Source organism: Camellia sinensis, chromosome 9 (genome assembly GCF_055761805.1).
Source record: "Camellia sinensis isolate YWXY chromosome 9, ASM5576180v1, whole genome shotgun sequence".
NCBI classification, from domain to species: Eukaryota; Viridiplantae; Streptophyta; class Magnoliopsida; order Ericales; family Theaceae; genus Camellia; species Camellia sinensis.
Window position 1 is genome coordinate 110300912 of NC_138969.1, and position 72089 is coordinate 110373000.

A 72089-nucleotide genomic window follows, 5' to 3' on the forward strand; every position below is an offset into this window, starting at 1 on the left:
TAAGATCTGGTGATGTAGTCTATTTCTAGCAAATGTTATGTAATAAAACAGATTTTTTATAAAAATTGTCAAATCCAGACTCTCATTTATGTTTCACATGGAGGGTCCGAATTGTTTAACATGCACAGATACGCGCTGGGCATGTTACAAGTATTACCTACCCAATGGGTGCGCTATTAAATTTATAAAATATAAATTTTGGTTTTGATTTAAAAGTATACTTATTATGTGTTGCTCAAGCGATAAAAATATTATTTCTCAGACCAAAGGTCATGAATTCGAGCCCCATCCATTTTATTATATAATTTTGATTTTTTCAATAGGCTAATGGTATTTTTGAAAATCAAAGTACTAGTGGAGGTGTACATCGGTCTTGGGCTTGAACTCCATCCATCTTGTGATATAATTTTGTTTTTTAAATAGGTTAAAAGGACATTTTCAAAAATGAAATTTTATCCATAAATCTCATATAGTAGAGTGCTGATTCATTTAGTCTTAAGAGTTTTCTTATGAACCAATTAGTTCTTTTTTTTGCTTTGAAAATTTGTATTTATTTGATTTGGTGTTATTTGAGTTTAAGTAAATACCCTTTTGTGATTTGTTTTTCTAATTTTCTGATTTGTTTTTGGGATGAGAATAGAAAGTTGAGGTGTAGAAGATTCTTTTTGGGGGATTGGTGGCTAAAGTATTGGTTATCGAGCGTAGAAATCTATATTTTTGTTAGCGTAGTTTTGTAGTGTTATATTAGAGCGTTACATTAAAGTGTTGCGTTTGGAAAAAAATACACTAACAAGTTTTTATGTGTTACATTGATTGGAGTGTTAAGTTTGGAAAAAATACACTAAGAAGTTTTTTTTTGAATGTTACATTGTTACGTTTGATAAAAGTACACTAAGGAGTTTTTAGTATGTTATACCGAAGTGTTACATTTGGGGAAAATATAGTAAGTTTTTGAGTGTTACATTGATGGGAGTGTTACGTTCGAAAAAATTACACTAAGGAATTGTTTTAGAATGTTATGGTACTACGTTTGAGAAAAGTACAATGTTACATTGTTATATTTGAGAAAAATACAATAACGAGTATTTTAATGTATTATATTAGAGCGTTACGTTTAGAAAAATTACATTATAAAATATTTTAGTGTTACATTGATTAGAATGTTATATTTAGGAAAAGTATACTATTGAGTTTTTTGTGGTATGTTATATTGTTGCGTAATGTGTTACATTAAAGTTTTACGTTTGGGAAAAATACATAAAGGAGTTTTTTTTTTTTTTTTTTTTTTTGAAGTGTTCCATTTAGTAATTTCAACATTATGAGAAAATTCATATTTATCTCTCAACATATGGCACACCCGCGTTTATTATTAGCCCCTTATATAATTCACACTAGGATAAGACCTTTGAGTCGAAAAGAAAAAAGGGAGGAGCAAACAGTTCTTAAGATTATTATTTGGGATTTATTGGTGCTTCGCTCTTAAAAGGAAAAATTAAAAATATACCCTTGAGATTTACTTAAAATATAAATTATTCCTATAGTTCTGGAAATTACAAATATTCATGTGTTACAATTTTATTTAATAGAATTGATAGAAAAAATGAAAATCTAACTATTGTTAATTGGAAGATATTAAAGACATCATCAAAAATTGTTAATTGATTTAATAATTTATTAATAACATTGATCATTTATTAATAATTTACCCTTTGAAAAAGTATTTACACAATCCAAAAACATTAATTACTAAAAAATTCTATTTTAAAATATCATATTAGTTTTAGTCCCAATTTAAACTTTATAATCCATAAAATCGTCATTTGAAACTAATTTTTTATTTATTTATACAAAATTATCCTTCATGACTTGCGTGAAAATACAAACGAATGCAAAATAAAAATTTATTTGGTGATATCGAATACAGTTGGTTGGCCAATAAATAAGATTGATGCTTTAGAAACAAAATAGAAAAGATACAGTAGTTTAAAAGCGAAATTAATCCTAAATAAAAAAAACGTAAAATTGCAAAAAAAAAAAAAAATTTATTGTTTGATTCTTATAACAAAATAAATATTAAAATTTTAATTTTGACAATTTAAATCCTAATATTTTAATTTATTTTCAATCTAAATCATTAACTTACGTTTGTCACGGAAAATTGACAAAAAAATGATATTTTAATTATTAAAATAAATGTAGGTATAAATAAAATGCCTAAAATTTTATTTTTCGTTGAGTTTAATGAATAAAATATTAATTTTTAATCAATTTTACTTGATAAAATAGATAAATAGCTTAAATTGAAACATAATTTAAAATATAAAATGAAAAAATGAAAATTTTATTTTGTTATAAGGTGAAACCTAGGAGCTTTTTTTATTTTTTTTATAGAAAATTATTGAAAAGTCTAACTTAAGGAGTGTATAAGGCATTAAGTTCATGAGTATTTTTTCTTGGTGAGAAGTTCACTCTTTGTAAAATTTTGTGGTGACAAGTATACTTTGGCCTTGTTTGGGAAATGACTACTTTTTTGACTTCTTGGCTATTTGACTATTTTAGTAGGTTATTTTAGTTTTTATGTTTGGCAAGTTGGATTGAATTTTTTAGTTGATTATTGTATTGAAAAATGTGTTTGAAATGATACTTGAGGCTAAAATGACAAATTTGTCCCTAACCTCACTTTTTTAAAATTGGCCTAAAGGGGCAAAATTGTCATTTACTATCTGTGGAACAGCCTGCCAATGTGACAGTGGTAAGCTATCACTACACTGTCAACGTGACAGTGAGGCTATTTGGCTTTTTTAGTGTTTGAGGCTATTTTAGCCTCAAACTTGGGTTCCCAAACAAGGCCTTTATTATGAGTGCTACTATTAGCACCTCATCAATTATTTCGGACCCTCCATTTTATTTATTTATTTTTTGTATTACAATAATAATTTCAAATGAAATTACTAAAAAAGACATCAAAAATTTTGAGACACCCCATCTCACAATTAAGCTCACACACCCATTACGTCATAAGTTAGGGTTTATGAGACCATCCACCTCCATCATCACTCAACTATCTTCCCAAATCCCACCATCATAACCTACCCACTCTCAAAACCTTGAAAACAATATTCCGGTGGTAACAGTGACAATCATTTGATTGCATACACTTCTCCAGCAATGACAATGAGTGATAGTTTTTCGGCAACTACAATTTCATAAGACGAGAGGAGTAAAATAATAAAAGTTCAGAGGAGGTTCATAACTTTGATGGTATATTTAACTTAGAGGATATTGACCTTGCAAGGATAAGTTTCTTGAAAAAAAGAAATAGTAAATATAATAAAAACTATTCGTCATTTTTTTGGGACTGAACTCCCGAACATATGATTGAAATTCGAGTACACAGGTTTGGATATTGTTTATTTGTTCATAAACAAGTAATCGAATATTTCTTATTTGTTCGGGAACAAATAATCAAAGCAGTAATAGAAGCAAACAAACAAAAGAGGTCTGACCACACTTGGATGGTCGATTGAGGGGTGAAATCATGTTTAGTTTTGCTGATACAGAGAGTGTGATACCCTTGTTCCATAATATGCTAATCGGTCCTTAATTTAAACGTGATTATGTGCTTGACATGATTTTGTGTGCCAATTATGCGAATTTATGTGGTTTTGAATTTCTATGTGTTCACTGTAGGAATATCTGTTTGACTATCTGCTTTGGAAATTAAATTGGTGGCCTCATCGGCCACAAAACCCGAAATTGATTGCGCCATTGTGATTGGCATAAATTTTAGAGCCTACGGTGAAATTTAATTGAAAATTTGTTCAGGTCAGATTAAATTGCTTAAATTGATGAATTAGTGCCCAATTGTCATTAATATTATAATGGAATTAGTGGAAGTTGTTGTAAAGAGGCACTACACTTCAATTCTCCTCCTTAGTTGCATTGTGGCTGATCTTGGACTCAAAATTGAGAGAGAGCCGACTATAGAGAGAGAGAGGAAGAAGAATTGTACAAGTTTGCTCTTGAGGCTTGGGAGCTTTGAAGTCTAACTCAAGAATTAACTTTAATTTGGGAGGACTAAGGCTCCTAGGTGAGTGAATTTGTACATCTTAGTTTGTAATCTTTGTGAATTCAAGTTGAATGTTGATAAGGAACATAAAACAAATTGTTCATGATGAAATCAAGTTGGTTTTGTTGATTTGGTAGTCTATATGCACATACATGTGAGGAAGTACTTTGAAATTGCATGTTTGAGCATAAAAATATATAATCCATGTGCAATTTTAAATGAAACTCATGTTTGATCACCTCTTCACCAATTGAGTTGTAAATGATGAGCATCTCCCACATACATGTACAAATAATGGGGGTGTAAGGCTTGATAGTTTGAATTTGAGTATGTTGGTGTTGAGTTTGAGTTAGTTTGAGTCATGCATGTGATTAAATTGTGAAATTGAGCTCCATTGTGATGTAATTTGGTGTTTGTACCATGTTAGTACATAAATATATGAAGTTTGAGCCAAAAATCATGAATTGAGACCTTTGAACATCGAATTTGAACTCCAAGAACAGTTCTGGAATTTCCAGAAGGTTGATTACCACTCGAGCGGGGAAACCGCCGCTCGAGCGTGAATTTCGTGCTCCCAGCACTTTTTGCAGACATGGTGTCCGCTCGAGCGGGGGAGTTCATGCTCGAGCATGGAGCCATGTAGAGAGGCCTTCCGCTTGAGCGCCAGAGTTTGCGATCGAGCGTAATTTTGATGCCTCCAGTACTTTTGCAGGCCTTAAGGGTACGCTCGAGCGGGGAAGTCCACGCTCGAGCGGGGACCCTGTTTTCTGAAATTTTGAAAATGCACTCTGTGTTCTGTTTTCCGTTCCCTTTCACTTCTAAACACTCTTAGGCATACGTTGAGCATTGTAATTGGATTAAAGAGATAAGAATGAAGCCTAAAGAGGAAAATGTGAATTTTGAACGGATTGAATTGCTAGTGACCCTTTTATGTTTATGGCATGTGTAGGGTCGAGTTCTAGGGCGAACCAATCAACCGATCACTATGAGTAATATCTGACATATGTTATTGTCCAATTGCTACTTCTATGTAAGTTTTGTAAAGTTCATTATTTTGAATAGTGGACACAGTTTGATACGAAAGGCCTATGAGCCAGTTTGATACGAAAGGCCTATGAGCCAGTTTGATATGATAAAAGTTTGAAAAGGCCTAAGAGCCAGTTTGACATGAATGAATTGGGCCCAAGGCCGTCTGTTGTATAACGTTGCAATGCATTTCCTTTGCTTGATATTATTCACTAGGCTTTCGCTCACGCTCATTCATGTATTTGTAGGTGAGCCAAGGGAGGTCCAGACCCAGCCCCAGTGAAGCTTAAGTGGATCAACATAGGTTTTTGAAAAGTCAGCCCTTGTGTCTCACGCACGAGACCCATCTTCGCTCCTTTTGTTCTGTAATTATATTTTGTCATGTTGGCGAAGTTTTGTATATGTCTGTACATAGTTACCTAGGGTTGACTTACTTTCAGATGATCCTGTTGTACAGAATTTATGCTACTGCTTTGAGTTATGAGTTATTAATGTCTATGAGTATGGTTTGTTTTGGCGTGTTGTATAAACACAGCTCTAAGGACAAAGTTTTTAAAATTGCTTCTGTTTGGCCCCCCTCAACTCTGTTAAATACGTTTGGTTTAACTTGAGGCCGTAGGTAATCTCACGATTACTGGCCGGTTATGTCCTTAACCCATGGGGGCGGGTTCGGGTCATGACAGAGTGGTATCAGAGCACGAGTTAATGACTCACACACTTGTCCAAAAAGAGCAATAAGCGTCTAGAAAAGATCTAAGATGCATTCATGTTATAGGTATGAATTTGAAAGCATTGAGAATGTGCTTAACTGTTTAATGTGGGCAGCTATATGTTATTAGTTTGTGAACTACTTGCATTGCAAATTATCTGAATATGTATGCTCTTTGTTATATGCATATTTGTGTATCTTTTGTACAAACTATAATGCAAGTTTAATCAGATGGTGAGAACACGAGGTGGTGAGATAGAGGAATCCTCCGCTGCCAGAATAGACATGATAGAAAGGTTGATACAGGAAATGGCAGAAACCTTGAGGCAACAACAGGAATGGCAACAACAGTGGCAGCAGCCACATCCTCCACCTCCACCTTCGGCACCTCCCGTGCCAGATAACCAGAATGATGACCGAATCATAGCTCTCACCAAAGAGTTCAAAAAGATGAAACCACCACAATTCCATGGTGGATTGGACCGTTTGAAGGCTGAAGCTTGGGTCCTCGGCATTGAGAAATTATTTGAAGTGTTTCCCTGTTCAGAGACACAGAAAGTGCTTCTAGCTACTTTTATGCTAGAAGATGAGGCCAGAAGATGGTGGATGTTAATGCGTGAGAGTTACAAAGATGCCGATTGGGCAAAATTTTTGGAAATTTTCTTTGACAAGTACTTCCCGCAGTGTGTCCGAGATAGGAAAGTGGCGGAATTTATGGAACTCAAGCAAGATAGCATGACTGTAGCTGAGTATAAGGCCAAATTCACTGAGTTGGCCAGGTTTGCACCACATGTAATTGACACCGATTATAAGAAGGCAAGACATTTTGAAGGTGGACTCCGAAGTGACATCCTAGAGAGAGTGAATGTCCTGAAGTTGGAGACCTACATTAGGGTGCTTGACAGGGCCATCATATCAGAGAATAACATAGATAGACAAGCTAAGCCAACAACAGAATGGAAGGGTAACAAAGGGCAACGTTTCTTCTCAAAGAAGAAATTTTCGAAAAAGCAAAACACAGGCTCCTCAAATACTTCGAATTCTTCCCAAGACACATCTCTCATGTGCAACATTTACAGCAAAAGGCACCGTGGGGTTTGTTACCGTGTGTCAGGGGCCTGTTTCAAGTGTGGTAAACAAGGGCACATGGCCCGAGATTGTTAGCAGAATAGTGGGAGAATGGCTGCTAGTTCCACTGCATCGATCCCAAAACCAGGAAATACTGTGAGACCTACTCCCTCCGGAGATACCGTAAGGCAAGGGAGAGTTTTTGCGCTTGTTCCGAGCGATACATGGAATGCCAATGCAGTCGTTTCAGGTACTATCTCTATATGCAATCAGGATGCTTTTGTGTTAATTGACTCCGGATCCACACACTCTTTTGTGACATATGCATTTGCATCTAGACTGAATAGACCTTTAGAATTACTACCATATCTGCTATGTGTGTCTGCTCCATCTGGGGAATCTGTATTGTGTGAATCTATATACCGATTTTGTGAAATGCATATTGAGGACGCTATCCTATATGTAGATTTGTTGCCCTTGAACTTTAGACATTTTGATGTAATTTTGGGCATGGATTGGTTGACCAAATATTGCGCCACCATTGATTGCGTGACAAAACGGGTCGTATTTAAACCACCAGAACAAAAAGAGATTGTGTTTGTGGGTAATGGGGTAGTGCCTCCACCTTATTTGATATCTGCAATGAAAGCATGTAAACTGATCAAGAAAGGGTGCCAGGGTTATTTGTGCTATGTGTTGTCTGAACAATCTGAGAATGTTGAATTGAATAATATTCCTATTATTAGAGAATTTCCAGATGTGTTCCCAAATGAGTTACCGGGGGAATTGGTAGATGGGGAGATAGAGTTTACTATTAAAACTGTGCCAGGCACCTACCCCATTTCTAAAACTCCTTACAGAATGGCTACCGCCGAAATGAAGCAATTGAAAGAACAGTTGCAAGACCTACTTGGCAAGGGGTTTATCCGCCCTAGCACTTCGCCTTGGGGTGCACCGGTACTATTTGTGAAAAAGAAGGATGGGACTTTGCGTTTGTACATCGATTATCGGGAATTGAACAAGGTAACAATAAAGAACAAATATCCCCTACCCCGTATTGATGAATTATTTGACCAGTTGCAGGGATCACAGGTGTTTTCTAAGATTGACTTGAAATCCGGGTATCATCAGCTGAAAGTTAAGGCGGAGGATGTTGAGAAAACCGCATTCAGAATGAGGTATGGACATTTTGAATTTCTTGTCATGCCATTTGGAGTGACTAATGCTCCGGCAGCATTTATGGACTCAATGAACCGAATTTGCAAAACCTACCTTGATGAATTTGTTGTGGTATTCATTGATGACATTTTGATATATTCTAAGGATAGACTTAAACATGAACATCATTTGAGAACTGTCCTACAAATACTTCGGGAAAGGAAATTATTTGTTAAACTTAAGAAATGTGAATTTTGGTTGGACGAAGTTGTTTCCTTAGGGCATGTGATCAACAAGGAAGGAATTTTTGTAGACTCGCAGAAAATTGAGGCGATTGTGAATTAGCCTACACCGACTAATGTGACAGAAGTTCGTAGTTTCATGGGTTTAGCTAGGTATTACAGGAGGTTTGTGAAAAACTTTTCAAAGATAGCAATACCACTTACCCAACTGACCCACAAGGGGCAACCATTTGAGTGGAACGATGAAAGAGAATCAGCCTTTCATGAATTGAAAACGAGATTGACCACTACACCAGTGTTGACACTACCGTCAGGTACGGAAAATTTTGTGATTTTTAGTGATGCATCTTATAAAGGTTTGGGCTGTGTATTAATGCAGAACGGAAAGGTTATTGCTTATGCCTTTCGACAGTTGAGACTGCACGAGAAAAACTATCCAACACACGACTTGGAATTGGCCGCAGTTGTTTTTGCTTTGAAAATCTGGCGGTACTATTTGTATGGAGAAAAGTGTGAAGTCTACACGGATCACAAAATCCTGAAATACTTCTTTACTCAGAAAGAGCTGAATATGCGATAGAGGAGATGGCTTGAGTTGATAAAAGACTATGATCTTGAGATTCAATACCACCCCGGAAAAGCCAACACAGTTGCTGATGCCTTGAGCAGAAAATTAACAGGGAGTATGGCTTGTTTTCTTACTGAACAGAAAGAGATTTTACAAGACTTTGAGAAGTCTGAAATTGAAGTGGTAGTATGTGAACAAGGCGGATTGATAGTTGCTATTACAGCCAAGTCGACAATCATTGATAAGATCAAACAGAAGCAGAAGGAGGATGAATTCCTCAAGAAAATAATTAATGAATTTGAGACAAGTCCGAAAGCGGAGTTTGGCATTGAGAATGAAGTGTTGAGGTTTCGAGATCGAATGTGTGTCCCAGATATTCCGGAACTGAAGAAGAGGGTTTTAGATAAAGCCCACAGATCCGCATTTGCTACGTATCCGGGTAATAACAAAATGTATCGGGATTTGAAACAAACTTATTGGTGGCCTAAAATGAAGAAAAAGATTGCAGAATATGTGTCCAAGTGTCTTCAGTGTCAGCAAGTTAAGGCTGAACATCAGAAATCAGGCGGTCTACTTCAACCTCTCCCTATTCCTGAATGGAAATGGGAACATGTGACTATGGATTTCGTCGTTGGCCTACCTCGGACCTCTCGAGGTATGGACTCTGTTTGGGTTGTAGGTGATAGACTAACTAAATCTGCGCACTTTTCTGCCTGTCAAGACTACATTCACTGCTTATAGATTGGCTACTATTTATGTTGATGAAATTGTCCGTTTACACAGAGTTCCAGTATCCATTGTATCGGATAGAGATCCGAAATTTGTATCTAGATTATGGAAGAGTCTGTAGGAGGCCATGGGGATAGAACTAAGGTTCAGTACTGCATTCCACCCACAGACAGATGGGTAGTCGGAACGAACGATACAAACTTTGGAAGATATGCTTCGGATGTGTGCTTTGGATTTTCAAGGGAGTTGGGAAGATTATTTGCCACTGGCAGAATTTGCTTATAGCAACAGCTTCTACACCAGCATCGATATGGCACCATATGAGGCTTTGTATGGTAGGAGGTGTAGATCACCTATTTGTTAGACAGAGATCGGGGATAGAGCTTTGCTTGGGCCTGAAATTGTGCAAGACACTTCTAAGAAAATCAAGGTTATTTGACAAAGGCTAAAAACAGCTCAGGACCGACAGAAGAATTCTACAGATGTTCGGAGAAGACCTCTCAAGTATGAGGTCGGTGACCACGTGTTTATTCGTGTGTCACCAATGAAAGGCCAAGTCATATTTGAGAAAAAGGGCAAGTTGTCGCCCCGTTACATTGGACCGTTTCAGATTCTGGAAAGGCTTGGTCCAGTTGCTTATAGAGTTGCTTTGCCACCGGGATTCGAGCAAATCCATAATGTGTTTCACGTGTCGATATTGAGGGGTTACCTCCGAGACCTGTTTCATGTGATTGACTATCACCGGGTAGCTTTGGATGAGAATATGGAATATACTGAATGGGCAGAACGAATTGTTGATCGGCAAGTGAAACAATTGAGAAGCAAGTCCATCCCAATGATAAAAATGGAACGGAAATAACACTATGGGACGGATGCTACGTGGGAAAAAGAGGAGGAAATGCGACTACGCTATCCATATTTGTTTCCCGACGAAGGTAAATTAAGTTTGGAGGACCAAACTTCCTAAAGGGGGAAAGACTGTGATACCCCTATTCCGTAATATGCTAATCGGTCCTTAATTTAAACGTGATTATGTGCTTGACATTATTTCGTGTGCCAATTATGCGAATTTATGTGGTTTTGAATTTCTATCTATTCACCGTAGGAATATCTGTTTGACTATCTGCTTTGGAAATTAAATTGGTGGCCTCATTGGCCACAAAACCCAAAATTGATTGCGCCATTGTGATTGGCATAATTTTTAGAGCTTACGGTGAAATTTAATTGAAAATTTGTTCGGGTCAGATTAAATCGCTTAAATTGATGAATTAGTGCCCAATTGTCATTAATATTATAATGGACTTAGTGGAAGTTGTTATAAAGAGGCACGACACTTCAATTCTCCTCCTTAGTTGCATTGTGGCTGATCTTGGACTCAAAATTGAGAGAGAGCCAACTATAGAGAGAGAAAGGAATAAGAGTTGTACAAGTTTGCTCTTGAGGCTTGGGAGCTTTGAAGTCTAACTCAAGAATTAACCTTAATTTGGGAGGACTAAGGCTCCTAGGTGAGTGAATTTGTACATCTTAGTTTGTAATCTTTGTGAATTCAAGTTGAATGTTGATAAGGAACATAAAATAAATTGTTCATGATGAAATCAAGTTGGTGTTGTTGATTTGGTAGTCTATATGCACATACATGTGAGGAAGTACTTTGAAATTGCATGTTTGAGCATAAAAATGTATAATCCATGTGCAATTTTAAATGAAACTCATGTTTGATCACCTCTTCACCAATTGAGTTGTAAATGATGAGCATCTCCCACATGCATATACAAATAATGGGGGTGTAAGGTTTGATTGTTTGAATTTGAGTATGTTGATGTTGAGTTTGAGTTAGTTTGAGTCATGCATGTGATTAAATTGTGAAATTGAGCTCCATTGTGATGTAATTTGGTGTTTGTACCATGTTAGTACATAAATATATGAAGTTTGAGCCAAAAATCATGAATTGAGACCTTTGAACATCGAATTTGAACTCCAAGAACAGTTTTGGAATTTCTAGAAAGTTGATTACCACTCGAACGGGGAAACCGCCGCTTGAGCGTGAATTTCGTGCTCCCAGCACTTTTTGCAGACATGGTGTCCGCTCGAGCGGGGGAGTTCACGCTCGAGCATAGAGCCATATAGAGAGGCCTTCCGCTCGAGCGCCAGAGTTCGCGATCGAGCGTAATTTTGATGCATCTAGTACTTTTGCAGGCCTTAAGGGTACGCTCGAGCGGGGAAGTCCACGCTCGAGCGGGGATCCTGTTTTCTGAAATTTTGAAAATGTACTCTGTGTTCTGTTTTCTGTTCCCTTTCACTTCTAAACACTCTTAGGCATACATTGAGCATTGTAATTGGATTAAAGAGATAAGAATGAAGCCTAAAGAGGAAAATGTGAATTTTGAACGGATTGAATTGTTAGTGACCCTTTTATGGTCATGGCATGTGTAGGGTCGAGTTCTAGAGCGAACCAACAACCGATCACTGTGAGCAATATCTAACATATGTTATTGTCCAATTGTTACTTCTATATAAGTTTTGTAAAGTTCATTAACTTGAATGGTGGACACAGTTTGATATGAAAGGCCTATGAGCCAGTTTGATACGAAAGGCCTATGAGCCAGTTTGATACGAAAGACCTATGAGCCAGTTTGATACGAAAGGCCTATGAGCCAGTTTGATACGAAAGGCCTATGAGCCAGTTTAAAATGAAAGGCCTATGAACCAATTTGATATGATAAAAGTTTGAAAAGGCCTAAGAGCCAGTTTGACATGAATGAATTGGGCCCAAGGCCGTCTGTTGTATAACGTTGCAATGCATTTCCTTTACTTGATATTATTCACTGGGCTTTCGCTCACGCTCATTCATATGTTTGTAGGTGAGCCAAGGGAGGTCCAGACCCAGCCCCAGTGAAGCTTAAGTGGATCAACATAGGTTTCTGGAAAGTCAGCCCTTGTGTCTCACGCACGAGGCCCATCTTCGCCCCTTTTGTTCTGTAATTATATTTTGTCATGTTGGCGAAGTTTTGTATATGTCTGTACATAGTTACCTAGGGTTGACTTACTTTCGGATGATCTTGTTGTACAGAATTTGTACAGAATTTATGCTACTGCTTTGAGTTGTGAGTTATTAATGTCTATGCGTATGGTTTGTTTTGACGTGTCGTGTAAGCACAGCTTTAAGGACAAAGTTTTTAAAATTGTTTCCGTTTGGCCCCCCCTCAACTCTGTTAAATACGTTTGGTTTAACTTGAAGCCGTAAGTAATCTCATGATTACTGCCCGATTATGTCCTTAACCCATGGGGGCGGGTTCGGGTCATGACAGAGAGCATACAAGTACAATGAGGCCATGGATGAATCATAGAAAACTAATCAAAGCATGAAAGTGGATTGTGTTGTGTGTGTGAAAAGAGGCAATAGAAAAAAAAAATTAAACAGATTGAAAAATCTTGTAATGAAGCAGAGAAAAAACTTTTTAATAATCATCACAAATTTTTTTCACTGGTTTTGGGAGGTTCCACCATTGTGGGTTTTGTTAGGGTCTTGGGAGAGAGACTTTTTGAGGTGTCGGGAGGGGGGGTGTGGGGGTGTGCATTTGAATGGATGAATATTTTTTACAACAATAATTTTGGTATAATTTGGGGGGAGAAAAGAAATTTTAAAGGTTTTAGAATTTATAAGTAGGGGTTCAAAGAAATGAAAGGTACAAAAAAATTAATGGGGTGTGAATAGCAGCACTCTTTATTATTTTGAAGGACATTTTATTTTCAATTTTACCCCTCAATCTATCTATTAAATTTTTTTGACTACTTGTTCAAATATTTTTTTTATCTTTTCAATTTTTTTGACTATCTGTTAAAATTATATGTTCAATTTTTTTTTACCTGTTCCATGTTTTATTTTTATTTGTTTAGTTTTTAGAGGGTTTGAACAGATCTGTTAAATTTACCGAACGACTTGTCTTTTAAAATTCAACAGATATATATATATATATATATATTCTATCTGTTCCATATTTCCTTTTCAAACATTGATCTAATGCCTTATTTCAAATAGGACCAAAAATAAGGTTTGTTAACTTCACAAGAGGAACTTTAAAAAAAAATAAAAATAAAAATAAAAAAACAACAACTAATTTTGGTATGAAGTCAAATGTTACATCTCTTTTCCATTTTTTGTTCATAAAAAGGAATCGAATGTGAGAAATCGAGTCTAACATGTATTGGAGATGATAAGAAATGAATTTCTTGTCTACTCACAACATCTCTTGGAAAGTAAAAGGCTATGTCTCTGTCGTCAAGAGTTTTCGGATTTTACTTGATCTTGTGGTAAGGGAATGACAGTGGTGGTGAAGAACGCTGGTAGTGGTAGATAACAATAGTGAAAAACAACCGATCTGTGACGATGGAGGAAGAGGATGGGCCAAAGATGAGAGAAGAAGAGGAGAGATAGAGAGAGAGGGGATAAGGAGAGAGAATTTGGAGAAAACTCTAAGATAGGTATATATATATATATATGGGTAATTTGGACATTTTGTACCAACATATCCTATGGACAAAATATTTAGAGTGTGGATTTTTAAACAAACAAAATTCAAATTTAAACTTATGGATCAAGTAGTTTTTTTTTTGGTAATTTCTTCTAGGAGAATCCTATGTGTGCACCCTTTTACACTTTGTTTGATTAGGAAATTTAGAAAATGGAAAAGAAAAAAATAGATAAAATATGAATAAGATATACCTACATTTTATTTAATTTCACACATATTTTCTCCTTCCCTTTCTAAATTTCCCAACCAAACACAACGTTGGGGTGCATACCTCATTCACTATATTATAAAAATGTGTAATTTTCTCAAAAAATTTGTAGCATCTGCCACAAAATACGTAATTTTGTTATAGATTGACACAACAAAAAATATCGTAATTAAATCACAAACTTTTTAAATATCAATCATAAAATTTTAAACATTTTATTACACTAATTTATAATAAAATTACACATTTTATAATTAATATTAAAAAATTTGATAATAAAATTATACATTTTTATAATATGATTGTTGTAAAATGCATAAATTTATCATTTTATAAAATTACACATTTTTGTAGTCAAATTTTCATTTTGTTGTAAAAGGAGAAGGGCAATCGATAAACAGATTGAAGTCGGACCTCCCAAGCTGCTCTACTTGTACTTCTACTACTACAGTTGATTCTGTGTTTCATAGTTGTCAGATCTGATACCTTCGTCGAATCGAAGTCTCAAACATCACTTGTTTCACTCAAAATACAATCGTTGCTGGCATCGAAAACGTTGAATTACACGCGCAATGGATGCATTGAGAAAGCAAGCGACCAAACTCAGAGAACAAGTCGCCAAACAACAACAGGTAAATAAATCATAATTGTTCACTCGCTTGTCTTGTTTGGTAGCTGAGAAAATGCAAGAAAAAGCCAAGAAATTAAAATTTACGATCAGATTAATATTTCACCTATTGGGTCACGGTTGCCAAAATGGGAAGCGAAGTTGTGTAAAATGTCAGATTGGTTTCTGTTTTATTTGTCTTTACTTGCTTTTCTCCCCAGAAATTAAATTGAATTGCTATCTTGTGTTTAGATTTTGCTTACTAGTAAAATATGTAATTTCTGTGTGGTGGGTTGGTGGTTTGGTTTGGTTTTGTTTTGTTTGAATTGATGATACATTTAGTCTGAAAACTGAATTGGTGAATTTATTGTATACTTTGTGAATTAAGGCATGGTTATTCTATGCAATCTTGGTGCCAAATTATCATATTTATGTTTATACATTCTAAGCTTATCTCCAATCCTTACTCATTGTGTTATTTAGATTTGAGTAAAATTTTGCTTAAAAGTTTGGAGCACTCAATGTTTATTTTTATTTCTTATTTATTTTTTCTTTTTTCTTTTCATTATGTATTTTTCAAAAAAAAATCCAACTTATCTATAAACCTCTTTTAACTATTTTTTATGAAAGAAAACCATCTCCAACCCTACTCTTTTTAAAATATCTCAAGGTTAGAGTGAAAATATGATTGTTGGGAATTTGACAAGGATTTGGTTCATCCTTGATGTCATGAAGGATTTGTTCTACTTTAACTTGATTCAACTTTTTTGAAACGACTTGACTTCACTTTTAGCCATTTTCTCAGCAAATTTGAATTTGATGGAGGAATATAGATGCCCTTAGTCATTGTTTTTGGATACGTGCACTGATGTAATCATAGAGTACCCACTAATGGTATAAGAAATGCACTGGAGAGGGGAAATGTTTCTCCTATGCAAGATTTAGTAAAAAAATGTGATTTTATCAAGAATCAAGAAACTTAGGGTTTTTGTTGCATGAATCTTGTTGATATTGGTTGAAAGCAACTCAAACTTATTTAAATTTTGCTACTGGGTAGCGACTATTGTAGTGAGAAACATGTGTGGGACTTGGAGAGCAATATCATAACAAAAAACTAGGGAGAGAGAGAGAGAGAGAGAGAGGAGAAGGGAAAGAGATGTGGGATTGGTTACTTGTAGCAAAAAGGAAATTATACAACTATAGCTTATTGTGTCTTTGATGTTACAAAGAATTCTACTATAAGAAACATTTTAGAAATCGAACCTGTATTTGCCTCAATAGATATTTCTCCTTTTATTATTTTGAATGATTATTATCTCTAAATTGGTGATGTAAATATATGTATTTCAGGCTGTAATAAAGCAGTTTAGTGGGACCAGTTATGAAAGTTCTGATGTGATGGTCATTGATGAGGTTGAAATGCAAAGACATCAACAGTTAGAGAAATTTTACAGGTCTACTTGTGCAGGAAAGGTAAGATGTTTCAACTAGTTCAACGGTTAAAATTAGACTATCAACCTTGAGGTAATGGTTAAACTGAAGTCAACCACTTTGTACAAATAATTCCAAATGTTAGAACTTAGGTCTGTAACTTATGTATCCTTCCCAGACCCCATCAACGGAAACTAAATGGGCTGTACATATGGCATCAAAAGTTATATAATTTTTGGTTTTGAATTGAATGAGTTTGGATTGCAAATCACTATAGATTGGAATGAGGAAATTTTTTTTATTCTTAACCAGGCATGGTGTAGGTGGTAGAGGTTAGAGGTGGTCTGTTGTTGACCTTCGGGAAGATAAAGTTGGTGAAGTGCTTGCCGTCTTGCTCGGGCTGACCTATGGGAATATGGCGGGCACTTCACCAACTTTATCATCGACATTTTTGAATATTTTCCGATGACAAAGTTGTATTCACCTCCAACTAGCTCGGGTTGAACAAGGCCAGAAACGCCTCGCTCAAACCTATTACCATGACCAGTCTTGGCTCTCAAGGTATCAATGCATTCCTAGAACTTGGCACATTTTGGGAAGAAGGTCTGGTACCTATTATACCACAGCCAAGATCGTCTTCAGCATCATCCCCTCATAATTTCAGTGTTCTTATCCAAGCTTGCCTTATCATCCTCAGAACCCTTTGCATCATCTTCAATGCTTTCCAGCCATCTATAGGCATCAAAGCCTGCCTTACTCTTCCCTATCCTAGAGGAAGGGTTTGCTGGAGGAAAATCACCAATGCCAGGTAGCCATTCCACTGCCAAATCCGTGGTAGTGTCACCAAGAAGGTCACAATCCCTTCTAGAGGATCTGGAGGAATTGAAAGGCCACCATCTTGAGAACCATCAGTCAATGAGGCCTTCTGTTGCACTAATTTTATCCAACGAACATCCTTTGCCCCCTACAAACAACTGAGGCGTTTTAATGCAAACATATTCAAAACACTAAAACCAAATTAAAAATGTGTTACACAATTTGAGTACGAGCACGAGTTTACCTTGGTTAGTTGGAAAGAACTGACCAAGCCGCTAGGGCAACTCCTTATTTTGCAAGCGACCCCAGTAGCGATAGACGAATTCAGGCCTCTTGACTTTAGATGCACTCTCTTAACAACAAGAGCAGCAACAAAAGCAAGGGGTGGCCTTTTACGTTTGGCATAGGGGACAGTGTCAGAATGGAACAATTGAACTTGGTCTAACATGGCTGCTACCTTAGCCAACCGAGCCAGTGGGTTGAGCTCACCCTAATTGGCAACCGATGAGCCCCTCTCCTTGTGAGGCATACACAACTCAATGTCATTGGACAAAACAAGCTCTAGATGCACTGGCTCAAGATTGCCACTCAAAAAAATCCAAAAAGCCGCAAGGTTATGTTTTCAATACTTCTAGCTCACGGTAGTTCCACCAACTCTATCTTTGCCCGTTAATACAATTCAACCACCACTCCTTAATTCTTCAAGAAGGAAAGCATACATAAATAGTTGCATACAGTTAGTTGCAAAAGAAGGGGAAGGAAGATGCTAAGAGATGCCTTGGTCCAAGCCAAATTTCCTGGCGACCTTTAAAGGATTATTGCCGCTAGGTCATAAGTGCAATCTATAAAGAAAAATAAATACCTAGGAATGGTATTTATCAAAATAATAATAATAATAATAATAATAATAATAATAATAATAACAATAATAATACCCAAGAATGGCACTGAGAATCATCACAGAATTTGCTTTCCCCAAGAAAGATACACGGTACACCTAGCTCAAGAATAAGCTCACAATCATCTCGAGCAATATTTAGTAGTCGAGGCAACCCCACAAATTGGCCTAATATAAGGATGGGCAACGAATTTATCCTCATAGTAAAAAATGCCGATTAAATCCCACGAATAGTCCCTTTAGTCCATCGGACTGAATGAGGCTTACTGTATCCAATAGAGAATGACCTTGTCATAGGAGCTAGGCTAGGAAACTGTTCACACAAAACTAGTTGTAGAGATAACGTTTGAAGATAGCTAATAACATCATACCGCCCTTTAGAACGATAGGCGCCCTCTTAGAATGTATCCAACCGCCTATATAAACCCCCAAAAATAAAGGGGCCAACGGAATCGGATGTCCGGAGGCAAGAATGGCAACAAACAGGAACAACTCATAACATATACCATCTTGGGGTCTACCCATCATGATATAATGTGACAACCAATATGCAATAAAAGTGGCTAAGTGCTCAGTACGCCCCACTTTTCTCCCTCTATACCAGGATCCATTACTCCATTCTCTGGATCACCTTTTACTTGTTGGCTATGATCTCGGAAGCAGTAATGCGACCAACCCCCAAAAGTGTTCTTTATCGTCACCCCCGCAACCGCGGTTCAATCAGTACTTTGTTCTGGTATTGACTCAGTATCCGCCCTGCTGGGTCCATAGAGATCTCCAATTTAACAACTATAGCCTTTTGACTAAGGGACAAACTACTAGCACTGAGGTTCACCAAGCCGAGGTGTTCTAAACTAGTCAAAACAGTCACATCCTCCGAACAAGACGGATCCCACTTGACCCGTATACATTGACAAATCGCAGTGTCAATCTTAGATTCGGTCAACACCTCGTAATACGAGGGATGGTGAAACATGGCCACACTCTAAATGTTGAAGTCATCCTTAACCCTTGTATAATCCTCAAAAGCATGAAAAGAGAAAGGATAGTTGCCCTGCTCCACATGAAGATGCACAGTGGACGCAGGAGGAATAAAAGCTTCTACCAATCCCTCGGGTTTGACTCAACCAAGAAGAATTTAAGAAGGGCTCTCTCCATCCTCATTAAACAACTCTGCCCTTTTCTAAAACATGCCTGAAGAGCCAAAACAACTCTGCCTTCGCCAATAGTCTGCGGTTGGAAAATTGGGTGGGGCCGTTGCTTCTTTTTTAGCTTTATAAGGACATTTTTTGGTCTTGTCTCCCTTTGATCTGAAAGTAATAGATGAATCTATTGGTGGTTGTTGAGATGTACTAGGGTGAGGGACAACACCTCCCCCCTTTACCTTTGCCATCTCCAAATGGCATGGCCTGCGTGAACCCAAAAATCAAAAATAAAAATTCGTGTTCATAGAGCAAAATACGTTCAATATGGAAGTTGAAATAAGATGGACATCTTAACCTAAAACTGGCGCAACACACTCAACAACAAAGACGAATGAGAAAAAGTGAGTGTTGATCCAAAGGTAAGTGTAGTGCCCACCTACAGACATAAAGAAGAGCTACACATTACAAAGGAAAAGGTACAACTTACAATTTTTAGCCTGCCTTACTAACAAGAAAACATACAAAGCTTCGAAGCTCAAAGGGAAAGAACCACGTGGAAAAAATCACTCTTCCTTTGCTGTCCAAGCACAACTTTGCACTCGAACTCACTGTGTAATTCAGCAAGATAAAAGTAAGTTCTTGGCGTAGAGCACCTCAACCATAAACAAAATTCAAAGTGAAGGAATTTACCCAATTGCTCAATGGCCAAACTAGCCCTCCATGCTCTAACTTACTCCTAACTGGCTTTTGACAGCAACACCGGGTTCAATCTGTCTTATGTCGCACAAGTAAGCAAAAATTGGGGGCACAAATTTAATCACTACATGACGCAATTAGTAAAAGAGTAGAGCAACAAGGAAGTAGGAAAACTTATTAGAATAAATTTTGAAGCATAGCCAAACATCGGGCAAAGCTCACAATTATCCGACCCGGCTTGCAAACCACTTTGCTTGAATATCTTGCTCTAACACCATGCTCGCCTTCAAGTCACACTCCAAGTAATATAGGTTGTATCCGACTTAGTCTAGAATAAATTTGTTTGAATTAGGTTCGCAAATTGATCTTGTTGCTTCACCTTGCTAGCTACTCCCTCCCCTTGCCGATTCGCACTTGCAAATCTTGAAGAAACCCTTTCCAAACCTTGCTTGGCTGTTAACTCTATTGCTAGCTCGCAAAGTAAAACTAAGCAATATTGATCTTGCTTGACCCACTTTGGAGAGCACTATAGAGAGTAGTTCGTAACCCCTTTTTTGGAAACTACTTTGAAGAGCAACATGATTTACTTTTAAGCTTGTGAAAATTTTGCTTCTCCAGCCCCCTTTGCTTTGGCTCTCAACCTAGCAAGCTCTCTAGACACCAAGCTCTGGCTCGCAATGTAGCAAGCTCTCCACCACCTCGTGGCTTGTACAATCACTTCCACTGTAAGAGGGACCATTTGTCAAGCTGTGCAGATGATAACCCTACTAAACTTGGAGCAAATACATGTTAACATTATCTCACAAACACCATGACTGAGACACTTGGATCATCACATTTCAATTATACCGGCACCAATGGTAGAGTCGAGCACAAGCTTAGGACTAGAATGGACCTTAGAAGAATTTGGCGATCTCAACCTCAAGGAAAGGAGCACCTTCTACAACCCTTGCAACACCCCACTGAAATTATTGGTATTCAATAGCAAAAGAGTCACTCACCCTAGCTTTCTTCACCATTATATGCACCTCAACGCAATTGCGCACCACTAATTAGTCATTATTATAGAAACAAAAAGGCAAGGAAGTCAAGTTGAATTCATGAGTAAAATTCTAGGGTATCAGAATACGCAAACCATAGAATCGCTCAACAATGGATTAGAAAGGATGAGAGGAGGTATGTGGTCTTACGGAATGACACGGAAATCTCCTGTGAGATTGTGGAACTCCCAGCGCAAGAGACTGCCTCCCAAAAAGTTCACATCTTTATTCAGGTAACTTTGAGGTTGGACGAAAACTAAGGGCTAAAGCTCTATATGAGCATTTGTATGTCCCATCTTCTTGGTTAAGGTCTTGTATCAAAAATATTGAATGAAAATTTAGCGCCTTGTTTAAACTGATCATATGTTAATATTTTTAGCATCACTTGTGTACGAATACACTCACTGCTCTTAAGAGCACTTGTACAAGGGGGCATTAATGTGAGTGTCTATACCACACTCGACATGTGGCGAGTCCTTTAGGTGCAACATCATTGCCATCACATGCCTACGTGGCAGACCTCTAAGGCACCACGGTCAATTGAGATTGTATGCCCAGCCTAAGCGGAGGCATGCACATCACCGAGAATGGAGAACTCTAATAAGTGGCCGTCAACCTGCCTATGGCTTACTAAGGCCCTAGGTTCACCTACCGGCCCAATTTGGGTTCTTGGCCCACCTATATTGTCTTGGCGGCCTAAAGTTGAGCCTCTAGCTCTCACTTGCTCGGCTCTTTGGCCCATATACACTTGCCTCGTAGCCTAAGGCGGGGCCTTGCCTTAATGCTTACTTATTCTACCACAAGACTGTCAAGATATTGCCTGGCTGCCTAGGATGGGAGCAGGGCCTAGGCATCCCCGCTTGGGACATTGAAGGACTGTGGACTGGAGGCAAAGACCATAGGACTGTCCAGTTATTGCTTGGTTGCCAAGATAGCTCCACCTTTACTAGATTTAGAGAGGCGAGAGAGGGACCTTACACCCACTCCTTTGCATACATGATACGTTGCCCTCGAAGATATCAGACTTGCCACTCCAGACGACAATAGAGCTGATATCAGCTCCTTGAGGTGAGGAAAGCCCACTACGTGTCCAGTAGGTTGTTTGGGCTCCAATACTAATATGTCATACATGCAGCGATTATCAACATTCGTTATACAACAACATTTGACCAATACATGATTGTTACTAAAACTTTTCTTGTTTTTGTTTCAAAAAACACTAAAAATGAAAACAAAAATTTGACCAATACTTTTGAGTATATAAATAGGAAAGTTGCCCTCTGTCTCTAATAGCTTAAGCTTTGGGATGAGTTGGTGGTCAACAATTCAACATGGTATCTGAGCTCTAGTTCTAGGTGGTCTTCAGTTTAGGTCTCGTCATCCCTATTATCTTTGTTATTAAGCACTCTGTTTTGCTTGTTTTTTGTGCACCTTGTTCACTCAGTTTGTTTGCCTCTCCACATGTGACGGGGAGTGTACGTTGTTGGGCCTATTTTCCAATTGCTTAAGCTTTTGGAGACAATTGGTGATCTAATAGATACTAAACAGGGCCTATGTTTTGCCTGCATTTCAGAATATAAGGCATTTTATTTTTCAATGTTTAGCTTTCATTACATTAACCAATTGTAACATACTTATGTAAGTTCTTTTGCAATACCTAAGAGTGCCCTAAAACACTCATCGTGTAAGTTAGCGATGTGCATGAGGGAAGTTCAAGAAAAATATCTTGGAGGGACTTGTTTAAGTGGGGTTGAGTATCTGAATTTTCTGAATAGATAAATTTACTAGTTATGTTGGAAATAAATCAAATAATCAATAGTGTGCTATTGAATGGCAGTCTTGAGTTTAACAATTCTGGGTACCTCAGATTTTTTTTTTTTGGTTGATAACATGCCTTTTGAAACAGGTTAATTCCCTACGGTCCGTGGCCTCAAGAGTTTTGCTGGTGAGGTGAGTCGAACCTGAGACCTTAGAGGGAGCAATCCCTAAGTCTCAAGCCTCATCTACCAAGCCAAACCCTTGGGGTTTCATCAATTACTTATTGTGTTTCTAGAACTTTTTTTGCACCTTATTTTTTCTTTTTGATGCAAATAACCAAACCAAACCAACCAAGCCTTAAGTCCCATCAAATGGGGTCGGCTACATGAATTCTTTTTCTCCACTTGACTCTATCAACGGCCATTTGATTAGTCAAATTAAGGAGATTCATATATCTATTTACTACACTAGCCAACGCCAATCTAGGTCTGCCCTTTCCTTAACACTTTCATCTACCGTTATTGTATCGCATCTCTTCACTATAGTCTTTGTTGGTCTCCATTGTATATAACAAAACCATCTCAATCTATTCTTTCTCAACTTATCTTCTATTGGTACTACTCTTACTCATTCATGAATATGTTCATTTCTAACTCTGTCTTTTGTAGTCTGGCTATACATCTATCTTAGTATCCTCATCTCAGCAACACACATTTTATCTACATGTTGTTTCTTTGATGCAAATATGTGAGATAATTTATTAGATTGATGTTATTACTGTTTCATGTACTCATTTCTGCAGGATTTTCAGAAAGATATTATTGAAGCAGCAGAAGCATTTACAGCCATAGGGTACAAGAATATTGAAGCAGGTAAAACATGAATTAGTACTGACTGGTTACATTGTTCTGGGGGATATTGTAATGGATGAACTAAGCAAGTTGCTTTATCAACATTTGTGTCATAGTAAAACATTATTATTTAAAGAAAATGCTATTCCACCATAATTTATATACAAAATTTTTCACCATAGTGATGTGGTAGTATCATTTGTGTAATTAAAGACATCTCAATGGGCTCTTTATTCTGAAGTGATATCCTCAAATCTCAGTCAGGTCAATTCATATAAGTTATTTTGTATGGATTTTCTGTTTGTATATCACCACTCATTATTTAACGGTCCACTATGTATTTGAACTGAACTTTATTACTATTATGATAATCAGGAACCAAGTTGTCTGAGGATTGTTTCAGATATGGAGTTGAGAACGTTGATGACAAGATTCTAGCTAAGGCTGCATCTCTATATGGCAATACCCGTAAACATATGGAACAGGAGCAAGAAGACATTAATAGGCAATTATTTTCTCAGGTTTGTGCCATCTCTATGGTTAGCAACTATCAAATCAGTAGTGCTTCCTTTGGGATGACTACTTGTTAGTCATGTATTTCTATCACATAAATGTAATATATCAGCTAATTCTAAATAGAAATGAACATATCTTGTGATTCCTTTTTGAGTTTCTTTGAGATGCTAATTAGTTGTATATAAAACATGTAAGCTACTTGATTATGTGATTCTTTCATATTGAACTTCATTTTTTTTCTACCTATAGCATTTGAAGTTAGAAGGGCCTTCTTGTGGTTGTGTTGGATAAAGGCACAAATGCATGACTCTTTTATTTAAATTGTCAAAATTTGGATTTGTTTAATTAAAATTAATTTCTGCTTTTTGATATTTTTGAGTGAGAAGAGCACACAATAGCAAAACACCACATTTAAAGAAATCTTGTTTGATAACAATTTGAAAGAGGCTAGTTTAATCTAAATGGTGAATGATCAACCCCACATATTTTCAACCAGTTTACATTCTTCATATTCAAAATTGAGCTATTTATTATAACTATCCTAAAAATAGAAGTATGAACCTAACATTTTCTATACCCAGATTTTAGAACCATTGAGAGCTATGGTAACTGGGGCTCCTTTGGAGGATGCTCGTCATCTTGCTCAACGTTATAGTCGAATGAGACAAGAAGCAGAGACACAGGTAATCAGACAGCTAGGCTACATTTATCTCGGGAAAATATTTTTCCTTGTGGCTGCAATTCAGATTGCCTAATCATAATAGTAGATCCTTAATATATTTTTTTATAGTTTTAATTGACCATAAAAGGAAACTGGCAGCAGAGGTTTCTAGAAGACATGCTCGACTAAGGGAAGCTCCCATTCCTGAAAATGTGGCAAAGCTTCATGCAGCAGAATCTAAAATGCATGAATTGAAAGCAAATATGGCAGTACTGGGTAAGGAAGCCACAACTGCATTGGCTTCTGTAGAATCACAGCAGCAAAGGTTGACATTCCAGAGGCTTGTTTCATTGGTATGTCTGCACTTCTGGAATTATTATTCTAATTTGTCACATATAATCATGTGGTTTTGTAGTTACTTTTTAAGTTTATTCTTCTGAAGGTTGAAGGTGAAAAATCATATCATGAAAGAATAGCTACCATTCTTGGTGAGGTTGAAGCTGAGGTGAGTGTCTGTCTGCATTCTCTTTTTTCCAGAAAAGAAATATTTGTACATTAAAACAATTAATGTTTGTGGGATGACCTGGAATTTGGTGGTAGATGGTCTCAGAGAAACAACGAAAAGAGTCTGCTCCTCCTGTAATTCCATCCACCTACAGCTTAGAGAAAACAAAGTACTTCTTGGCTGAGGTATTTTCTAAATTTCATGAATTTCTGGCCATTAAACGATATGTTTCCAATTCCCAACTAGCTTCAGTGAGGATTTTATTTATGGTAGAATTACTGGAAAGTCCCTTTTCAGGAACTTGTTTACTTGTGATCCGATAAGTCCTATATATTTGAAATTTTATTCTAGGAGATATATATTTATTTTTTTGAATTAGATGTGTTTTCATGATAACTTCACCCTTGTTTTGGTCAACATGCTTATATGGCAACATTTTGTTTTTTTCAGGTTTAAAATTCTGTAACTTTCAAAATGCACATCGATTTTTGAAAACTACTCGACAAGATCTATCAAACAAGATCTCAATTGAATATAAAATTATGTAAAATGTAAAATGTAAAAATTTCACTTTTTTTTTTGAATTTGAATTTGAAAGTGCCAATTTTTTCTACAATTATAATAGTCTGAATTTTTAAGTGTGAAAATTATAAATGTAAATATTCGTATTTTCAATTAATAAAATATTATGAATTTTTGAAAAGTATAAAAATTAGTTTGAATATTCATACTTTTTAAAAAAATTTCACTTTCTAAAAATTAATATTATTCTAATTTATTGAAAATGTGAATATTTGTACTTTTAAAAAATGTACATTATTTTTTATTCGTATAAAGTATGAACATTTATATTATATAAATATATAATATAAGCAAAAACATTGTTGGTCCATTGAGTCTTAAAGTTCTAACTCTATTTTCATAAATTTTTGAATTAAAAAATTATGAAAATACACATGTCAATAAACTATTGGTCATTTGATCAATATGGTAATATATTTAAACATGTAATGTAACTTAACTCTTATGAAACATTTTACATAGAAATCAAATCAAACTTTTTTATGTTTCAAAATATCAAAATCATATCATTTATTGATCAATAAGGTAATATATTCCTTAAAATCATAATGCTTTTTAAAAAATAATTTACTAAATATTTATAATATGAAAATACACATGTTATAATATGAGAAAATTTAATAAATATTATATTATAATATTATGAGCTCTTTTGTTATATTAATAGTTCTTTCTTATTTATTATTATCTTATTTTCATTTAATTTAAATATTTTGTTAATCCATATGGTAAGTTTTTTTAGTTTTCTTTAATTATAATCATCAATCTCTAATGAGCTATAAGCTGGCTGGAATTTCTATAATAGAAAGCATACATGTTTTGAAATTATCACTTTATTATTTATCGATAAATTAAACTATAATTATTATTTGTGAGTGATAATTTTTTCCAAATCTATTATTATCTATATATTAACGCAAAATAAATTTTTGTCCAAAATGTTTTAAGAGCTTCAAAATATTAATTTCAATTTATAAAAATTAATAAATACATGTCATATAAAATTTTAACCTATCCAAACATATCTAATTTAAAATTTAAAAAAAAAATTAGATGAAAAGTTTATATGTAAGTCAAATCTAATTTAAGTAATAATTGATGGATTTGGGAGTTCAAATTTAAAGTTTAAGAAGAACATGAGAAAAAAAAGTTATTTTTCGTATAAATATTCTATGACATAAATAAAATTTTCATAAGAAAAATATTCTAGAAAGAATCTATACATGGTAATATACCTTTTGTTGATTAAATTTTAGTTATTTAAATTTGGAATCTTTAAAAAGAATGTTCAAAATAAAATTTTAATAATCTATTGTTGACTACATTTGATATCATGCCTTAGATGACACTTCATATATATCATGTGGAGCATATCAAATGATGTAATTAGTGCCATGTAAGATGTCACATTATATAATATCCAAATATGATAATTCTAACATTACTCAATTTAAAAATATATAAAAAATGTAGATTATCCAAATTCAATATTTTATATACAAATATAAGTGAGTTTAGGGGTTTAGCAAAATGGTAGTCACAAGGCATGGGCAATTAACAAAGAGAAGTTAAGATGCCTGGTTGGAGAAAGGTTGGATGATTGAGGTCGTGAAAGTCGCGAGGTGGGTGAGGGAGGAGGACAAGAAAATGGTCCAATGTGAGCTGCCAAAGCTAACGAGTGTGAGAAAATCAAGAAGTTGTACTTGGTAATTAATGCTGATTTCAGGAAGAACAAGAGCATAGGGGTCACTAGTAGTTCATTGTTTGTCATTTTCATTTTGTTATTCGATTTTTTGATTTAAACAAATTTTGCTAGATTGAGTTTCAAAAAAAAAAAAAAAAAAAAAAAAAGGAAAAAAAATAGAGTTATTATTATATATATACACACATAGTTTATGATATCATCATATGAATTTAATATATGACAAACTAAAATTATGAAACCTTAGAAAATAATAATGTATTTATATTTTATCATAGGTGTAGTTTTTGTTCCTAAAAATAAAAATAAAAAAGTGCAATTTTATAATTTAACATAATTTTTATTTAATTTTTACTAATTACATTATGATTCATCTATTTGTTATTTAGAACTTAAAACATGGCATTAATGGTAGAAAAAAAAAAAAGAAGTGAAATTGTAATAAAAATGGTTAAAATTTAATAAATTTTATTTTCTTTACTGTATAATTTTGAAATTAATTGTTAATTATTTATTTGAAACTGTGCATAGCACGGGTATTACGCTAGTTACATATGTCGATGTTGTTGGATTCCAAAAAATAATGGAAATCAACACTTTGTTCTTCCAGTTAGGTATGATTTTCAAATGGATTATTTTTTCCTATTTTAACGCCCCAATCATGGTGAATCTCTTATTTAATCCCAACTAATATTTTCAATTTTTCATGTTAGGTTTAAGTAAGAATATTCACGTTTACTTATTACCATCTATATAATTGGTGGCAATTGTGTCATTTTCAATCATATAGGACTAGATGGGTTTCAAGAATTTTAATCGGATTATATGGAACATAAGGCTCCTAAATGGGATTTACTAGTAAATGCCCCTTTATTTATTTATTTTTTAAAATAAAACTTTTCCATTTGATCTTTTAATTAATTTTTTGAAATGAACTTAGATATGTTTTAAGGTCCTTCTGAGGTTCAAAGGGTAGTTTCTGTTGATATTATTAATTCACATACTATGTATGAACTTCTTGATTTGCGAAGGAGGTCAATGTTATTAACTACTGTTGTAATCCATAATTCCTTAAAATGTCTTCCCAGCATGCCTTAAGGCAAATACTTAATAGAGCATGATTGACTGAAGATTTATGTGCACATTATGCAGGCAATGCATGCTTTTGATGCTGCATCCGAGAAGGAACTGAGTTTGACAGTTGGTGATTATGTTGTTGTACGGAAGGTTCTCTCATATCCTAGAGTCGATCTTTCTTTGTTTTGTTTTTGTTTTTAAATTTGCGACTCTTTTCAGCTGCACGGTCTTTTATCACAAAGTAATTTTGTTATGGTTGTGTTTGGATCTTGGATTTGTGAAGATAAATTAGTATCTATTTCATTCACTTTTTTCCCATACCTTGTCTTTTTCCTTCACAAATCCATTTACAAGTCCAAGATCCAAACACAGGTTATGGGTCAAAATTGAAGGAATATAACTTTCCTATTGTTTTACTGTGGAAATTGTTTCCAAACTAAATTTTTAATGAAAATTTGAGGTTTTGGAAAATGAAAATTTATTTATTTAATTCTTTTGTTAGTAGCTTTCATTTCCTGGAGAGTTATTCAAACCAATGCATGACAGTCGTATAGACTGAGAAATAAACTTCTTGGAAACAAAGTTTTTCTAGTTCTCAGTAACATGTTTTCACTTTTCCTCACGATAATTTAATGCATTCAAGAATAATTCATCATTTGGGTTCTCTTGAAATTTCTCAGACTTTCCTTGTATGACATTATTCACAAAAATCTGGACAATTTTATGAGTTGAATTACCCACAGAATACAAGCAACATAACTTTGATTGTTCAGTAATTGTGCTGAAGAACTTTATGTATTGTAAATTAGGTTTGATTATGGTAGTTGCAGAACATGCAATCAGTAGAAATGCTTTCTAAAATCATATCTCAAAATCATCTTTTCCGTAGTTTGAAACATATCCTTTATTTGAAATCTAGTGTTCTTTGCATAAGGATATTGAATTGATTTGAATGACTTCATGTGTCTGCGCAGGTGAGCCTATCGGGATGGTCAGAAGGAGAATGCAGAGGTAAAGCAGGCTGGTTTCCATCAGAACATGTGGAGAAACGCTTGAGGATTCCCACCAGTAGTGCATCTGCTGAAGTTTTTTGAGCTGTGTGGGTACTTGATTTCATCTCCTAGATTGGGCATGTGTAGAGTAGATTCTCTATTGGGTAACTGTGCATGTTGTGTATATCTGATGTTTGGTTTATTTGTGAGACTCAAAAACTTCTTTTATATATGATTATGCTTATGTATTCATTCAAATTTGCCTCGGACTTGTATTGTCTCAATTGCTAAAATATTGTTTCTTTGTTGCTTGAGTATTAAATTGATTCAGTGAATAAAATCAAATAATCTGTCCAGTATATGGAAAACGATTGCAAAAAAGTACACATGCTAGCATGAAATAGTTGACCCTTATAGAGGATTCTGGTTGTTTCCTGTGAAGTATTGTTTTGTCTAGTTTGTTTTAAACGCCAAACATGACAAGGCTACCTTCCCTTCAACAAATGAGGTATGCCCCCCCTCCCAGCTCTTTCGCCCAAGGATTCTGTGTCCCCAAAATCTCAGTCCTCAAATTTTAATGCATTGATAACCAATTACAATTTGGTAAGAATTTCAAAGCATGAGAATCTTGAGTCATGATTTTGCGGTTGGGAGTGTATTAGTAGGATAGAGGTCAGTGAGTTTGGAACAAAAGATCTTGTGTTCACTTTTTCACACACGAGTAATTTATTATTCAGTGCCATCTGTGACACTGATGTGGCCATGTGTCATAGGCAGACTCTTTTGAGTATGCAGCAGAATCAATTCTGGCCCATGAGGTGCTTCAATTCTACCAAGTTCAAAGTCTCCTCATGACCGTAAGTGTTGAATCTTCACCCATCTTGTCAAATGTAGGCCCAATGCTTTATCAAGCAAGAACAACTCCCATAGAGAAAGGTTTGCCTTCTGAATGCCACAAGTAGACTTTACGTCCACAGTGCACCAAGCACGACTCATGTCGCTTTATGATGCCAAGCTCACCTAAGAGCAAGACGCTTGCTCAACTGAGGCATCCCATGTTAGTGTAGCCCACAACTAAGCCAACTTGATGTTGCCTAACTGTGCACTAATGTAGAACTCTCAACCTAGCTAACAAGCTTCCCCTCTCATGTATATAGGGTCTCTTATTATGCCTGTCTCGAATATCCGATGATGATTGGAGGGTCACTGGCGCATCTACAACTTAATCCGCATGCTTACATTGGCATGCTAAACAATCCACTAAGGGTCATTGCGCACCCGAGGCATTGCACTAGCATATTGCACGAGCATGGCAATAATAATCTATATCCCACAATTAGCATTTCACCTTTTCGCAAGCTCTATGTGCCTTGCATGATGACAATGCTTTGTGTCATTCAAATGTTTGACCCTCTTTTCAAGAAAAAAAGAAGCGAGAATTCACCCTACCTAGTCAGGTCAACAAGTAGCAGTGTTGCCACCAAACCACTAGCTAGGCCACAAGTGTTACACAGTTTAGGATAGAACTCACCCCAAAAGCTATAGCTTAAGAGGTGAGGGTGCCCTCACACTTATATGTTTAATATTATTTTAGTACTTGGGTGACTTGGGACTTCACTTCACACCCTTCCTCACGCCCAACTTGCTCACTTGACAACACCTGTGGCGTATAAGCCAGGGTCACACACCTTACCCATCCCTAAGTACTTCGGCTCTGATACCATGTTACACGGTCTTGGGTAGAACTCAACCTCAAAAACTAGCTCAAGAGGTGAGGGTGCCCTCACGCCTATATGCTTAATATTATTTTAGTACTTTGGCGATGTGGGATTTCGCTTCACAACAAGGCCCCCACATTCACGGCTGAACCGAAGCACATGTTCATGAGTTGGCACAAGAGGCCTTTTGGTGGTGCTTCGATATCCAATTCCATTCGATCTAGGTCGACACAACAATGTGCTGCAATACATGATATAGTAGGTTCATATCCCAAACCTCATGCCGAGATTAGATGTGCAGTGTCTACACTAATGTCTCTCGTGACAGTGTATATGGGGCTCCCAAACCTACATGGAGACTGTACGGGGAGCAAATATTCAGGCAAGCCCGTATTCCTTTCTTCCAAGCTCCTGTCTGTCCGATTGACCTGCGAGCACAACGGCGGTGAGCTACCCGGCGGTGTGTGGCCGGAAAACCCCTCCGACGGTCAAGTTAGCACACACTCAGGGATATAGAGAGAGAGGAGAGAGTTGAGCGTTCAAGTGTTTCTTACAAAATTATCCCTCCCCAGCATGGGGGGCGTAGTCAAACTTATATACTCTCTGCATTCCACATCTGCTCCCATTAGTCTCTTGACACGTGATGCTGCTTTCCCATTCGTCAGCACAAATCCAGCGAACACCATCTAACCAACTGCCAGACAACATTAGCGGGAACTCGGCAGCCCTGCGGCATCACCCGATCTCCTTCGACCGAGCTACTTATCGAGCCTAACAATGTCACTCGCTGAGCTCCATCACAACCGAGCTCCGTAGCACCCCAGTACAGCCGAGCTCCAGATAGGTTAGGCCGGTCCAAGGGAGACCTTCCCGCCGAGCTACATGCACGACCATAAGACCCAGATCGGCAGACAATCATCTCAGCCTCCTTCGACCGAGCTACTTATTGAGCTCAACAGTGCCACTCACCGAGCTCCATCACAACCGAGCTTAGCAGCACTCCGGTGCGATTGTGCTCCAGACAAGTTAGGCCGGTCTACGGCAGATAACGATCACTGAGCTAAAAAGAGCGAACAAGAGAAGACAAGCTGGTAGAGGATCTTCTCGGCCAACTCTGGTCTGGACTTCGGTCGAGCAAGCTTCACCTCGGCTCGGCCCAACCCAGCTCGGCCCAAATACGCTTGGACCACATTCAGCCCGGCCAGAACCGCAGCCCAAGCCGAGATTACGAAAATCCCCCTCTCAATTGCCCTTTAATTCCGTCTGCGCTAGTGTGACTGGGATTACATTACAAGGCCGGGCTATACTTTTTGCTCAGTGATCCACTTTGCTCGGTTTAGGAACTCCAAGGCGAGCAAGGTCCGATCCGCGACTTGCTTCTTGGCGAGCAAGATCAGCTCGGCAAAGAACTCAAAAAAAAGCGAGCAAGGTCCGCTCTGTAACTTTCTTCTTGGCGAGCAAGATCAGCTCGGCAAGGAACCTCAAGGTCGGCGAGCAAGGTCCGCTTGGTAACTTCCTTTTTGGCGAGCAAGATCAGCTTGGCAAGGAGCTCCAAGGTAGGCGAGCAAGGTCTGCTCCGCGACTTGTCACTTGGTGAGCAAAATCAGCTCGGCAACGAACTCCAAAGAAGGCGAGCAAGGTCCGCTCCGCAACTTCTTTCTTGGCAAGCAACATCAGCTCGGCAAGGAACTCCAAAGAAGGTGAGCAAGATCCGCTCCGCAACTTCCTTCTTGGCGAGCAAGATCAGCTCGGCAAGGAAATCCAAAGAAGGCGAGCAAGGTTCGCTCTGCCACTTCCTTCTTGGCGAACAAGGTCAGCTCGGCAAGGAACTCCAAAGAAGACGAGCAAGGTCCGCTCCGCAACTTCCTTCTTAGCGAGCAAGATCAGCTCGGCAAGGAACTCCAAGGTCGGCGAGCAAGGTCTGCTCGGCGACTTGCTTCTTGGCGAGCAAGATCAGCTCGGCAAGGAACTCCAAATAAGGCGAGCAAGGTCCGCTCCGCCACTTCCTTCTTGGCGAGCAACATCAGCTCGGCAAGGAACTCCAAAGAAGGCGAGCAAGGTCCGCTCCGCAACTTCCTTCTTGGTGAGCAAGATCAGCTCGGCAAAGAAATCCAAGGTCGGCGAGCAAGGTCCGCTCGGCGACTTGCTTTTTGGCAAGCAAGACCAGCTCGGCAAGGAACTCTAAGGTCGGCGAGCAAGGTCCGCTCGGCGACTTGCTTCTTGGCGAGCAAGATCAGCTCAGCAAGGAACTCCAAGGTCGGCGAGCAAGGTCCGCTCGGCGACTTGCTTCTTGGCGAGCAAGATCAGCTCGGCAAGGAACTCCAAAGAAGGCGAGCAAGGTCCGCTCTGCCACTTCCTTCTTGGCGAGCAAGATCAGCTCGGCAAGGAACTCCAAAGAAGGCAAGCAAGGTCCGCTCCGTAACTTCCGTCTTGGCGAGCAAGATCAGCTCGCCAAGGAACTCCAAAGAATGCGAGCAAGGTCCGCTTCGTAACTTCCTTCTTGGCGAGCAAGATCAGCTCGGCAAGGAACTCCAAGGCCAGCAAGCAAGGTCCGCTCGGCAAGGAACTCCAAAGAAGGCGAGCAAGGTCCGCTCTGCAACTTCTTTCTTGGTGAGCAAGATCAGCTCGGCAAGGAAATCCAAGGTCGGCGAGCAAGGTCCGCTCGACGACTTGCTTCTTGGCGAGCAAGATCAGCTTGGCAAGGAACTCCAAGGTCGGCAAGCAAGGTCCGCTCGGCGACTTGCTTCTTTGCGAGCAAGATCAGCTCGGCAAGGAACTCCAAGGTCGGCGAGCAAGGTCCGCTCGGCGACTTGCCTCTAGGCGAGCAAGATCAGCTCGGCAAGGAACTCCAAAGAAGGCGAGCAAGGTTCGCTCCGCAACTTCCTTCTTGGCGAGCAAGATCAGCTCGGCAAGGAATTCTAAAGTTGATTAAAACCATCAACAAACCTCTAGCCAAGTAAAATTCATCCAACAAGAAATTCCAGAGTTGATAAAATCATCAACAAACCTCTTGCCGAGCAAAATCCAACCGGCAAGGAATTCCAAAGTTGATCAAAACCATCAACAAACCTCTTGTCGAGCAAAATCCGACCAGCAAGGAATTTCAAAGTTAATCAAAACCATCAATAAATCTCTTGCTGAGCAAAATCCGCCTTGCAAGGAATTTTGATCTTTCCGTCAAAATGATTGTTAGTTGCCCCTTGGACCACACTAAATTCGCTTGGCGAGGCAAAAATACAACAATTCTCAAGAAAATGGTCCGCTTGTTTCATTGTGCCAATGGCAAAAAAGGTTACAAAAATAGAACTAAGAACAAAACTTTAGATTGGCAGAGTTCGATGTTCTGAAAATGGATCGGCCATTCACATTCTGCGAGTTTTATGCTCCTTTTCCTCGGCCTTCTTATAGATGTCTTCCAAAAAACGAACTCCCTATATCTCTTCCAGGGTGGTTTGCATGGCCATCATCTTGTCCGACTGCGTGAACCTTTCGCACTACTCTCTTATTCTCTACTATCGGACTTGCCGTCACGGTAGCTGCGATTGCATCGTCTTCGACTCGGATGTGCTCATTGATGCGCTGCATTAGTTGGCCCATAGATGTCGGCTGGTTCATGGTAAGCGAGTCCTGCAGCCTATGTCCGACCAGGAGACTGCGCTTATATTGGGTGATTGCCAGGTTGATCGGGCAATCTAAAATCTCGTTGAAGGTTTCCCAGTATTCGGAGTTGTATGCCTTGAGTGTGTCGCTCAACTCCATTGTGACACTGAGAAGGTGGTCCACCTCCTTTAGCGTTTTGGTGTTGGTCTTGAAACGAGTCACAAATGCTTCCGCCAACTGCTGCCACCTTTCGATGCTTCCCTCCGGCAGCCTCTCAAACCATTTCAAGCCCAGCTCACCCAAGCTCGACAGGAAGGTAAGGCACATAAGAGCGTCATTCCGCCTATGTCCGGCCATGACCTGTCGGAAGTGACTTACATGCATGTATGGATCGGTCTTTCCGTCGTAGAGCGTAAATTTGGGCTGGTGAAGGGAGTGGCACTCAGTCTCACCAGATTTATGTCTAGAAAGAGGGGCACAGCTGGGCGGGGTGGCGGCATTACGACTTCTTCACTGGCACGTCTCCCGTAAGATAGCCGCTGGAGCGCCGGCACCCACTGAGTCTCTCGCCGGCGCGCCCGCTCCTTCAAGACTGCCCTCAAGTCCTCTGAGCAAGCAGAATAGGAATACCTCGACGTTGTCGCCGTACGTGAGGGCTGATAGGTACTATCTTGCGCGCTAGACCTTTTTTTCGGCGCGTCGGACTCTCCAACCTTGTAACTTCTGGTGATTGAGAGGGACGGAGTGTGCTGCTGGCTCTGACTGCCTGAACGGCGGGGTTGGGTGCGCTCACTGTGGTCTCCCACTCCAGCTACACCCTTCCCTTTGACATGCCGCTTAAAATCCTCCATCTCCGCCGCCATTCGCCGGATGACGGCGTCTTGGTCCCTTAGCTTGTGTTCTAGCTGTCTGGTGTGCGATTCTCTCTGCCGCCGGTGACCGTCTGGACTCCGTGAATGACCAAAGCTTCTTCCGCGCTTATCCTGTACGTCTCTTGAATGTCCTCCTAGAGAAGTCTCCAGGTCCGCCATAGGAAGGATGGCGGGATGTCGTTCTCTCCGTCTGCCTGACTCCGGGGTAACTTCGTCGATGGCAGACAACGGAATCTCGTCGTTGTTCGCCATGGACGGCGATCAGATGAGCTTGGAAGACAAGGTTTTGTCTGTCAAGTTCCCACAGACGATGCCAATTGTATGGGGAGCAAATATTCAGGCAAGCCCGTACTCCTTTGTTCCACGCTCCTGTCTGTCCGATCAACCTGCGAGCACAACGGCGGTAAGCTACCCGGCAGTGTGTGGCCGGAAAATCCCTCCGACGATCAAGTTAGCACACACTCAGGGATATAGAGAGAGAAGAGAGAGTTGAGCGTTCAAGTGTTTCTTACAAAATGATCCCTCCCTAGCATGGGGGGCGCAGTCAAGCTTATATACTCTATGCATTCCACATCTGCTCCCATTAGTCTCTTGACACGTGGTGCTGCTTTCCCATCCGTCAGCACAAATCCAGCGAACACCACCTAACCAACCGCCAGACAACATTAGCAGGAACTCGGCAGCCCGGCGGCATCACCCGGCCTCCTTCGACCGAGCTACTTATCGAGCCTAACAATGTCACTCGCTGAGCTCCATCACAACCGAGCTCCGTAGCACCCCAGTACGGCCGAGGTCCAGACAAGTTAGGCCGGTCCAAGGGAGACCTTCCCGCCGAGCTACATGCACGACCATAAGACCCGGATTGGCAGACAATCATCTTAGCCTCCTTCAACCGAGCTACTTATCGAGCTCAATAGTGCCACTCGCTGAGCTCCATCACAACCGAGCTCAACAGCACTCCGGTGCGACTGTGCTCTAGACAAGTTAGGCCGGTCTACGACAGATCACGATCACTGAGCTAAAAAGAGCGAACAAGAGAAGACAAGCTGGCAGAGGATCTTCTCGGCCAGCTCTGGTCTGGACTTCGGCCGAGTAAGCTTCACCTCGGCTTGACCCAACCCAGCTCGGCCCAAATATGCTTGGACCACATTCAGCCTGGCCAGAACCGCGGCCCAAGCCGAGATTACGAAAATCCCTCTCTTAGAGACCAATGACAACCCTCATGGTGTGTCAAAGGTCTGTTCCTAGGTTATCATGAGGATGCGTGCTTGGAACCCATCACATGTTGTGGAGGCATTTGGCTAGGACACTATAAAATAGCACTTTAGGCCCCTTGCTGATTGCCTCAAAGAAACACTTACCTGTTTGAGGAGTCATAATGATTTTCTAATAATTTCTCAATTCTTGAAAAATTCCAATCCTAGGAGGGCGTGTGCTTGTGATACTGGGCATGCTCCCTAACATGCACGCGTTGGATTGCTTGGAGCCAAACTCCAAGGCATGTTGGGGCGCCAAACCACTTGACTTGGAATCTGATGCCACACCCGCATATGGCACTTCCCGAGGCATAAACTGAGCACAACAAAGGCCACCACAAATGCAAGCGTCACGATATTGGACTTGAAAGTGTTAACTCGTGACACCATTCCATCTAAGCCATTCACTTGTGTCGGGCATGCATGAGAACCACACAAATTGTCAAGTGTACATGTCTAAGGGTAGCTATGTCATTTTATTCTCTAGTATTATATTATAAATACATGTGTAAGAGAGGAGAACCCTAATTGATTCCATTGTTAATGCAACACTAGTTTTTCTCTCTCTCATTCTTCTTCTTCTCTCATATGTAAATCTAACATGGTATCAGAGCTACATCTTCTTCCTTGAAGATTGTGTTCTCCTCCTACTCTTCTTTTCTCGTTTTTTCTGTTAAAAAAAAAAAAATCTTCCGTGTTTGAAATTTAATGGGCTTTCTCCCCATAATTTTATTTTAATCTTTTGTTAATTATTTGGTAGTTTTTCCAATTCTTGTTGATTTTTTGGGAAAACTGGCTATTTTTCGGAAGATGTTGTTGGAGCCCTTTTAAGGCTATTTTTTTTTTCCTTCTCTTTTTTCTCTTCCTTTGGGAGCCGATTGGGACATCTGAGGGGGCTCGAGTTCTTGTTTTGAAGGATTGGTGAGGTTTCTCTTGGTTTTTGTTCGTTTTTGGCCTCCCTTGCTGCATTTTGGCTCTAGTACTGCTTATAAAGGTACCTTTCTTTGTCTTAGTTAGTTTTTTGGCTTTGTTTTTGGAATCTTGGACTGTTATTTGCTACGTGGATTGATTTTCAATAGCAAGAGTTGAGGATAAAGACCCTAAGGTTAGTGAAGAGGGTGTAATGCATCGTGTTTTGAACCTTAATGATAGTCTCTCTCTTCAAATCAGTCTTGTGAAATTTGATGGCTCCAACTACCTAATTTGATCTCATTCTTGTAGCCTTGCTATTGCTGCTCGGTGTTTGACTAGCAACATTACCGGTGATCTTCCCCAACCTGCCAATGATGCCTCTTCCCGTACTTAATTGGTTTTTAAGAATGCTTTGGTTGCTCATTAACTCTATGCAGCCTACCATCAGTCAGTCTTTTCTTCTCCTAGGTATTGCTCATAAGATATGGATCGCTGCCTCACACATGTATTCTCAACAGGGTAATGATGCACAGGCGTATGAGTTGAGAAAGAAGCTTCGGGGTTTGGATCAGAAGGATAGGTCCCTTGCAGTGTATTATGCTGAGTTAAGTAGCTTGTTGTAGGAACTGGATTATTATCAGAGTTTCCAGGCTGTGTGTTCCAAGGATGCCACTTTATTTCAGCAGACTATGGAGAAAGAGCGTGTGCATGACTTCCTTGCTGGCCTTAACTTAGAGTATGATCAGATTTGCGTTCAAGTGTTGGGTCGTTCTCCTTTTCCCACCTTACGTGAGGCCTATGCTCTTGTTCAGCAAGAGGAAAGTCGACGTAGTGATATGGTTCATTCCCCTGTTCAGGATCGTTATGTTTTGGCTGTTGCTCCATCCACCTGTGATCCTAACCCTAGTCTAGTTTCGTTTGTTAGTATGGGCCTCTTGGTTGATCAGGATCATTTAAAGTGTGATTATTGTGGGAAAGATTGACATGATCGTGAGCATTGTTGGAAATTGAATGGTCGCCCTACTTAGGGTCGTGGTTGTGGTAGTACAGCTCGTCCACAAGCGCGTGTCTGAGATTGCTACCAGTACCTCTGGTGAGCCCAATTCTCTCTCCCAAGATGCGTTACACACTCTTCGGTGCTTGATGGTTCGGCTTGATTCTCCATCTACCACAGTTCCTTCCTCTTCTGCTTCTTTCAATTTTGCCCACACGGGTATTCCTACTAATGTCCTTAGTATCTCCTCATTAGATGCCTCTAGTTTTTTCTATTCTTATTCTCCTTGTTTTGGGCGGGATAAGGTTAGAGTGGCTGATGGCACTTTATCTTCTGTCTTTGGCAAGGGTTCTATTCATTGCTCATCTTTACTTCCTTTCTTCTGTGCTTTATGTTCCTAATTTTTCTACCAATTTACTTTCTGTGAGTAACCTTACTACCTCTTTAAATTGCTCTGTGACATTTTTTCCTACTTATTGTGTCTTTCAGGAACTGGCTATGAGGAAAACGATTGGAAGTGGTAGATCACATGGTGGACTGTACTTTCCGGATGTTGTTCCTCACACATTACCGTTATCCTCCACTCAAGCTCTTCAGTGCACTACTGGCTCTTCTCTCCATTTCCTTCATCAGTGGTATCGTTGTTTGGGTCATTCGTTCTTTAGTATTTTAGAAAGACTTTTTCCTTAATTAGTTCGAGATTGTTCTAGGAATAAGTTTGTTTGTGATGCGTGTGAACTCACTAAACATAAACGTACTTGTTATCCTTAATTTAATAAAAGAAATATTTTTCCTTTTTTGCTTGTTCATACTAATGTGTGAGGACCTTCCCTTTCCCTTGTGGTGTTTACTTTTGGATATCGTTGGTTTGTCACTTTTATTGATTGTTATTTTCGTATGACTTAGGTTTATTAATTCGAACTAAAAGTGAGGATTTTTTTTTGATTTTTGATTTTTGATTTTTTTCTTCTTGTTTTTGCCTTTTCCCTGAAATGGTAAGCAATCTCTTTAATGCTACCATTAAAATTCTGTACATTGATAATGGGACTACATATGTTGATGGTGATTTCCAAGCATACCTTGAGTAGCATGACATTCTTTACCAAACCAGTTGTGTTGGTACTCCTCAGCAGAATGGAGTTGTCGAGCTTAAGAATGGCTATCTTTTTGAAGTTGCTCGTTCTCTCTTGTTGACCATGAATGTCCCCAAGTCTTTTTGGGGTGATGCTGTTCTTACTGTTGCTTATCTCATTAACTGTATGCCTTCCAGTGTCCTCCAATTTCAAATTCCTCTTGCACTTCTTCCTGTGACTGATGTAGGCCGAAAGGTATCACATTGAGGCCACTTAAGTTACATTTATATTCTTTGAATTATGATTATTTGGCGAATATGATGTGTTTTGTGTATTTGTGTAGATTTGGCAAGTAACACACAAAGTCAAGCGAAAAGTGGCACAAAAGCAGATTCTCTACTTAAGTAATGAAATTTCACGGCCTGCCATCTCACCGCTTGTGCGGCCAGACTTCACCGCTCGAGTGGAGAATGTGGGCGCTCGAGCAGTCAACCTAGGGACACGTGTGCGGAATTTTAATTTTGTTTCGCTAAGAATTTAAGAAGGCAAAATAGATTGGAAGAGGGTTCTAAAATTTTCCAAAAACATAGGAGGGGCTAGGGTTTGAGGAGAAGGGGTTTCAAGCTTCAAGAACATCTTCCTTGGTGGTTTCCTCTTCCTCTACCTCTTCTCATTCCTCCATGAGTGGCTAGTTCTTCTATTTTTAGGGTTTTGATGAAACCCTAGCCAAGTAAATAGGGGTTTCTCTTTGGTTTTCATTGTTTTAATGGTTTGAACAAGTTGTATGGTGTTCAAGAAGTTTTTAAATATATTTTTCATTATTTTCTTCAAGTATTCTACTTTCTGTGATTGTTGAATGCTTTCCATGCAATGGTTTTCTATTCTTTGATATTCAAGGTATGAGACGAGCCATACTATGAGGGATAAGTCGTGTTGGTACCCTAACTTAAAGCGAACGAATCGTGCTACTTCAGATGGTTCGTGTCTATATATTGAACATGATAATTCTCTAGGTCAATGCTTCGAACTTGTAGTTGTGAAGTATTATTTGGTTCAAACCATAACACAATTGATTTCCAATTTGAGACCTAATTTATGTAACTAATGGTGAAATTTGTAACCCTAGGTTTTTCCCAAAATCACTATCTTCAACTTCAATTTTAATTGCTAGTGTAATCTCTTATTTTCTTTTAATTATTATTAGTCTATGAACCATCATTTTGTTGATCAAAATTAATTTAGGAATTTAACAATTAAATTAGTTTAATTTCACATTTGTCCCTGTAGATCGATATCTGGACTTACTATTATTCTAAGGAATTTGGTACAGTTTAGTGTTTATTTTTTGTGTGTAAAACGATCTATCAGTGACTTATCGCACGTCTTCTCTTCCTTCTCGGGTTTTTGGGTGTGTTTGTTTTGTTCATTTGCAACCTCGAACTCATGGGAAGTTTGATTCTAGAGCTGTGCATTGTGCCTTTCTTGGCTATTTTGCTACTCAAAAGGGTTACAAATGCTATGATCCTTACACTCGCAAATTGTATGTTAGTATGGATGTTACCTTCCGTAAATCTGAACTCTTTTTTACTTCCTCTCCACCATCTCCTTAGGGGGAAAGTGTTATTGATGAGATTACGGATGAGATGATGTCATATTAGCATGAGTTATCTTTTTTTATTCCTAGTCAATGTATTGTTATTTGTGATGAGGGGGAGCCTGAGAGTGGTTTTGGTGATGAGCCTAACATCGGGGGTCGTTTGGATAGGGTAGATCTTAAGACTTGTTCACGGCGTCAGAAAGAGTAGCCATCCCTTGTGCCACCAAGTCAATCATCATCTCTTGTGCCGATTCTAGATCTTGTTTCCACTGATTTTATAGGTAATACACCTCATTCTATTTCTTCACAAGTAGTTAACAATCTGGTTGTTGATGATTTGAGTCTTCCTATTGCTATTAGAAAGGGGGTTTGGGCTTGTAAACACCCTATTTCTAAATTTGTATCCTATGATTCATTGTCTCCTATATATTGTGCTTTTGTTTCGTTTCTGTCTTCTGTGTGTATCCCACAGGGTTGGAAAGAAGTTGTTAATGATCCTAAGTGGAATGAGCTATGGTAGAAGAGATGCAAGCCCTAAGCAAGAATAATACCTAGGAGTTGGTTTCTCTTCCAAGTGGAAAAAAGCCAGTGGGGTGTTAGTGGGTGTTCACCATTAAGCAGAAGGCCGATGAGACAATTGAATGGTACAAAGCAAGATTAGTGGCCAAGGGATTTACTCAGACATGGAATTGATTATCAAGAAACCTTCACTTTTGTAGCAAAGATGAATTTCATTCGAGCCATTCTTTCATGTGCAGCTAACCTGAGGTGGCCTTTACAACAACTAGATGTGAAGAATGCATTTCTTCACGGGGATCTAGAGGAGGTTTATATGGATGTGCCACCAGGATTCTCCTTTCAGTCTACAATTGGGAAAGTCTACAAGTTGAAGAGAGCTTTATATGGTCTGAAACAATCTCCTTAGGCTTGGTTTGATAGATTTCTAAAGCAATGTTGAGGTTTGGGTATAAGCAAAGTAATGCAGATTATACCATGTTTGTCAAACACAATGCACATAAGGTAACTGTCCTTATTGTATATATGGATAATATAGTTGTGACAGGCAATGATGAGGAGGATGTGACACATCTGAAGATACAGTTGGCCAAGGAGTTTGAGATCAAAGATCTTGGCCCATTGAGGTACTTTCTTGGGATTTAAATTTCCAGATCTGATAAAGGCATCTTTATTTCTCAAAGGAAGTACATTCTGGATCTTCTTGCAAAAACAGGCATGTTAGGCTGTAAACCAGCTGATTCACCTATTGAGGTTAACCATCATCTTTGCAATGTTGTTGGTAACTCGGTGGAGAAGGAAAGTTACCAAAGACTTGTGGGACGACTTATATATGTATCCCACACTCAGTCGGATATTGCTTATGCAGCTAGCGTTGTAAGTCAGTTTATGCATGATTCTCGTGCAACACATTTGGAGGCTTTGTAGCGCATCTTGAGATATCTTAAATCTGCCCTGGGAAAAGGACTTCTATTTTCTAATCATGGGCACTTGAAGTTGGAGGCATTTACTGATGCTGATTGGGCAGGTTCTGTAGATGACAGGTCTATATAACGATTTTGGTTTAGACCAAACTCATTTCTTGCTTTTGAATTTGGGAATCCATGTCCTTAACTATTGTTCATTCCATTTTCATCTTGTTGTTAGTTGAGTTTGGTTGTTTAGGAGTTATTGTTGCGTTTGGAACAGGTTGAGAGTTAGTTTTTTCAAAGAGTTGCTGTCTAGTTTTCTTCTTATTCACTTAAGCAGTCTTTCTTGCGCTCGAGCAGTCTTTTACAGTCTGTAAAACTTCTGGAAATAGAGAGTATCTTCGCTCGAGCGGTATTTCTTGTGCTTGAGTGGTTTTTTACAGGTCTGAGTTTCTGGGAGGGTGTCATTGTGCGCTCGAGCTATGTTTTTGGTCACTTGAGCAGTGTCACTTATTGTGTCTAATGCTCGAGTGGTGTTTTGGTCACTCGAGCGGTTTGTGCGTATATTAGTTCGAAAAAAGGGCTTTCTGAATCACTTTTCATTTCCTCGCTCTCTAAAACATTTCAAAATCCTAGTTCTTCACTTTCTCTCTCTAGTTCTTGCTTAAAACCTCAAATACACCCTTACCTATTGATTTCTCCACCATAACTCTTTGGAGAAAAATGTAGAGTTCATCTAAAGCTTCGCCCTAATCAGTGAGAATCTCGTTTTCGGCTCCGCTAAACTTCAACCCTTGCCCTCTCTTGTCTTCTAATCGTAAGGTAGGGATTTCTTCAACCTTTGGTATGGCTTTTACCTTAGTTATTTGCTTATTGAAAGAATCTAGTGATTTGAAGATTTTGGGTTAAACCTAGGGTTGGATTTTTGAAATGTAAAAGATGGGTTTTCAAATAGGTTCTTGAGAAAGAGATTGGGGATGTGCTTATGGTTGAGATATGTTAAAATGGTGGATTTCCTTAAATTGATTTTGAAAGTAAAAGGGATTTTGTTGTAAAATTATGGATATTTGGTTTGTGAAAAAAAATGGAAAATCATGTTGGGTTTTGAAGGAATGAAATGAATATGTATGTCGAAAAGGATGGTAGAGTTGGATATATAATGTCACTCCCATTTTGAAAATGATATTATCTGTTGAATAGAAATATCTATTTTGGGCTATCAGTGGATGATGGCTTTGATTGTTGTAGAAATTGTATGAGGATTAGGTGAATTGAAACTAATTACTCATACATCTTGCATTGAACATTGTTTTCTACTTAAACATTGAAAATGTATTTTTTTTTTTTAGAAAAATGGGTTAATACTTTGGTAAATCTGGTTAGGGGGTGTGGTTATGGTTATTATGTTGGCTTGTGTGTCCTTGGCGTAAGTTTAGAAACATGTCCTGTTAGTGCTGGTAAAATGGCTTTGGTAGTGCTTGTATAGCCTACTGGCAGACACGTACCTAGAGATTCTCTGTGCGTATCAACTACCATATTTTCTGATATAAAAAGATATTTTCATGAATTGATTTATAATCTGACATTGCATTGTTTGAGATGAAAAATGTAAAATGTTTGACAATTGGCATGCCTATGCATCCACCTTGACTTCGTTGAAATTCATATATTGTGTTAAAGTATCTTTATTGGGTTTTAGCTCACTCTATGTGAAATACAATTTTCAGGTGCTGATGATATGCCTACTAATGGCCTTGAATAGAGTGGAGTGGGAAAGAAGGATTCATATAGCTGACCCTAGTTGATGGGACTTAAGGCTTGGTTTGGTTTGATGATATGTCTTTATCAAGGACATAACTTGGAAGGACTAGCTTTCTTTTGTTTATTTGATGTAATTATTTTTGTTCAAGCCTTGGGTTTTAATTGTATTGAGTTGAACTCATTTTGATGTACCAAAGTATCGACTTAGAAAGATGTAGCCATTATGGCATATAATTATTCTGGTTTTCTTTTATTTCAATCTTTGTACACATGTCATATGCTATAGATTCAAGATCTAGAATTATGAATGTAGACACGCATATGTCATTTTTTGTATGATCGATGATTATGAATGGAATGTAAAGTATGATATTATTGATCAATTGTAAAGAATATTGTGACATGTGTTATTGTTATTATTTCGGGGTATTATAGTCTACATCTGGTTATTGCACTTTTGTAAAGGGTAATTTAGTCACTTGACATAGTAAGAAACAGACAGTGGTACATTGGTCTGGTGCAGTGGCAGAATATCGAACTATGACACATGGTACTTGTAGACTCATGTGGCTTCAGTCCTTGTTGGGTGAGACGAGAATTGTTTGTGGTGTGATCTTATGATTTCGTACTGTAACAACAAAGCTACCATCAGTATTGCTTACAATCCTATTTAACATGACAGGACCAAGCATATTGAAAATGCCTGATACTTTATTAAGGAGAAATTGAATAAGGGTTTGATATGTATGGCTTTTGTGAAATCGGAAGATCAATTGGCTGATGTGTTTACTAAAGGTCTTAGTAGTAAGATTTTTTATCCAATTTGTTGCAAGTTGGGCATGAGAGATATATTTGTACCAACTTGAGGGGGAGTGTTAAGTGTTAGTGTCTAAGAGTAGTTACATCATTTTATTCTCTAGTCTTATATTGTAAATACATGTGTAAGAGAGGAGAACCCTAATTGATTCCATTGTTAATACAACATCAGCTCTCTCTCTCTCTCTCTCTCTCTCTCTCTCTCTCTCTCTCTCTCTCTCTCTCTCTCTCTCTCTCTCTCTCTCTCTCTCTCTCTCTCTCATGTAAATCTAACACAAATGAATGGTTCATATACATTTGTGGCAATATAGTACATGACACTAAATAATTTTTGCACTCACAAAAGAACCATGTTTGTTGTGTGTGTGTGTGTGTGAGAGAGAGAGAGAGAGAGAGAGATCTCATACTGGGTAGGTTTAGTCTCTTCATCTAACTGGCAACAAAACCTATCCAGTATGAGATGTATCTCTACAAGACCATGATCTCCTGACAAAGGCACCCTCAATGTTGTTTTTTGAGTCTTGTTTATGCCTTCTAACAATCTAATTCACATTAGGCCTTGGATCATCATGGTTCCATATACTGTAAAAGAATACAAACAGTCAAATTGACAACAATAGATTGAAAACAAAATAATTACTCAACAATAAATTGACTCAATGGAAAGTCATTGAGTCTACGTGTATTTTTGTGTGTCTCCATGTTGGGAAACTTGAGGAATGATTCATAGTCGAAACACTATCACAGAAAACAGAAACAATGGAAGATTGAAAGCAGAGATTAAAAAAGAGAAAGGAAAAAAGAAAAGAAAAAAGAAGCAGCTTGAGCCAATCAATGGTTTGTGTCTACTTTGAGGATGTCATGTGAAGTGCCACTAGAGATGCATATGCACCATCAGTGATCTTCATGAGCACATCATGTGTTCCTTTCTCTGCTATCACCCCATTCTTCACAACGGCTATTACATCAGCACCTCTAATGGTGGTGAGCCGGTGAGCGACAACAATGGTAGTTCTATTCACCATCACTCTGTCCAATGCATCTTGCACCACACGCTCTGACTCTGCATCTAACGCACTCGTTGCTTCGTCAAGTAAGAGGATCTTAGGGTCTTTCACTATTGCCCTTGCAATGGCTATCCGTTGCTTCTGACCGCCCGATAATTGAACCCCTCTCTCCCCAACATTGGTGTCATAGCCATGTGGCAATGCCGATATGAAGTTGTGTGCATTCGCTGCTTTCGCGGCTGCAATGATCTCTTCTTCAGCAGCCTCTCCTTTCTTCCCATAAGCTATGTTAGTCCGGATCGTTTCATTGAAAAGTACTGGTTCTTGACTTACCAACCCCATTTGTTGCCTTAACCAGCTCAGTTTGAGCTTTTGGATCTCCACTCCATCTAGAAATATATGGCCGGACTCGGGATCATAGAACCTCTCAATTAGGCTTATTACGGTGGACTTTCCGCTACCACTTTCCCCAACAAGAGCAACAGTCTGTGATAAAATTTTTAGCTTAGCAAAATTGAGCAAAAATTATTGAAGAACAAAGAGGCTGTGCTTGTGCCTGGTTATTACCTTTCCAGAAGGAATGTTTAAGCATAAATCTCTGAAAATTTGAACATCGGGTCGTGTTGGGTATTTGAAGCTGACATGTTTGAACTCAATATCTCCATTTATGGTTGCTAGGGTTGTGCCTTCATTGCTGCTTGAATCAATCTTGGGCTTGCTGTCAATAATTTCAAAGATAGAAGCAGCAGAGTCCTTAGCTTTGTTGGTGTCTGGGGCTAAAGCAGTGGTTTGGGAAATACCCATTGCTGAAATTGTCAAAGCAAAGAAAACCTGCAAAACCATTTGTTTGGAAGTGGAAAAAATGTGAAATTAGAAAGTGAAGGTTAAAAAAAAAAAAAAAAAAAACACTACGAATTTATTTATACCTTGAAAACTTCCCCAAAAGTAGCTTTCCCATGTTGCACTAGAACAGCTCCAATGTAGAAACAGAAGGCATATGTGCAGTAGAGTGCAAAAAGACTAGATCCAAAGCCAATACCACTCACAAGTCCAATCCTAACTCCATGTTTCATGGGGGCCTCACATTTGTTTTTATACATTTCTATGACTTTCTTTTCAGCACAAAATGATGCAACTGTTCTAATGCTGCCCACGGCATCGTTTGCAACTTGGCTCGCATCTTCATACATCACCTACAGACATTTACAAAAATCTAACTTGATTAGTATGTGATAAAGATTAATCCCCTCAAAATCCACCCCTTCTCATTTAAATGTCTGCTATACACTTATGCTTAGGGCTAAAAATGAGTCAAGTCAAGTAGTCAGTTCTTTAAGGTTGACTTGAAAACTTAACAAGTTTCAAATTGTGTTCAAGTTTAGCTTATTTACCTTTCGAGCCAATCTCAAACGAGCCTTACTCGAGTTGAGCTCAAATAGCTTGATTTTCATGTAATGTATATAACATTCTCAAATAGAATTTGAGATAAATGTGCTCAAACTTAGCTTGTTACATAACAAGCCAATTTCAAATGTTGAGTTTGAGTAGTTTGGTTTGTTTTACAGTCCTAACTGTGCTAAAATGGCTCTGGCCATAACTTAGGATAATGGACTGACCTTGGCATCTTCACTGAACCCTTTTAAGAATTTAAATTGAAAGAATCCTTGCAATCCCACCAAGGGCAACACAGATAGAATTATGAGTGCCAACATCCAATTAGCTGTGAATGATATGACAAGCCCTGCTATAATTGTTGTTATGTTCTGTACAATTTGCGCCAATGAATCACCCACAAGACTCCTCACTGTTGAAGCATCAGTAGACAACCTTGCTCCAACTGCACCACTGAAATGAACTCAAAACTTTCAGTTCAAAAGGCCTTTTGAAATAGAGAGCATTTGATCAATCAAAAGTACAAATTACTAAAACACACCTTGAATTTTTAGGGTTATCAAACCAACTGATTTCTTGATGGACAGTCTTCTCAAACGTCAAGGCGCGAATTCGCATTATCAACTTACCACCTGCAATTCCAAAGAAGTAATTCTGCACTGGTGCGACAAACAGAATAACAACACCGAGTCCCACAAACATAAGTGCCCAAAACCTTGAGTCCTTTCTTAGCTCATCGTGTGGTTCATAGAAAATGTTAATAGCTGTTGAAAGTAGGAATCCAAATATAGGGAAGGTCACACCATTAATGCCTGCAGCAATGGATCCAAGCAGCAAAACCGGCAACTCTGGTTTGTTTAGGTACATTAGGCGTTTAATGGACACTTGGCGGCGTTTCTTATCATCTGTCTCACTTCTTTTACTACTCTCCTCTCCTTCTATATCTGTTTGGATTCCAATAGGGCCGTGTAGTCCAAAGCTAATTCTGAAAGAGTGTCGACTACCTGATGAACCTCTGCTTATGGATCTTCTCATGGATAATATCTGGCTTGCAGACCTGCCCATTGTTATGTCTACATCCTGAATTGTATCGAGATTATCTATGTCACTCCTTCGCGGATCTTCAACTTTGTTAGTCCCTTCTTGTAAGCGAATGAGCTGTGAGTAAGCCCCTTCTGGATCCTTGATCAACTCACCATGAGTTCCTGGCAATTGGCATTGAATTTTGAAGTTGGTTTTGACTTAATAAATTTATAAAAAACTGAACTTTCAAGTTGAAGGAGTGATGATATGGTTTATACCTCGTTCCACGATTTTCCCCTCCTGCACCACTGCTATAAGGTCAGCATTTCTGATTGTTGTCAGACGGTGTGCAACTACCACAGTAGTCCTGTTTGACATAATGTTTGTCAGCGCATCTTGCACAACACGTTCTGACTCGGCGTCTAGAGCGCTTGTTGCTTCATCAAGGAGAAGAATTTTCGGGTTCTTTAGAATTGCTCTTGCAATTGCTATTCTTTGCTTTTGTCCACCAGATAGTTGGGTTCCATGCTCTCCTACCATAGTGTCAAGCCCCTATAAACAAATTTTTACTAGTGCTAATTAGATCAGTCATTACAAGTGAAAGAATTACTACAAAAAAGGGAGAGGGGAGGGCGAAGATTTGCCTTTGGAAGCTTGTCGATGAACTTGGCTGCGTTAGCAAGCTCTATTGCTGTTCTAATCTCTTCGTTGGTAGCATTTTCCTTTCCATATGCTATATTCTCTCCTATTGTAGTGCCAAACAAAATAGGCTCTTGACTAACAAGACCCATTTTCTCTCTTATCCATTTGAGTTGAAACTTCTTCAAATTGATACCATCTATGAGCACTTCACCGGCTTCAGGGTCATAGAATCTCTGCAATAGGCTGATAACTGTTGATTTCCCGCTTCCACTTTGCCCAACTAAGGCTGTGGTTGTGCCACTTGGAACTTGTAAAGAGAATCCAGAGAATATCTGAACGTCGGGCCTGGCTGGGTATCTGAAGTGCACGTCTTTCAGTTCAATTTCGCCCTTTATATCTTCCATTACAATCCCACTTGTGTCATACGCATCAATCTGTGGTTTTCGCTTGATTGTCTCAAACATCTTGTATGCTGCTGCTTGCCCTGCAGCAAATGAATTCAAACACGGGGATGTCTGGCCCAATGACCTATATGAAGCGAAACCCAACTCAGATCAATCAGTCAAAACAGAATTAGGGACACAATTGCAGAATTAAGAGGGTATGTATTAGCACATTGTTTTTCTGTGGCTAGAAATTTTTATGCTTACATTCCACCAGTCATGATGGCCATGATGACATTAATGACTACTCCGCCATTGTATCCTTTGTCGATGATCAGTTTTGATCCATACCATATGGCAAGTCCATAAGTACTGAAAATGATTACTAACATTGTACCGAGTCCTATCCCAGAAGCCAACCCTTGTTGAGTAGTAGCGGCATAGGCAATCTGCAGTTTGCTGTTGTACTTATTTATCGCTAGCTTCTCTCCGGTGAAGGATGCCACCTGTCATAAAGAGGGTCGCAAAATTCAGGACTTTAGAAAATTCAGGACAACAATTTATTACTACAAGTTTTGTGGTGCCTCACTGTTCTAATGCCTCCGACCGTTTGTTCAACAACATTTCCAGCCTCTGCATAAGCAACTTGTCCACGGCTAGACATTCTTGTCATGATTATGGCCATGCCTCCACCGGCAATGACTAGAGCGGGAATGCACGTAAGCAAGACTAATGAGAGAAGCCATCCTCTAGCAAAGGCAATGGCAAATCCTCCGATAAATGTTGACATCAGTTGTATGAACTTTCCTACCTGTCATAGCATTGCAAGTAATGAAATTATTATAGAAACTGACTTAGGTGCATTAATTGATTGTACTTAGCAGCAAGTTTTGAAGAATGGAGTCTTAAGTAACCTTTTCACCCATAGCATCTTGGATGAGAATTGTATCGCCAGACATTCTACCAATGACCTCTCCAGTGGTAGTTTCAGTGTCGAAGAATGCAATGTCCTGTCTTAATATTGTTTTCAAGTACAATCGCCTTATGTGCTCTGCCTGCCTTTCCCCGGTAACTATCCAACAAGTCACCTCTGTAATGGATTTACAAGTAAATTAGTGTAAACATTCAATTTTCACAAGATTTAAAGCAATAGAGAACTCCAGATTAAGGCATGTTTTTTATTGTATCTTATTACTTGTTATATGAGGATCCATGCTCAAATCTTCAATGCACTAAAAGCAGTTTTGAGTCATCAGATATTAGTATTACAAGACAACTCCACAGACTGCAATGGACAAGACTCAGTTACTATGCAACACATAAATCTATTTTCCAGCAAGACTTCAAGTTAACACGAACTTTAGACTAAATCGATATTATGAATATACAATCAATTAGTTAACTGTCGACTGCTCTGTCATTGGGCTACTAAGAAATAACAGGAGATTATATCTTATAGAATTCAATTCTTGTTCTAAATCTACCATCAATATGAACTCGAAGCTTTCTTTGCAGCTCCCAAATTTTTTTCATAGTGATTCCCTTCCGTATCTCATTTTATAGGGAGTATTTTACTTTATTATATTCTATCCATATTCCAATTTTATTCATTTAATATTAGGGGTGCAACTTAGGTTGGTTTGGTCAGGTTGGGGGTTTGCCCAAGTGCAGCCCGAATTATGTTTGGCAGTGCCCAAGCCCGACCATCAACCCGAGCTTGGCTGCCCAAGCCTGGACCAAGCTTTATAATTTGAACTCAGGTTAGCCCGAATTGCCCGAAATTCACAAGGCAACAAACAGCCATTTTACATGATAAGGCATGATTTTAATCTTGGCTTAGTGCTCTGCTAAACTGGTTTCGCACACCTAACTCCACTCAAATCACTCAACTCCACTCGCTAGCCTACCTCATTGCCTCGCCTAACCATTGCAAACTATGATTAGAAGGGCGCCATGTTGCCATGCCAATCTAGGTCAAGAGTAGGGCCTATGAACCCCCTCAGCTTGGTGCCTCAATCATGGGATGCTCGAGGAATCTATGACCCTGTGCAGGATCACTAGGTCCTTGTGGAATGGGGACTAAAGTTGGGGATCACTTTAATATTAAGGACAGCTATTTAATTTAATTTACACATATATTATATAATTTATATAATATATTAAATACAATTCAGGTTCGGGTTGCTCGGATTAGTCACTGATTCTGTCCAGGCCCGGTTCGAATTACAATTCAGGCATCAAAAATTTGCCTAGGCCCGTCCAGATTACAAGATATTTTTGCCCAAGCGCTAAAAAAACTCGAGCTGGGCACGGGTTGATCGGGTTGAACCCGCCTGAGTTGCACCCCTATTTAATATTCTTTGTAACCCCCATATAAAAAACAAAATATCTTTAGTATTGTTTACGTGCCGCTTTTACTTGTCTTTTTATATTGTTGAAAAGTTAACATGTAGCTTATGAATTGTAGAAATAAATTTATTATTTATTTTATATATATATATATATATTAATGAATTGTAGATTCAAATGAGAATAATATGACTCTTCCATTAACATTTTACTTAGCTCTAAAACACCTTTGAGCTTTCACACTGCTAGTGTTAACACAGTTGCTATACTATAAAGTAGTAGGAAAGTGCTTTTTTTATCTGATGTGCTAAAACAGTAGTAGGAAAGTGCTTTTTTTATCTGATGTGCTAATGTTGTTAACACAACTGCTAACATTTGTGAATCCATGTGATTAAAATATTGACTTTTCAACAAGAAAATAACCCAAAAACCAATTTAAATTATTTTATTCACTCCCTATATACACATTTATATATTCTTACCTCTACATTAATCTATCACTACTTTAACACATTTTAACATTTTTATTATAATATTTATATATTCACTGAATTAACAAATCTCTAACGTACAAAATTAAGTAATATTTTTGTCACTTTATAGCACATTGAAAATTATTTTTACCACATCTATTGATAATTCTCAAATAGTCATGTTTCACTTGGGTTTCGGTGAGGCATTATTATTTAGTCTTCTTAAAACACCACATTAATTGTGTGATCACTCAACTTTAAGTTATGTGTTTACATGACTCAAAATAGAAGAATTATAGTACAGAAGTCAAGCAACAGTATTGGTCAAACCCACATCAACATGGTGTTATGGATTTGGCCAACTCTTTATCCTCCTGATTTTGTGGCAATCTGTGTACTCAAAGTTTAATTTTTTTTTTTTTTAATCAAAACATTACAAGAGAAGGGAGAGAGAGAGATAGGTTGGGGGCACTCATCCACAAACTGTCACATCTGCCCAGACTCAAAAAACACATACAGAAAGCCAATCAGCTTATTTGGTTTTAATTTTTAAGATTCATTTTTTAAAAAATTAATTTTTTTTATTTTTTTATATATCTTTTTATTTTAATTGATTTTTTTAATATTCTAAATAATTTTTTTTTTAATTTTTAGATACACCTAATATAAATATACTTAAAAAGTATAATATTTGTGAAGGTCTTTAGAAAATTCACTAAATATAAAAATTACAAATATGTATATATATATATATATAAGAATTCAGTACATTTTTCGTATTTTTGTATATTTATTGATATTTTTAACAAATATTTTACTTTTTAAATATATCTAAGTAAGATGTATTTAAAAAAATTACTTAAAATCTTAAAAATATTTATTAAAAACAAAAAAAAAAAGGAAAAATAAAAAAAGTAAATTAAAAAAAAATTAAATTCAAAAAATTAAAACCAAACATACTGAATGTTATCCAAAAGACCATTAAAAGCACAACAAATCCCAACAAAAAAAAATTCCCCCCGTGCAGCACAGACACTTCCAAAACCTATATATATGACTCAAAAATTATCCCATATCGCATAATACTGGATCATAATTGATTCAATACATTTCTTTTTGTAACTACAATGGGTGCTATATTGAATTTGAATGTGATTTCGGATTCATTTATATTGATTGACTACTATATAGTTACATGGGTTTCACATGAATCAAACATAAACAGACAATTTAGATTTATTTATGAAATGATCGTGTGATTGTCATAGATGAAAGTGAATAATTGTTTTATTAGACTATGTTAAGCAATCAAAATTATATTCTTAATTAATCATAGAATTGTAGTGCTATCAATAAATCGTAAAACTCATTAACTAAACATAATATCAGATACAAAATGTATTGATGAACTTGATTTTCTAAAAATAAGCCTTACTGACAAGTCTTGTACAATTATGTCTTTTTTGAGTGTTCGATTTTGTATTAAGTGTATGTATTTTGAGACTTACTAGAGTGTAATGGCCATTGTACCAACAATGAGAGATAACATAGACAATAAAATATTTTTATGTATGCTTGGTCAAAAGAAAATGTTCAACAAAGATTAAAGCAGTCATAAAGTAAGCTATTAAAACAAAAGAGATGGCAATAAATCTAGATAGAAATGATGATAGCAGCACTTACGTAGGAATGAAGCAATACCCGAAGCGAAGGCCAAGTACAAAAACCACAGGGATACCTGAATTCACATCCATATAATGCTATTAAAGGTAGGAGTTTTCTTAAGTGTGCAAGTGCACACCATGTGTCACTTACACAAAAAGTGTAAATGTAAGGTGTAAGTATAAGTATAAGGTGTAAGTGTAAGGTGCAAGTGTAAGGTGTAAGGTGTAAGTGAGTTGCACACCATGTGCAACCTCAAAAAATGTGTAAGTGTAAGGTTTAATTTTTTACAAAAGGTGTAAGTGTAAGGTGTAAGTGTAAGGTATAAGGTGTAAGGTGTAAGGTGTAAGTTGCACACCATAACCAAACCCTTAAAGGTATTGCAACTAAAATTAATGGGAAATGATTTGTCATCAAATTTATTTATAAAAATCTTACAAAAATGATGTTGTAGTGATATTTTAAAGATTGTAAGTGATTTTAATAGATTTTTTGGTTTGAAATGAATAGATACATATCTATCCCTTTATTTTGTATGAATTTTCTATACGATTTTTCTATTTGTATTATGACTCAAAATTAATTAGGAGGTTTTAAGTTTTAACTCTACTTGAAAAACTAGATTTACAGATACTGAAAGTAAATTGTTAGAAAATAAACTCAATAAAGGTGTTTCAAGATAGACACCGAACAAAGTATACAATGGCAAAGATAATAGAGGTAACAAGATTTGAACTAATGACCTTTGTTACAATATTAAGTTATCAATCATTCTGACAGTCTTTAAATTTGCCTTGGTCCATGTAACTATTCTCAAGATATATATATATATATATATATATGTTAAAAATAGAAGAAAAAGTTAAGGTAGAGTAGCTCTCCCCTTAACTCATCAAATGAATGCAGGATTCAAAATTATATTTTTGGAACAAAAATCAAAGTGCCCCGCTATAGAATTTTGTACATTCCTCAACTAGTCAATTTTATGAGAAAATATACACTATTTGTATTAACGAATATTTTGGTGGTATCATTAACAAGATTTATACTACTAAGCTATAAGTTTTTTTTTTTTTTTTTTAAGAATTAATTGAACTAACTCAATTAGTCACTATTATACACTTCTAATTGAGAAGTCATGAATTATTCAGAAGTTATTTGTCTCTCATTATGAGACTCTTTGTATTGGTGTAGTGATGGTTGATGTTCAGTTTGTGAATGTATATTATTAGATTTTTTAACATAATTAATTATTTTTTTTATCGGCTAAAATCAAAGTGCTTGTCCAAGTAGAGTTAAATCCATGATCTTTCTCCTAAGGACTAGGCCTCGTTTTGGAACAGGTTATTTTAGTAACTTTTTAGCTTTTTATGAAAAGAAGTGCAGAAAAGTAGAGAGGTGATGTGACTAGTTTTAGTTGACTTTTTGACTTTTTGGCTAAAATAGTCAGTCCCCAAACGAGGCCGCCCTTAGAAAAGTTATGATGACTAACTAGATTAGGTCTAGTTGGTTCATAATTAATTGTTCAGTTTGTTGTAATTTGTTTAATATTTATCAAAAAAAAAAAAAAAAAACTTCTAGAAAAAGAATATGATAAAGTGAATTCATGGCATGTTTCAAGGTCCTCCAGTGGGTTCAAGTTTGAGCTAGGATGATGAACAATGCTATGCTAAAAGTAATGCTTGACCAAATAGTATAGCAAGTGTGGTAGCACGCATGACATTCCAAATGCCCATTGTCGTGTCGGCCACCAAAATATAGGTGGAATAACCTCTTTCCCACATTAAAAAAAAAAAAAAAAATGCTAAAAATCTCAAAAAAATATAGTGCAAATTTCATATTCATATGAGATATTTGACAAAAAAATTAATAATTTTTTTTGGGAGATATCTAGCATGTGAGATATTTACTAAAAATTTTAATAAAATTTTTAATATCTCTAGTATTTAAAAAAAAAAAATACATTCTTTTCTCACAAAGAAAGAGACTCCTCTACCAAAGCTTACAAGCAAAGAGAAACGCCCATTATTAGTAACCTTGCGCCTTCAGACATATTCCCAATTTTTGATTCAACAACTAACACATAAAACAAATTCTACTACGCAACTTTCTTTAAAAAAATAAAAATAAATAAATAAACAAAATCAAACCAAATTTAGGGTATGCTTAAAATTAATTTTCAAATTTCAAATTGTTTTCTACTTATTTACTAAACTCAAATTGTTCCATAAAATCACTACAAATCGTATTTTCAAAATACTCAAAACACGAATTTAAAGAGTTGAGTTTATAAAATAAGTTCAAAATTATTTAGTATGAAAAAATATGTTTAAAAAAGGCTTAGGTTTGGTTAAAAAAAAATAAAAAATAAAAAATCATGTAATATTCAACGATTTAAGCATCTGCGAAACCTAAACAACAGCAGCTGTATGTCACCATTCAATTAAATGATCAAAATTTACTAAAAATTAGCATCTAGTTTCGTTTTGAATTAGGAAAAAGATAAGTCCATTCACTTGACGTAATTCTTCAAATTAACTTGAGATCTAAGATTTTCTTTTTTCTGGGTCTCTCTCATCTCATCATTATTTGGTGAATGAAATCTTTAAAGGCAAGTATTGAAATTATTATCATGATTGGAAATAAAACGTAATGACTAGGTCAATCAATGTCTCTCTCTCACACACACAAGAAATAAATAAATAAATAAATAAAGAAAGAAAAAGACTATCAAGAACAAGAAAATCAAGAAAATTAAAAAAAGAAAAAAGAAAAAAAAAGTACCTTTGAAACTTCATGGACAACATGTGAAGGATCTGAGCTACTGAAAGAGTTGATGAGTGTGCCGAAAATCAAGGTCATGACAGGCTGAGCCATCCCATTCCCTATAGCAGAGACCGTGCCGACGATCATCAAAGCAATATCGAACCTGTCTGCAAACGAAAATAGCCTGTAAAATGCAACCCTTTGATCTCCCAGCTTCCCGGTTTCGCCTCCTTCTCCATTCACTGTCCCCCTCTCTTCTTCCTTCATTCTTCTTCTCCAAGATCAAATATATGTATATAAATGTGTGTTTGTGTCAATTCTGAATTATGTGGGGAAAAAAAAAAAAAAACACTGTTAAACTAGGAATGAGGAGGGGGGATATGAATGAGATCTTCAAGAGACGGGTGCGTGTGTATGCATATATGTGTGAGTATGGAGAAGCCACATATATAGGGTGGGATTAGGGTACATGACAGGCTTGCTTTAGAGGTTGTTACGTGAATCTAATTTTAGTTTGTAATTCATCTTCTAGAAGCCTTTTACTTTAATCCAACGCTACAACCTATATATATACACACACATACACTTTCTCCTCCCCAAATAGTGATATGATTAAAGCCTTCACTCCCGTTGGGCATGTCACTTATGGGATATGAATGAGATCATTAACACAGCCTGGCAGTGACCATGGCAATTTGAGTACATTAGCTTATTTTTAGATAGGGCAAATTAGGACGGTAATCGTTATAGCAATAGAACACACTAGCGAATGAATAGAGCAAAGAGGGAAATAGTAGAAAAATAGGGCTTTACATGTTTGTAAGGCCATATCGGATTCACTCCTTCTCGTCAAAGCACCCATAACTGTATGTTGCATCCAGATGTTTTTATCCCACAACGGTAAAAAGTTGAAGTGACTCTGCTTCCAGTTCATGTCGGCATTGCAGCTATTCATTGCGGTCCGTCCAGGAAATTGAGAAACCGAAGCTTCAGGAATAAGGCAGCATTTATTGAGATTAGAGGCGATTAGAGAGCTTGTGTGTGAACCTGTATCTGGATTTTGCTCGGTGGCTGGGTTAAATACCACTGTTGGCATCACAGAGAGAAGAACAACACAGAAGTGCCCTTTACCTGTTCGACAAAATGCCCCAGTGAAACCTTGTCACTGTGCTGTCATAAGATGATTAAGGAGAAAGAGAAAGAGAAAGAGAAGGACAATGAGAGGGACAGAGAGGGTAGTAAGCTATCATTGAAGAAGGGCAAACTAGCCAAGAGCAAACTAGCCAAGAGTAAATCAAAAAGCAAATCTTCGACTAAGGTATCTTTGAAGGAGTTTGTAAATCAGGTGGATCAACTATCTACTGATGATATGCCTAATGTACTTCCCCGCCGGTCTATACGCATTCGAGGCCCCCCCAAATCTCTTTCACTTGGAGATTTTGTGGGACCGTGGCAAGGGCCCTCAAATGTAAACAAGAGGGGATTGAGGGACGTAGATTCGGAGGATAGCTCAATTGAGTGTGATTGTGATCTTGGTACAACACAGTTTCGCTGGACTGTGGAAATGCAAGCCTCACCTGAGCAATCACCAAAGCAGCATCAAACACCTAATGCATGGAACACACCAACTAGAGTGCTAACTGATGTTGAGCAGTGGCCAAAATTGACCACTGTGTCCCCATTGGTGGCAAACGAAATGATGTTGTCAAATTCACTTAGTGCTGATCAAATGAAAGAAGTAATGGGTTCCAAGCAACGAGAGAGTGATAAGCCCGTGCGAGCTTGTCGAAATGAGGATTCGGTTGATCTACATATGGAAGATGGTAGTGAAGGTCTGGATACACTTGCTATATCAGGTAAACCTCTACAAGTTGGGAGCTCTTTAATTAAAGAAGAGATTAACAAGGTGTCAAAATTGAAATATAAAATAGGTGCCCATAAGATTGAGAACCAAGTAGATGGCATTTACAATGTCCCTATTGAGATCTCAAAAAAAGGCTTTTCTCATTGGGAAAATGCTTTGGTTGGATACTTCATTGATAAAAGATTCTCTTTCCATTATGTGAAAACTTGGGCGGAGAAACTTTGGGGAAATTTGCTTGAGGACGTTGTCTCCATTGACAATGGTTTTTTTATTTTTAAAGAAAAAAGTGAAGAGGCTATGGACACAATCTTGGAAGATGGCCCCTATTATGTTGGGGCTAGATTGATTGTTATTAAAAAATGGCAACCTGGACTAAAACTAACAAAGTGTGAATTTTCAAGTGTGCCATTGTGGGTGAAGTTGTACAATGTTCCTTTGGAACTTTGGAGTGAAGAGGGTTTGGGTTACATAGCTAGCATCTTGGGAACTCCTCTTTATTTGGATGAGCCAACTTTCAAGAGAAGCAGACTTACATTTGCGAGAATTTGTATTGAAGTGCCAGCAAATAAAGAGATCCCTAAGTCTTTCAAAATAAATCTTGGTTATGGTGACCCATATGAGATTCAAGTTGAGGTTCCATGGAAGCCCCAAAGGTGTGATGGTTGTAAGACTTTTGGCCATACCACTAATTTGTGCCCTCAAAAGCCAAAGTCTTTGAACCCTCCCTCCTTCAAACATGAGTGGAGAGTCAAGGACACTAAAACACAAATTCCGACTAAATGGGAAGTGGTGAAGAAAAAGGGGAGAGATGGTGGGCAAGGTTCAACGCCATTGATCAACAAAGAGAGAGAGACGCAGTCTTCTATCCCCTCAACATCTAATGCCTTTGATGTCCTTGGTGATATGGGCGAGTTAGGAAATGGAGATTCAAGTCAAGAGTTGAGAAATAGAGGGAGTCCATCTCCAAGTGATCCTAGTTATGGGGAGACTTCAAAAGAGGATAACAGAAGAAAACTTAAAGCGAAACTTCATGACTTGAAGAATGCCAGAAGGAAATTCTGAATCCTTGTTTTGTTGGAAATGTTGTGCTTGTTTTCTATAAGCTCAGTTTGTTTTTTGATGGAGTAGTTATTTTGTTTATTTTTGTGCTCCCATCAAAAGCTGTGTGTTGAACTTCATTGTATATTTTTCTTTTTTGGTTATAATATGACTTACTTATCCAAAAAAAAAAAAGTGTGTCTCTTGTGTCATTTTAGTTCCTATACCTTCAATTAGCTTGATTTTGACCATGAATTTACTATTTTGTTTTAATTTGGTCCAATTGATTACAATTTTTAATATTTTTTTTTATAGAGAAACGCACATAAGTGTCACGTGCCATAGTTTTAAGGATAATATTATAAACTTACTTAATTCAGTTAGTTAACCTCAACCAATTTAGTGATAATTTTTTTAAAAAACACTAATAAAATTATTAATTGGACCAAATTAAAATAAAATCTAAATTTGACAGTCAAAGTTGAGCCAATTTAAAGTGTAAGAACTAAAATAACACATGGAGTAAAATATAGGAATCACTGATTCACGGGTATAATTTGCTCTTTTAGATAAAACTATTCCTAGTGTTATTTTATTGCTTAACTACATCTTACCACTATTGTTGCCTTCGACCACCACTAACCGCCGATGCTGGTGATAACATTCTGGCAACTCTCTGGCATAGTGAAATTTCTTTGACTCAGTGAAAATTTATCGTGTTAAGTCAGTGAAATATCACTATAAAATTCACAAGAGAAATTTCTCTTTTAAATGAAATAAAATTTTTAATTAGGAGGAAAAATATATCATAAAAAAAGTACCAAAAAACAAAATTCAATGAAATCAATAGCACAATACCAATTTCTAATATGAAAAATATCTCAGTTTAAAGAAAATTTCAATCTAAATAACAACGTTTAATCTATGTTAACGCAGATAATTTTTTCTATATTTCAACATAGAGACAGAGAAAAATATAATGACACAGAGAAAATTATGTATTTCAACACAAAAACACATAGACAGAGAAGTTTCGTATTTCAACATAGAGAGATAGAGCAAATCACTAGAAAAGAGAGAGAGAGAGAGAGAGAGAAGATGAGAGAAAAGAGATTTAAAACTCTTACATCAGATTTGTGTACAAATCGGGGATAATGAAATAAATCGACCGAGAGAAAGAAAAATATGTTAGACCTACATATAGATTGAAGAGAAGGTGGTAAACGACAGTAGTTAGGCAACGATGGTAGATAAAAAAACGTTGGTAGATGTGGTTGCGAGAGAGAGAGAGAGAGAGAGAGAGAGAGAGAGAGAGAACGAATCCCGATAAATGAACATCGGTAGATGTAGTGACAACGTCAGATATATGGTAGAAGTGGTACTAGAGAGAGAGAGAGAGACGGCTCGTGAAAAATTAGGGTTTCTAAAATTAAAAGGGCATATTGGTCTATGTGTGTCAAAGTTAGTCCTTATCATTTTAAATTTTAGGGACCTTAACTAGCAAATTAATTTTTGTTATCCTTAAACTCTTTTACAAACATATAGGGGGATCTCTCTCTAATTTTTCCAAAAAATTATCATATAGGATGGTCACACTTATAGGATTTTCACTCTCATTTTAGTATTTGTGAAAACTTATTCACCATATTTGGTTAGTTTCAAACTTTGTAAGTTCCAAAAAAAAAAAATAATAATAATAATTATAATAATAAATAAACAAATAAATAAACTGTGTTTTTTTCCCTTTCAAAAAAATTTAAAAAAAATCTTTTGTAGAAAAATTATTTTTCTGAAATTTTTAAATAATCCTTTTACATTTATTTTTGTCAAAATAATTTCTAGTTTTTGAACAAAAAAAACATAAAATGAATTTTGGAAACAAAATCAAACAAATTGGCTATCAGTGTTAACTATATTGAACCAAACAAAATTTATAAATATTAAACAGAGTGATTATAAATGTTAAAACTACAGAGGTTGAAAGGCTAATACTATACAAACAAAATTTTTATGTAAAAAATTTATACAAAATAATATGATTTTATTTGATCCTCTTATTTTATATTTTGAATTTGTAGAGAAAAAAGAAAACAAAAAATCTTTAGAAAAATAAAAAGGGAAATTTAGCTATAAACCCCTTTTATCTTCCTTTCACTGTTAGAAGGACTAAGAAAAAAATTATACTTTCTAAACCCCCTCATAATTATAAAGTCTTGCATAAAGGGCAAAATTTATTATTTAAATATTTTATAGGACTATTATACCCTCAATTTCTGCATATATAATCAGCTTCGTCATCAACTGTATCATAATCACCATAGTTGCATCTTCCAAGCTTCAGTAGAAAGTCGTCGACAAGCCGTCGCCATAGTCGCGTCTTCCAAGTTTCAGCAGAAGGTCCTCTCTTCATCTTCATAATCAGCAACGATGTGGCTTTGAGTATGTTGAAATTGAATGACGATGTCGTTGGAGATTCGAAAGCTAGGGTTTCGGAGCAGATGGAGATTCGGAGTGCGGTGGAGATGGCTCAATTGGAAGCGGAGAAGAAACATGATGAGGTTGTTGATGAGATGCTGACGATGTTGAATGCGAAGGCTGAAGCTTCGAGATTGAAAGAAGTTGAACAGGAGGTTGGGAAGGATGTGGATGAGGAACAGTAGAATATGTATATATATATATATATATTTGTGTGTATGAGTGTTGTTGAACACAAGTATTCTTCTTCATTGAGATGTGTGATTGTTGATCGAGTTTTAGAAGTTTTTCGTTTCAATTAGATATGTGGATTTGTTGATTAATTTGTTTTGTTTTTGTTTGTTTGTTTTTTTTGAAGTTTTTTTTCTCAATTAGATATGTTGATTTGTTGATTAATTTGTTTTGTTTTTGTTTGTTTGGTTGTTTTTGATTTATTTTTGTTATTTTTTATCTAATTTCATTTGACAGAACCAGAGTAAAATTTTACTCTGGTTCTGTTGCTCTGTTTTTTTCATTTGACAGAATCAGAGTAAAATTTTACTTTTATACAGAGTAAAATTTTACTTTTGTGTAGAGTGTAACATTTTACTAGTTATTCAGAGTAAAATTTTACTTTTATACAGAGTAAAATTTTACTTTTAGTTTCAGAATGTAAAATTTTACTTTCATACAGAGTAAAATTTTACTCTGAAATATATAGTGAAGATGGCTTAATAGGAGAGCTGATAGATATGAGGGTAATATAGTAAAAGAAACAAATTTTAAAATATTAGGGGGTTTTGAAAGTACTTATATAATTCTTATCATTTTGAAAGACAAATTAGATAGTGAGGGGGCTATCACCAAATCCCCCAAATAAAAATAAAAAATATTATAATCACTCCCCTAAGGAAATTGATTAACAATAAACATAAAATAATTGTATATTATTTACAATACAAACTTTTATAAAAACGTACCAAAAAATATTAAAATATAAACTTTATTATCGACTCATGACAAAATTTTAAAATAATAATAATAAAAAGTAGAAGATTCACACATAAACAATGTTTGAAGTAAAAAGATTACAATAAAAGTTAGCACTGGATTTTGTGGAGCTGTGGAATGCTAATGACAAAAGAGTCATTTGTGTGTTTTAGTTTTTTCACTTTAGGCATCTTAGAGACAATTTGTAGATTTATGTCTCACATTAACTTTAGTTTCTTTTAGATTTTTTGGATTCTTTACGCTTCTTTTACTTTTGCAATTATTAAAAGATGGTCATTCTCATGTCAAAAACAAAACAAAACAAATTTAATCTATAATTCATAACAGAAAGTTCTAAATTAATCATCATTCGATTCACAGTTAATTATTATTTAACACTTTTTTGCTTTGACAATCACAGTAAAGCATCCTCATAACCGAAACGAATATAATTACTAAATTTGATGAAACCATTAACAATTCAAGCCACACACGTTTTGGAAAAACAAAAAGGAAAAAAAAAAAGTAATTGGAAATTTCTTTTTCAGCAAAGTTAAAGGCCTATATTTTTAGACTTACAATTTCACCCATAATGATGTGACAAAAAAGTTGTACCTTGTATCATTGGGTGTGTAATTAATCAAAAATTGACACACATTATACCACATCATTATGGGTACAATTGTGAAAACTTTTAGGGTTCTCAAATATATATATATATATATATATTTTGGGCAAACAACATAATATTAGTGGGTTAGTAAGTTAGATTACAATAAACCAAACATTTGGCCTAGTGATTGTGTAATACCGTTTGTGGTGTGAAGCTGACCAACTGTCTTGTCCCAACTTTTGGTTATGATGGTATGGGGACATATTTTTAGGGTTGTCCACGTGGCCGAGAATGTTGGCTGAGGTGCCACGTGAATGGATCAGACTGTTGAGATATGAAACGATCATATCGGAATCCGAGATATTTAGATAAAGGACATGAGTCCTAGATGGTTTCAAGCTCTCTATTTGGATAGAGATGGGCTCGAAGAGGATTTCATTCTAATCTGAATAAAAGAAGTACAAGATAGATATTATCCTTGTAAAGGATAGTCTTATGAAGTGAGACTCCTAGGAGACGAGGTCATTGCTGACTATAAAAGTAAGGCACCCCATTGGTCTAAGGTACATTTTATTTTGTGAGTGCTGTGATTGAGTTGTTATCTTTGAAAAATAAGTTGACTGACTTGATCGTCGGAGTGCCCCTGGATGGATGAGTCATCGGTGTTTGTTGTCTTCTTGTGTGCAGGTGTTGGGCTTCTCAATTCTTCTGTGTGCTCTATGACTAAGTTCCTAGGATCTCGGCGAGGAGATTCGTTTTGGTTGTGAGGTCAAAAATCAACACCCACAATTTGGCACCGTCCGTGGGAACTTAGTAAGAATAGATGGCCAACATTGAGTAGGGAGTACGAGACAGAGACGATATGCACAGTGAGGAAGATGAGCACGTAAGTCTTGTTGGAGGAGAAGAGAATGATTGCGAGGAAGTAAAAGAGGAGAACCTAGAAATGAACAATGACACCAAGGGCTACAATCCTAGGGCAGAGAATGGCCCGAGGAGGGGCAACGATGGGAGGCAGGACTAGGCCCCAGAAGAGTATGACAACGAGAGTGATTTCCAAACCTGGAAAGACCGATGTATATGACAAGTATGGTGTTTGTTTCAGCTTTTTAGAGCTAACTTATGGCTTTTAGCTTTGAAAAAGTTATTTTTGACTATTTGGTTAAACTTATTTCAAACAGCTTCTGATTCTAACAGCTTATTTTAACTCAAAAAAACTGATTCTGAGAAGCTGCTCACCCCTTACTTCTGATTATCAGCTTCTGCTGTGGACATGTTAATTTATGATTATACTCTTAAATTTTTTTATTTTTTTATTTTTTAAAAAATAGAAAAAGACCCAAATGGACTATAGATTATTATTATTTTTTTTATGAGAAATGTAGACAAACAAAAAATAAAAATTAATTGAAAAAGCTATTTCACAGCTTATTTAACAAACACTACTTAGCAACTTAAATCCATAATCCAACAGCTACACCAAACAGATTAACAACTTCTGATTAAAGTCATAATCTATAATCTGTTAAGCTATAATCTATAAGCCGTTTTAACAGCTACACCAAACGGGGCCAAGATAGTGAAGTGAAAGAATTGCCAGCCAAGGTGACGGACTTACAAACCATGATAAATTTCATGACGCAGAGCTAGATAATGCATCCTACATTGGTGTTGCCGACGACATCGTTGGTTACTGTTAATACAGGCGCCCAACAAGAAGGACAGACTACAACACAACACAAAGAGAGAAAGACCATGAACTCACCATGACGATCTCAACACATTGGGAGAGTGGAGCCTTAGAGAGAGGGAGTGTCACAGATTAGAGGATCGTATCAGGTGAACGGGCAGGAGCATTGTGTGGAAAAAAAGTTGGATCTCAATAGGTCTAAGAGAACAAATCCTAGCACAAGGAGTAGCACGCTAAAGAGATTGAAGTTGATCAACAATAGAGCAGCAAGGCAGTCGACGGAAGACTTGCACAACTACCTCTAAAGAAAGAAAAACAAAAACGAGGTCACGTCCGCCACCCAACCAAAGTCACTATTTTCTGTGGAGTTGGCCACTTCCTAAGCACTGAAGAGGTTCACAATGTCGAGGTTTCATACATATGATGGTAAGTCTGATCCCGATATTCATATTGTCTCCTATCTCAATGCTATGTCTTTGTAGAACGAAAACAACCTGCTGTTATGTAAAGTGTTCCCATCGACTTTGGGGGACATATCATCGGATTGGTTCCTAAAATTGCCTAAGGATTTAGTTAAAAAATGGGACGGTTTGCTTGAGATGTTTGTGGTCCGGTTTGTTACCAATAGCATACAACCATTGAGGGTTTATTCATTATTGGCTTTGAAGATAGACGATGGTAAAAGCTTGAGGGCCTACGCGAATAGATATTATGAGATTTACAACCGGATTTCAGGGAGCTTGCCGTTGTTTCATTTAAGAACGACTTGTAAGACGATTGCCTACTTCAGTAATCCTTGGTGAAGACCCTCACAAAATCAATTGGGGGGGGGTCTGATAACAAGGATTGAGAAGCATGCAAGGCAACGAGGAAGTACATCTAAGCCGGAGAAGAGGAATAACTCACCTAAGCGAAACTGGAATGGAGCTGGTAATGACAATGGGGAGCCGAGATTGAAGGCAATGCAGTCTGCCCGCACCATCTTCAAGACCCCAATCTATAGGATCTTAGAGAGGATCAGGAACCAACTCTATAACAGAGAACCACAAAGGGTCCCAGGGGAGTCTATGGCAAGGTTCCATACCAAGTCATATGCATATCATGAAGATACTGGGCATATGACCCAAAGATATCGGGCTTTGAAGTAGAACTTAGAAGATCTTGTTCGATAGGGACGTTTGAGAGATCTAATGGATGAAGAAAAAATAAGAGAAGAACAAGCCAAGTTGGCCTAGGCACCACTAAGAACACCACCGCCACCACCCGGTGCATCTCGGGTTGATGAACCTCAGGTCATTAACGTGATCCATTCCAATGTGAAAGAGTAAAGCACTTACAACACGTGTTTCTGGTGCAACAGAAAAGACCTTGGACTGAGGGATGCCGATGATCAATGATCTCTCTTACTGATAAGGACTTGAAAATTGTCTGGTACCTGCATAATAATGCATTGGTGGTTACTCTCATGATCAAAGGATATAAGATAAGGAGGATATTGATTGACCAAGGTAGTTCCTGTGATATTATTTATGTCGGGTGTTATAAGGAACTTGGCCTCAACAAAGATGATTTGGAGCCATCTGATAGCTCGATGGTTGGATTTAATGGAACGCCTAGATGGCCACTAGGGTCCGTGAGTTTGAATGTGCAGGCAGGAACAAAGACGCTGACGACAAAATTCATCGTCATAGACACCCTATCACCGTATAAGGTAATCCTTGGGAGACCATGATTACATGCGATGAAGGTTATCCCTTCAACCTTACACCAATTGTTACGATTCCTAACTAAGTTTAAGATAGAGGAAATCAGAGGAGATCAAGTTCAGGTACAAAATTGCTCCATGGTAACAATGAAGTACATCTGTAATATTTGAGATGAAAAGATTGGAGGTAGAAGAAGAAGACCAGGAGGTCCTGGAAGATGTTAGCAAAGACTCAACTGACAAGAGTTAAGAACCACTAAAGAAGATTTTTGTGACTGAAGGAGATGAAGAACAATTTTTTTCTTCTCAGCTCCAGGTTAGCCGAGGAGAAAGAAAGAAAACTGAAAGCTTTCCTTAGAGGGAACATAGAGGTGTTCACATGGACACGAGATGCTGGGGATCAACCTCGAGATCACTTGTTATAAACTAAATATGGATAGATCAACAAAATTAGTGATCTAGAGAGTAACAAGACCTACCATGATTCATGTGGAAACAATGGAAGCAGAGGTACAGAAGTTGCTGGAAGCGCAAGCTATCCAAGAAGTCTATTACCCAACATGATTGTCTAACACAGTGGTGGAAAAAAAGAAAAATAGAAAGTGGAGGGTCTGCATGGATTTCATAAGCCTGAACAAGGCTTGTCCAAAAGACTGTTTCCCTTTCCCTAAGATAGACCAACATGCTAACGGCACCTCGAGGCATGGCATAATGAGTTTCCTAGATGCATATTGAGGATACCACTAGATCATAATGTACAGACCATATGAAGAGAAGATTGCATTCATCACTTCTACGGGACTCCATTGTTACATAGTCATGCCCTTTGGATTGAAGAACGTAGGGCCAACGTCTTAGAGGTTAGTAACAAAGATGTTTAAGCATCTTATTGGCAAGGCGGTGGAAGTATACATTGACAATATGGTCATGAAGAGCAAGGAGTTGTCAGGCTATCTAGCTGACCTCAAGGAGGTGTTCAACATCTTGAAGGCATTTTGGCTTCGGCTGAATGCCTCTAAGTGTGCGTTCGGGGTAGGATCAGACAAATTCTTGGGGTATCTAGTGACAAGAAGGGGAATTGAGGTGAGTCTTGACCAGACCAAAGCCATTCTTGATTTGAAAAGTCCAAAAATAGCAAAGGAAGTACAAATTCTGATCGACAAAGCGGTGACTTTGAATAGATACATAAGCTGAAATTCTGATAAATGTAAGCCATTCTTCCAACTACTAAACAAATCCATCGATTTCAGGTGGATGGAAGCTTGCAAGGTCACCCTGGCTGACCTAAATAAGTACCTGACTTCACCACCCTTGTTCGTGACTCTAGTTTCAGGTAAAATGTTGTTCTTGTACTTCGCAGTATCAAACCACGTACTCAGTGCAGTGGTAGTCTAAAAAGATAAAGAAGATCAAAAGGTTGTCTATTATGTGAGCAAGACCTTGGCAAGTGCAAAAACAAGTTATCTTCCATTAGAAAATTTGACATTTTGTGACAACCAAATTAATTATATTCATTATATGCTTATTGTTAATTATGTGATTATATGTTATGAAGAGTTATTGATTTGCCATGTGATTATTGAGATGGTGTTCTTGTTGACAGATAGGTTAGAGTGAAACTTAAACCTGTTTGATTCGTTGATTTTAACAAGTTAGAATTAAGAAATTGGATAGGAATTAGAGCTCAATTCACCTTAGTATAATTTAATCTAGTGCAAATATGTTGAGATTAATTATATTTGAGTCAAGTTGATTTTAATTAATTTATTTAGTCTAATTAATTTGAGTCTAATGCATTTTGCTCATCAAAAGACTATAGAAGATAGAGCTAGTGAATCTTGTTGGGTAGTCTTACACTATACACGTAGAGAGAGAGAGAGAGAGAGAGAGAGAGAGAGAGAGAGAGAGAGAGAGAAAAGGAGAGGGAGAAAAGACTTGGTGAAAGAGATCAACAAGAGAAAGAAGATAGGAAGAAGAGAAAGTGAAAGGAAACTTGAAATCTTCAACAATTAACCAATTAAGGTAAGAAATTTCCACCAAATTTCATGAAATTGAAATGCTTTCCTTATAATCCCTTAGACTTTGCATTGTTTTAATTAAAGAGCATGAATAATTATGAGATTAGTGGTGTAAATTGATGTTAGGAATCATATGATCACCTAAAGAAGGAATTGTGGAGATTAACTTGATTAGCAACATGCATGGCATATTTTCCATGAAACTCATGATCGTTTAATTGTTTCCTTGCTTCTTGTTTGAGTTTCAACATTTGTGAGGAAAACTCCATGCATTTTAAAGACTTGGAGCTCAATTTGTATTAGTTATGAACTTGTGTTTACACTTCAAGAATTTGAACTCCTTGCATGGTTTTGAAGCTTCAATTGAAGTTATGAATTTTGTTCCAAGCTACATATGTTTAATTCAAGGTGTTATGTCAAGTTTTTGGAAGTGAATTGCATGAAAATGGGGTTGAGTTTGCAAAGGAATGCATTGCCAAAAGAAGAGCCATTTTTGGATTCCAAACTACCCAGAACCGCACATGCTGTATGGGGCCCTGCACATACAAAAAATAGGGTAGTGGTGAGTGAGCACTTTGCTTAAATTGCACCTGCGAGAGGCACGTGCGGGGGACGTTCCGCATGTGCAACCAAAACCCTTGCACGTGCAGAAGTTAGGGTGGTCCAGATTTTGTTTCTGCTCATCTTTTTCCACCTTTTGGGCCTCCGTTTGCATGGTTTTAAAGTATTTTCATGACCATTTGCATCTCATAAGTGCCTTAGAATGAATAAATGAAACGTAGAACCGATCAAGTAATAGTGCATGGCAATTGAATAAGTAAACAGTCGAAGCAAATAGAATTGGCTAAAACTATGAATGTAATTGAATCGTTGTGCTTGAATTTGTTTGTTTAGGCCGGTCGCTGCTTCCTTAGTGCCTCATAACATGTGTTTCAAGGAGCCCACTATGAGTAGCAATATTATAAAGCTATGTTCAATTGTAATTATTTTATGATCGATTAAATGTATTATTTTTTGAAATTATATTGATTATAGAATGAATAATTGTCCTATTTTGTAAATTGTACTCATGGTATCCTTAGTAATTGTTACTGTTACTGTTACTGCTATTGTTACAGAGATCTCTGTCAGTTCCAATCTTTGGAACTACTGTTACTGTATTGATGGCCATCAATTGACTGTTCCGTCTCTAAGACCTACTGCACTGTTCTACTATAGGATGTACCATGTATGACTACTATGATTAGTATATGACAGATATGACATGTAATATGAGACATTTATTGAATAAATGATCTACTGATGCAATTGACTATTTAATTACTAGAAGGATATTCATTCTTAACCCCTTTACACATTTGTTATTCACTGGGTTTTAACTCACAATTTATTATATATATGTAGGTGGTCAAGCACCGGAGCAAAATTAATGGCGTCTACCATAATCCGTTTTGTTAAGCCACCCTATTGTGCCTTACTGCGAGGTTCTGAACCGTTATTGTCAAGGTAATTCCACCCTTTTTGGATGTTATATGAAGTCAAGTGAATGTTTTCTAATTTGTTTTGGCTTGGGTTTAATTCCCTAACATGTCTTTTATTTTGTACTTAGCTGTGTTTTGGACTTAAGTGTTGATATATATGTTTGGACATAGACTTGGACTTATGTGTGTATCGGTAAATATATCTAGAAGTTGTCTGTTCATTTAAGTCCTCACAGCTCTTTAAACATTATGTTTTAATATTTACAGGCTTTCGCCTGCCTCTTTTTTGTATAATTGTTATTACTGTTAAGCAGGCCTTTGGTACTCATGGATTACTGGCGTTAAACCCTTAGGGGCAGGTTTGGGTCGTGATAGAGTGGTATCAGAGCACGAGCTATACTGCACCCATGTGTCCAAATGAGCTATAGGATGTCCTAGAAAAATAATTAGGGCATTGCATGAGCATGGATAAGTGTGTGTGGACATGTTATATGTATATCATATGAAAACCATCTTTCCTATGTTTGTTATTATCATGTGTTATATAGTGCAATGGAGAATGCAAGAAATACAGATGAAATTGAATCATCAGAAACAAGAATTACAAGATTGGAAAGAATGGTTGAACTTTTGACTGAAGCTCTAAGACAACAACAGAATCAACAGCCCACACCTCCTCCACCTGTACAACCTGAACTAAATGCCAATGATGATGTTATTGCGTTAACACAAGAGTTTAACAAAATGAAGCCACCGACATTCTAGGGAGGACTAGAACCACTAAAAGCTGAGGCATGGATCCTAGAAATTGAAAAGCTGTTTGAAGTATTTTTGTGTTCAGAGGCACAAAAAGTGTTGTTGGCTACTTTTACTTTATAAGAGGAGGCAAGGCGATGGTGGATGCTTGTGCGTAAAACTAATTATACTATG

The 72089-nt window shown here is 37.3% G+C and overlaps 2 protein-coding genes and 1 long non-coding RNA gene across 8 annotated transcripts; 1 reads left to right on the forward strand and 2 right to left on the reverse strand.

Moving 5' to 3' along the window:
* The first annotated feature begins 14653 nt into the window (after positions 1 to 14653).
* On the forward strand, positions 14654 to 45176 carry LOC114293074 (SH3 domain-containing protein 3). 5 transcript variants are annotated; one of them, XM_082887441.1, is made up of 11 exons: positions 14654 to 14941; positions 16267 to 16389; positions 23503 to 23572; positions 23927 to 24072; positions 24649 to 24749; positions 24883 to 25081; positions 25171 to 25233; positions 25329 to 25418; positions 28670 to 28744; positions 29569 to 29693; positions 44760 to 45176. In XM_082887441.1, exons 1-10 carry the CDS (start codon positions 14882 to 14884, stop codon positions 29686 to 29688), a joined length of 1047 nt encoding a protein of 348 aa, XP_082743567.1. In that variant the 5' UTR covers positions 14654 to 14881; the 3' UTR covers positions 29689 to 29693; positions 44760 to 45176. The 5 variants fall into 5 exon arrangements, with proteins under 5 accessions (XP_082743567.1, XP_082743568.1, XP_082743566.1 ...); XM_082887442.1 differs by lacking the exon at positions 44760 to 45176 and adding an exon at positions 39428 to 39747; XM_082887440.1 differs by lacking the exon at positions 44760 to 45176 and having other exon boundaries at positions 29569 to 29898.
* LOC145798717 (uncharacterized) lies at positions 16405 to 19643 on the reverse strand. The gene is made up of 2 exons (XR_014340173.1): positions 19562 to 19643; positions 16405 to 19470 (listed from the first exon to the last, which is right to left on the reverse strand). It is a non-coding gene; the product is annotated as an uncharacterized LOC145798717 (long non-coding RNA).
* Positions 45177 to 46245: 1069 nt separating the features above from the next.
* LOC114261307 (ABC transporter B family member 9-like) lies at positions 46246 to 57983 on the reverse strand. Of its 2 annotated transcripts, none has more exons than XM_082887438.1 (12): positions 57325 to 57983; positions 54562 to 54616; positions 50971 to 51146; positions 50646 to 50867; positions 50324 to 50562; positions 49676 to 50201; positions 49310 to 49583; positions 48550 to 49213; positions 48233 to 48461; positions 47543 to 47809; positions 47184 to 47447; positions 46246 to 47102 (listed from the first exon to the last, which is right to left on the reverse strand). In XM_082887438.1, exons 1-12 carry the CDS (start codon positions 57571 to 57573, stop codon positions 46455 to 46457), a joined length of 3813 nt encoding a protein of 1270 aa, XP_082743564.1. In that variant the 5' UTR covers positions 57574 to 57983; the 3' UTR covers positions 46246 to 46454. The 2 variants fall into 2 exon arrangements, with proteins under 2 accessions (XP_082743564.1, XP_082743565.1); XM_082887439.1 differs by having other exon boundaries at positions 50664 to 50867; positions 57325 to 57745.
* Positions 57984 to 72089: the final 14106 nt, after the last annotated feature.

Coding starts and splice junctions, on each gene's coding strand:
- LOC114293074 (XM_082887441.1), top strand. CDS start 14,882: ATGGATGCATTGAGAAAGCAAGCGACCAAACTCAGAGAACAAGTCGCC. Junction 16,390..23,502: donor GGTCTACTTGTGCAGGAAAG/GTAAGATGTTTC, acceptor TCATTTCTGCAG/GATTTTCAGAAAGATATTAT. Junction 24,073..24,648: donor ATAGGCAATTATTTTCTCAG/GTTTGTGCCATC, acceptor TTCTATACCCAG/ATTTTAGAACCATTGAGAGC.
- LOC114261307 (XM_082887438.1), bottom strand. CDS start 57,573: ATGAAGGAAGAAGAGAGGGGGACAGTGAATGGAGAAGGAGGCGAAACC. Junction 54,617..57,324: donor TTGTCCATGAAGTTTCAAAG/GTACTTTTTTTT, acceptor ATGTGAATTCAG/GTATCCCTGTGGTTTTTGTA. Junction 47,810..48,232: donor GGTTCAGTGAAGATGCCAAG/GTCAGTCCATTA, acceptor AAATGTCTGTAG/GTGATGTATGAAGATGCGAG.